At 36.2% G+C, this 72,089-nt stretch overlaps 6 protein-coding genes across 13 annotated transcripts in view; 3 read left to right on the top strand and 3 right to left on the bottom strand.

Annotated features, from left to right (window-relative positions):
- The first annotated feature begins 2,320 nt into the window (after nt 1–2,320).
- On the top strand, nt 2,321–7,351 carry LOC128219053 (uncharacterized). Its single transcript, XM_052926864.1, has 3 exons — nt 2,321–2,339; nt 4,268–4,337; nt 6,459–7,351. The coding sequence occupies exons 2-3, from the start codon at nt 4,280–4,282 to the stop codon at nt 7,166–7,168; spliced, it is 768 nt and encodes a 255-aa protein (XP_052782824.1). The 5' UTR covers nt 2,321–2,339; nt 4,268–4,279; the 3' UTR covers nt 7,169–7,351.
- Nucleotides 7,352–14,163: 6,812 nt separating this feature from the next.
- Nucleotides 14,164–15,858, bottom strand: LOC128219511 (uncharacterized). Its single transcript, XM_052927321.1, has one exon. It carries the CDS (start codon nt 15,856–15,858, stop codon nt 14,164–14,166), a length of 1,695 nt encoding a protein of 564 aa, XP_052783281.1.
- An 11,007-nt stretch (nt 15,859–26,865) lies between these two features.
- LOC128218831 (uncharacterized) lies at nt 26,866–35,985 on the top strand. Of its 4 annotated transcripts, none has more exons than XM_052926551.1 (3): nt 26,866–27,010; nt 32,650–32,728; nt 33,613–35,985. In XM_052926551.1, exons 2-3 carry the CDS (start codon nt 32,668–32,670, stop codon nt 34,353–34,355), a joined length of 804 nt encoding a protein of 267 aa, XP_052782511.1. In that variant the 5' UTR covers nt 26,866–27,010; nt 32,650–32,667; the 3' UTR covers nt 34,356–35,985. The 4 variants fall into 4 exon arrangements, with proteins under 4 accessions (XP_052782511.1, XP_052782514.1, XP_052782512.1 ...); XM_052926554.1 differs by lacking the exon at nt 26,866–27,010 and adding an exon at nt 30,822–30,840; XM_052926552.1 differs by lacking the exon at nt 26,866–27,010 and adding an exon at nt 32,089–32,220.
- Nucleotides 35,986–43,440: 7,455 nt separating this feature from the next.
- On the bottom strand, nt 43,441–62,067 carry LOC128220776 (zinc finger HIT domain-containing protein 1-like). The gene is made up of 6 exons (XM_052929301.1): nt 62,001–62,067; nt 53,976–54,143; nt 53,582–53,676; nt 47,608–47,696; nt 44,996–45,076; nt 43,441–44,130 (listed from the first exon to the last, which is right to left on the bottom strand). Exons 1-6 carry the CDS (start codon nt 62,020–62,022, stop codon nt 44,109–44,111), a joined length of 477 nt encoding a protein of 158 aa, XP_052785261.1. The 5' UTR covers nt 62,023–62,067; the 3' UTR covers nt 43,441–44,108.
- LOC128220775 (uncharacterized) lies at nt 55,002–59,213 on the bottom strand. Of its 2 annotated transcripts, none has more exons than XM_052929299.1 (3): nt 58,722–59,213; nt 58,255–58,378; nt 55,002–57,838 (listed from the first exon to the last, which is right to left on the bottom strand). In XM_052929299.1, exon 3 carries the CDS (start codon nt 56,779–56,781, stop codon nt 55,960–55,962), a length of 822 nt encoding a protein of 273 aa, XP_052785259.1. In that variant the 5' UTR covers nt 56,782–57,838; nt 58,255–58,378; nt 58,722–59,213; the 3' UTR covers nt 55,002–55,959. Both variants share the same exon structure in this region, with proteins under 2 accessions (XP_052785259.1, XP_052785260.1).
- A 5,444-nt stretch (nt 62,068–67,511) lies between the features above and the next one.
- The window catches only part of LOC128218837 (ATP-dependent RNA helicase DDX3X-like), a 21,575-nt gene continuing 16,997 nt past the window's right edge, over nt 67,512–72,089 (top strand). For 2 of the 4 annotated variants that reach the window (XM_052926560.1, XM_052926559.1), the window contains exons 1-2: nt 67,534–67,650; nt 71,569–71,611. In XM_052926560.1, the coding sequence (XP_052782520.1) occupies nt 67,606–67,650; nt 71,569–71,611 (88 nt within the window). In that variant the 5' untranslated portion in view covers nt 67,534–67,605. Of the gene's footprint in view, nt 67,651–71,568; nt 71,612–72,089 lie in introns of all 4 variants that reach the window. The other 2 variants (XM_052926558.1, XM_052926561.1) reach the window with 2 other exon arrangements.

Below are 72,089 nucleotides of genomic sequence, written 5' to 3'. Positions count from 1 at the left end.
ATACATAAATACAAATACCTCATACATAAATACAAACACCCCATACATTAATACAAACACCCCATACATAAATACAAACACCTAATACATAAATACAAACACCCCATACATTAATACAAACACCCCATACATAAATACAAACACCCCATACATAAATACAAACACCCCATACATTAATACAAACACCCAATACTTAAATGCAAACACCCCATACATTAATACAAACACCCCATACATTAATACAAACACCCCATACTTAAATACAAACACCCATACATTAATACAAACACCCCATACTTAAATACAAACACCCCATACATTAATACAAACACCCCATACATAAATACAAACACCCCATACATAAATACAAAAACCCCATACATAAATACAAATACCCCATACATAAATACAAACACCTCAAAAAGACCACACACTCATCAAAATAGCTTTACCGAGAAATGATAAACCTTAGATAACACTGATTTAGTTCACCCCTTAAAGGGACTAGACACCAGATGATAAACTTGCAACAAAAAAAAAGAAAATTGTTAAAACCTTACATATAAATGATATCGTCGTGTACAACGCTTTGAATCTAACTTACTGGTGTATCACTTCGCTTACGACACATGTTTCTTTTGCAGTTTTTGCGTAGATTTCCAACTGGAAATTTACTGGGTTTGTCTACCACGTAAATTTAAAAAAGCGTCGGTATATGTATCTGTACTCATAACGTGACTTCCACATGCTGAATTTATACACTATAAACTGGGAAAACATTAAGCGCTATTTTTAAACGGGTAAACTCAGCTGAGACAGCGACAAAATGTTCTTTAAATTATGTAAAATGATGTATTATCGGCCTCATACTAGCTGGTATTTACATTTCTAGGCTTGCTTTGTAAAAATACTTCATTTGCCGATTTCGGCACCATCTTGTGTCTAGTCCCTTTAATGCAAAATGTTGTTGTTAACAAACCACTGCTTTACACTGGTCAAAATATAGAGCTATCCGTGGAAGCAATGAAGGGACTTCTATCTCACAGGTAAACGACAGTTGCATTGCGAAAGCGAACCCTTTTATAAGATGAACTTAATAGTATTAATGAGCTGGTGTGAATAAGTCCCGAACTACTAGGTTACTAAGACCGATTGTTCAGGACTGTGTTCACGTAAACAACGTTGTTAACACCATAATTGTTAACCTTTGTAGGTGCAATATTGGATTATGTGTTTGTTTAATGAAATTAATCCAGAGCAGCAGAGTAAACCACAATTCTTAACAACAATGAAGTCAACAACAAGTTCTTAACAATTGGCCCATTGTTGGTGGGACCATGTTAACAATTGACCCATTGTTGGTGGGACCATGTTAACAATTGGCCCATTGTTGGTGAGACCATGTTAACAATTGGCCCATTGTTGGTGAGACCATGTTAACAATTGGCCCATTGTTGGTGGGACCATGTTAACAATTGGCCTATTGTTGGTGAGACCATGTTAACAATTGGGCCATTGTTGGTGAGACCATGTTAACAATTGGGCCATTGTTGGTGAGACCATGTTAACAATTGGCCTATTGTTGGTGAGACCATGTTAACAATTGGCCTATTGTTGGTGAGACCATGTTAACAATTGGGCCATTATTGGTGAGACCATGTTAACAATTGGGCCATTGTTGGTGAGGCCATGTTAACAATTGGGCCATTGTTGGTGAGACCATGTTAACAATTGGGCCATTGTTGGTGAGACCATGTTAACAATTGGCCTATTGTTGGTGAGACCATGTTAACAATTGACCCATTGTTGGTGAGACCATGTTCTCTTAACGATTAAAATCATACATACAATTAGTTTATGTCTTGTTTCAAAAGGGATTCCAATGTCACGAAACTGCCACCTGTGGTACGCAATTCATTGAAGGAAATAGAATCCCAACTTCCCCATTTCATGTTTACCTTGCAAACGTGTTGTTACATCATAATGTTACTATAATTAAATATACGCCAGAATATATGTAGATCTCATAACGATTGTAAATCGAACACTAGCTCAAAATATTGCAGGTTCAATTAAGTTTGAACATACTTTATAAGATGTACTTAAAAAGGAAGCTGTCCGCGCGCTTGTTAACCGGATTTTAAAAGTTGTACTCTGGGCCGAAGTTTTCCGCATCACTGAAACTAGCTGTCTGATTGGGTGACAAAACATGAAACCACACGGTGATAGGCAAGTTATTACGTTAACATCAAACCCAGAAAAAACAGTCGTCATTAAGTTGTGTTGTATACACAATGTTTTTCTGACCTTGTTTACTCACTTATAAACACTATAAAGCGGTGAGTCTGAGCCCATAATGCATTATTTCAGTAGCGAACTTTGTGAGGAATACTTAGTGATAACAGACATTTTTGGTTATTTTAATATATGTTGTAAGTACGAACGAAACAACAATTTGTTAAGATCTAAAAGTGTATGTTCATTCAAATTTCAGATTTATATATTGGACCGATTTATCAGAACTTTGTTAAAGTTAACACGGTCATAAACGACATCATTGATAACTTTTTAAAGATAAAACAAATCACTAGTGGGTTCATTAAACTTCTAGGGCAGTAAATATTTGAACGTTAACAACGATGAAGATGATGTTAACTTTAATAAAGGTCTTAACAATCGGTCCATTTCGTACTTCGGTAAACATCAGATATTATAGTTCTGCTTGATGCCTAATGGAGCCTTCGTTGGCCTTTGTGTACATTGTTTTGTATGGTTTTAACCATGTTTTAAAAAGGGATAAGTATTGTAGAAGGGGGACAGGGTGCTAAGAAAAGAGGGAACATTGTATTAGGCTCAATATAAATTGGAACATTATGAATCTGACAGAAAATGTTAGAAAGTATGTGTAATTGAATTAACATTATGTTTCGATTGCCAAATGTTTTAAGTTTCTACGTAATTATAATCACATCAAAACAACATAAATATTATAATTATCTATTTAATTCTATGAAAGCAGAAGGGAACAAATGCTGTTCACCATTATGGCCGAACATAAAAGAACAAGGTAGCACCCTTGCAAAACTCTTTAAAACCCTACGTCCGATCTAAGTGTTCTGCTGTGCAGTTCTTAAGGTTAAGTTATTGAAATGATCAATATGTCTTGTCTTTAAGTTGTTGTTGTTGTTGTTGTTGGTGGTGGTGGTGGTGGTGGTGTTGTTGTTGCTGTTGTTGTTGTTACAATGCCTAAGAATAACACACAACCATTCATTTAAAGTGGATCTATCTAAATATACATGTTATATAACTATTTAAAAACTAGTAACTCTTAATTGTTTATTATTTATTTCCAATCGGTTTAAGTAATAAATGCATTAACTATGCATATTGTTTATGTGTATTAGTGAGATGATCTACTCTAGGCCTTTAAGGCTCGCAGTTCTTAGAAAACGTCCGATTTTGTTAAGATATTTATCATTTTTATACTCTTCTTTTCTTTTACTTTGTATCCCTCTCATGGTTTCTGTATACATGTACTTCATAAGTACGCTATATAAGTCTTTCAAACCATTCCTATATTCATTGAATAAACGTTCTTCTTCTTAGGCTAATGTCATGTATAATCCTTATCAATGTAACCAGTAAATGTTATAACTTTTGATACATATTATGGTTTGTGAAGAAGCTGTTTTTATACATGTTTACGACAAAAAAACACTATCTGTCATTGTTTACAAGCTATGGGCAATTAAACCTCCTATTGATAAATGAGTGGGTTATTTAATACAATGAATCGATGTGTGCAGTTACGTATCATGAGAAACAAGCTTCGATGTATGTGTACATTGAACGCTTAAAGGATAAGACTACCTAAAATTCAATAAAAAGTAGAAGTATAAATAAACTTGCACACCCAAATTTCAATTAACTACGAGAGATGCCCGTTCAGCTTGCGGACAATGAAAAATAGAACCCCACTTAATTGTATTACAGATTATACAGTTCATGACTGAACAGATCATCATCATCATCAACAGCAGCAGCAGCAGCAGCAGCAGCATCATCATCACTACCACCACCACCACCTCCACAACCATCATCATCATCAGCAGCAGCAGCACATCCACCACCACCACCACCACCACCACCACCATCATCATCATCATCGTCATCATCATCATCATCAGCATCATCATCACCATCATCATCTTAATTTCAACGGATTTCCTTTCAGCTGCTGTTCAATACGATTTCTTCTTTTTCCTAGAACCAAATAACCATGGCCATGACCTGGTATACGACCTGTTTCTTCGCCTTTCTGGCCTTATCCAACGCCCGTAAGTATATACAATACATTGTTGTCAGACTCTGAGTCATGCTTAACTTGTATAAATATACTAAAGGACGACACAGCAACCATCTTTTAAAGATTGTTCAGTGATAGTACAATTTGTCCTAAGACGAATACTTAGATAATTCGGACCAGTATTTGGCGGCGTTTCGTACTGTATACAACAAAAAGAATTGTTCCAAGTTTTTCAAAAGACATTAAATTTCCTCCGTAACGCTAAACCCAACCTTAAGGGCATTAACATTTAGGTGTAATTTTATGGAAGGGATCATCCGCCAGTTCGCTCGTTATGCTTTATGAAATTTCAACATGCAATTCATTTCGTATTATGTATTTCAGAATTGCATTTTTCCTGTATGCCAGCTGTGTTATTGATTATTATTTATCATATAGGTAGGGGACATTTAGGGTTAACACCTGGTACTTGCGAATAAGGGCCAGCTCGGGGTCAGGTTAACAATAAATGACACCATGTTCATTCGCTTAAAGTATTGGTTAAATATTTACCAGTCGGAAAATATAGGGTTTGTTTATACGTGGAAATCTAGAAATGCATCTAAAATTAATTTGAAGATGGTCAGGTTTATGATGAAATTAAGATAAAATGTTAATTAGCATATTATAACCTGAGGGGATTTTGACGTCCGTACAGGAGGAGATTAATAATATCCGTCATGTGTTCCCGTTCCAGTTAGAAAATTCCGACCTGACGGCACCTGCGTTGCCAGGTAATGAGGCTTGCCTTAGGGCGAAAACTAAATTTAAGTTCACCCCCCCCCCACACACCCATGCCAGATGAGTCACGCACTGTGACGTTATACTTTTCATTTCTTTAATTTTACATTTTATGTAACCATAGTTATGAGATTTCAATAGATGAGTTCCATAAACATTAACTTTGCAAAAATATACCTTCAAAACAAAATAACCCTTAAAAGACGAGATACTGAAGGAACTTCTTGACGTATGCAGTGAATAAAAATTACTGCGTCATGACGTCAGTTAACATCATCGCACGCGCTATTTGATGTACAAAATGCACTTTTCTATGAATTGATTTCACACAAAATATAATTGAAGGTGTGCTTGACAAAAATATCAATCATGTGTTTCCGTTCCGGATAGAAAAATCCGGCCCTGGGCACGCTGCGTAGCCGGTAACTCAGCAAGCCTCGTTACCTGGCAACGCAAGTGCCCTCGGGTCGGATATTTCTATCCGGAATGGAAATACATGACATATATTATTAGTATTACCAAGCGACCACTGTCTTATGAATACGCTCTGCTAAACTTGTTTCCCTGCTGCATTTTTTGAAAATGTCAGCATTGTTATGTAGACGACATTGTTTTAATTTGTCAATGTTAAGCAGCATCTCATAGCGCCAATTTTGTTTTCCTTCTTTTATTAAGTGTTTAACATTATAATACAAATGAATTAACACATATTTTGTAGAGTTCATAAATCGAATGCCTAATGTTGTTTTAATGTTTATGTTTAATTAAAATATATGCGACAAATTTTAAGGGAAATCATATCAATTATCACAATCGTAAAAAAAGGCGTGCACAAATAAAATTGACGTTTAACAAAGTAATGTTTTAAAATACCTATATATTTATAAAGATAAGAAACATACTAAGTCTTTAAAATAATCAAAATCTAAAATCAAAGAAAAAGAAAAATTGACACTGGAATGTCAAAAAGCATAATAAGTAAACTGGCGGATAATCCCTTCCACATAAGTTGACCAGATACTTGATTTTTTCATATCTTTCGATTTAAACCAGTTTGTTTTCTCAAATCGTTTAGTTTATTCTTGGGAAATCGACACCTACGCTCTATTTGTTAAATTTGAAATATGTTTTAATAATTCATAGATATATTTTACCAGATACTTTTTCTCATTCTTTGATTCAAACCCATTTGTTCTATCATTCATTTAGTTTATTCTTGTCATAGCGACATTAACGCCTTTGATGAAAATCGTTCTCTTTTCTTTTTGAAATATTTTATAGATATATATTTTTAAATAAGACATGCTTAAATGAGATTACTAATAACACTTTAACAACAGTCCTGAGATATTTCCTCTAAAATATGTTTCAGAAATGACTCGCGAGCAGTTAAGGTCTACGATACTTGCGATTGACCCTGTGTTCGCACACAGACGCGAGGATCCGATGATGGTATCTCAAAACACAAATATCTTCCTCCCAACAGACGCGGCCGCGGTGGCATCGGGGGCGGAAATTTTAGATTCAACATTCGTTGGGACGGTTGAGGCGAGCGTCCAAGCAGATACGCCGGTTACTCAGCCTGCTAAAGGACCCAAGCCGAACACAATAACAAAAACAATACCATCTCCGTCAACTCCGAAACCAACGACAACCACCTTAACTCCTGATCCAATGCATAAAAACAAAGCCATACACGAAGTCAAGAAGCCAATTCCTGCCGAAAAAATAACTGACGTTGATATGGCAGAAGCCAGTCGAAACCATTGTTCGTTCAAGATTCCATACCCCGACCCATCCAGGCCCCAGCCATCCGAACAGTGCCCCACCAACTTATTTATTGGCCCCGACATGAGCCTCGGCCGTCTCACCTTCATTATGAAGAGAAGTACAAACGAACCCCTTTCCCCGAGTTTTCTCAACCGTGTCCGGAACAGGATTACCCAGAGTGATTTCGACAAAAAATGTCTACTTCCGGCATTGCACGCGCAAACTCTTGGCGAGGAAGCGTGCAGATCGAACGAACTTACAGCTTATTTGCAGTGGCTCATGTATCTTCGACACCAGTTGGACCAAGCGTAACACAGACTTGACATCATTGAGGCAGTTGTGACTTTCTCAAGCAATTATTTGTATTGACAAGTTACACAAACGATATATATATATGTATTTAAAGATGCACTCTTTAATACTCCCAAATAAGATTCACCACAATTAATAATATTGTTTTAATATGCTAAAAGGATGAATAAATGTCGAAATCAATGGTTTTATGAAGGATACCGATTTTAATATGAAAGAAAGGTGCAGAAAACATGGAATTTCTATCTTACGAGACGATGATAGGTCATAGTAAATCTTTTAGCACTCACCAATAATTTAATATTTTTTAGCGTTTTCAGTTATTAATACTTTCCACAATTGCATTATTTAGTAAGTAGTTATAGGTTAATCACTCAACATTTATGTTTGTTATACATGTGTATGTATTGATTGTGAATCAGAGTGTCACTTTAAACCATGTCGTGTAGCCTGTGGAATTCCTATAGCCAACGAGATATTTATGATTTGAACGTCTCAGTAATTTAATATTAAATATCCTAACATTGACAAATGAACCAAGTTATTGAAGCATTGACTAGCTGTGGTTTTGTATCCGCCTCAATCAATCAAGCTGATTTCAAAACAAGTGTTACATGTGTAGGCTATCGAATAACCTTACACTTCAAATAAGTCGACTGCCGCCAACACCGTTTTGGCTTATATTTTACGTACAACGTGCAACTTACTACTGCAAAATGGGACACACGTCATCATCTATGAATAATTCAATGTATAGTTTCCAGTGGAAACACTTAACCACGTAACTTGTAATTTTTAATAACGCTTGCAAGCAAGAACTACACGGTGATAAAAGAAAGTCTTTGCAATGCTTCTAATGACTGTTCGAAGCCGATGTTTTAACGGTACAAATTGGCCGGTGTTTTTATGCAAAATAGTATTGCAACCATTATTTGATATCAACTAGTAGAAAACACGTTTTGCTAAATCTACGGTGAATACTATTGTCGGAACCCATATTTTATTATTCAAAATACTAAACATAACTTTGTTATAATACATGCATATTCTTAATAAATAGTAAATCCACGGATATTTCCGTATTTCAATAGGTGTGTCTCGTGCGTCCAACAAACAGCATGTGAGTTTGGTTTGTTGTCACCAAGCCGGACAAGTGGGTTTCCTCTGGGTACTCCGGTTTCCCGGGATCACAAGACCACACCCTCGCGTAACATCGTGCCAACGAGAGTGATTAATATAATGTTGTGATAACTTGTTTCACTATCGTTGTAAAATAAATAAATTTAAACTAAACCAATCAAACGTCCGTATTTCACCCAATTAATCATCCATGATCTGAACGATGTTACTGTTGTCAATCTGTCCAATGTAGTCAATGAAGGTATAGTTTATGAAACGGCTGGAGGGAGGGTGCACCGCACCCTGAAATTATCGAAGTTTACTCCCTAAAAGGGGGGAGGAATAATATACTCCCAAAATACACTGTTCTAGACTAGAAATTGTTAAAAATAAACTGGGGGGGGGGGAGTACCCCTTTACCCACCTGCCATCATTTTAAACTCAATAACGTTCGGTTCAGACGGAGGGGCGCAAATAAAAAGGTTACCACCCTGAGTCACCCCCACTCGAATGTTTAATCTATTTCTGAATTTAAACATACTAATGATGTGAGTGAGGTTTGGTGATATAAAAACAGATGTGAGGGAAGAGATTGCACTTCTTGATGCTGCCAAATTGTGTTTAAGGAGCATATGGCAAAATAATTCGAGGGAATTTTCTCATTCAGAATTCGTTATTAGAATCTTGTAAACATTTGACTATCCTAATTTCTGTAGTTTTAAGCCATCCATTTGTTTTTCATACACCTTAAAGCATGTACATCTAAAGCTTCTTCTTTATTATGTGATCTAGTTTGTATGTACTATTGTGCCTTGAAATAATATCTTCTATGCACTTAGCTCAGGTTTGTGATCTAGTTTGTATGCACTCTTGTACCTGGTAATAATCACTTCCATGCACACAATACAGTTTTGTGATCTAGTTTGTATGTACTAATGTGCCTTGTCATTAACTCTTCCATGCACACAATTCAGTTTTGTGATCTAGTTTGTATGTACTCTTGTGCCTTGTCATTAACTCTTCCATGCACACAATTCAGTTTTGTGATCTAGTTTGTATGTATCTTGTGCCTTGTCATTAACTCTTCCATGCACACAATACAGTTTTGTGATCTAGTTTGTATGTATCTTGTGCCTTGTCATTAACTCTTCCATGCACACAATTCAGTTTTGTGATCTAGTTTGTATGTATCTTGTGCCTTGTCATTAACTCTTCCATGCACACAATACAGTTTTGTGATCTAGTTTGTATGTACTCTTGTGCCTTGTCATTAACTCTTCCATGCACACAATTCAGTTTTGTGATCTAGTTTGTATGCACTCTTGTACCTGGTAATAATCACTTCCATGCACACAAAACAGTTTTGTGATCTAGTTTGTATGTACTCTTGTGCCTTGTCATTAACTCTTCCATGCACACAATTCAGTTTTGTGATCTAGTTTGTATGTATCTTGTGCCTTGTAATTAACTCTTCCATGCACACAATACAGTTTTGTGATCTAGTTTGTATGTATCTTGTGCCTTGTAATTAACTCTTCCATGCACACAATACAGTTTTGTGATCTAGTTTGTATGTATCTTGTGCCTTGTCATTAACTCTTCCATGCACACAATCCAGTTTTGTGATCTAGTTTGTATGTATCTTGTGCCTTGTCATTAACTCTTCCATGCACACAATTCAGTTTTGTGATCTAGTTTGTATGTATCTTGTGCCTTGTAATTAACTCTTCTATGCACACAATTCAGTTTTGTGATCTAGTTTGTATGTATTTTGTGCCTTGTAATTAACTCTTCCATGCACACAATCCAGTTTTGTGATCCAGTTGGTATGTACTCTTGTGCCTTGTCATTAACTCTTCTATGCACACAATCCAGTTTTGTGATCTAGTTTGTATGTACTCTTGTGCCTTGTCATTAACTCTTCCATGCACACAATCCAGTTTTGTGATCTAGTTTGTATGTACTCTTGTGCCTTGTCATTAACTCTTCCATGCACACAATCCAGTTTTGTGATCTAGTTTGTATGTACTCTTGTGCCTTGTCATTAACTCTTCCATGCACACAATCCAGTTTTGTGATCTAGTTTGTATGTACTCTTGTGCCTTGTCATTAACTCTTCCATGCACACAATCCAGTTTTGTGATCTAGTTTGTATGTACTCTTGTGCCTTGTCATTAACTCTTCCATGCACACAATCCAGTTTTGTGATCTAGTTTGTATGTACTCTTGTGCCTTGTCATTAACTCTTCCATGCACACATTCCAGTTTTGTGATCTAGTTTGTATGTACTCTTGTGCTTTGTAATTAACTCTTCCATGCACACAATCCAGTTTTGTGATCGAGTTTGTATGTACTCTTGTGCTTTGTCATTTACTCTTCCATGCACACAATCCAGTTTTGTGATTGAGTTTGTATGTACTCTTGTGCTTTGTCATTTACTCTTCCATGCACACAATCCAGTTTTGTGATCGAGTTTATATGTACTCTTGTGCCTTGTCATTAACTCTTCCATGCACACAATTCAGTTTTGTGATCTAGTTTTTATGTACTCTTGTGCCTTGTCATTAACTCTTCCATGCACGCAATCCAGTTTTGTGATCTAGTTTGTATGTACTCTTGTGCCTTGTCATTAACTCTTCCATGCACACAATTCAGTTTTGTGATCTAGTTTGTATGTACTCTTGTGCCTTGTCATTAACTCTTCTATGTACATAATTCAGTTTTGTGATCTAGTTTGTATGTACTCTTGTGCCTTGTAATTAACTCTTCTATGTACATAATTCAGTTTTGTGATCTAGTTTGTTTGTATATTGTGCCTTGTAATTAACTATTCTATGTACATAATTCAGTTTTGTGATCTAGTTTGTATGTACTCTTGTGCCTTTTCATTAACTCTTTAATTCAGTTTTTGTGTCATTGTAGATTATAGGTTCTTATGAAACGTTATGTGTTTCTTGTTTCGGCTTTGACGTTTGATCAAAGTTATATTGTGTGTTATCCTACCATACCGGTTACATTTTACAGAATTGATCCTTGGGTGATATTCTTTCAATTTTGTTGAATAAAATATTTGTTCATTTAGATCGACAACCGATATGAAAACCTTTCATTTTATTTATTTCTGTGTTTCCATCCAAATAATAACTGTCTAGTTGTTTTACATCGAGCTTGACACTGAAAATAAATAAAACCGCTGAAAGCGTTGAAAGGCTGTAGGGGTGATAAGCAATAATGTAATTGGATAAATTTGTAATACAATTAGCTAGTTTCATAACAACTAGTTTACAGCAAGAGTAAAATAAGTTTAATGAAACCCGATATTGGCTGAGGTTGTTTTGTCTATTTGTAATAAGTAAAACTAGGTTGGATCTTACAGTCAACACATTTCCATTTTCTGCATAGTTATCTATAATAATATATTCCCCTCAACAAGATTTATTTGAGTTCGTTCGGCTTGCTTTCAAATTCATATTAACGTTCCAATATTATTAACGTATTTAAATAAAGTTCTCTTATTTAAGCTGCATAACAATATACGTCAAATTTTGTAACCTCATCGCATTAATAAGTTTAACCTGTCATGTCAAAAAGTAGATCTGACGATACATAATGGCGGTACTAAAGTTTGAAGGCCTGCGGCTTTCAGCCTGAAAACAACAAACATTTGATAATCTGTGTTAGAATACAATCTACATTTACAACCAATGAAATTGCAGATCTTGCAGAGATTGCAACCATTAAGTACTTGGCTTAATCATTAAGATGTTCAATTTTCGCGGGTGTTTAAAGGTCCACCCAGTGCCACTTATCCGATACACACTCCCTGCGTCAGATTTGCGATTACAAAGCCACAGACAATGAGGTTGTATTCAAAGTCAGTTAGAAGAACTGCATTCAAATCTGAATGATTAAGAAAGGCTCGTTCGCTTTGATTTGTTTCATTTAACAGTATCGTATTTCTCATGTTGTGGTTAAGCAGTCAAAGAAATGTTTTGCTGTTTTCTGTGTAAAGGTCGAATATACCCACATAAGTTTGACTATAGCTGCGGAGGCAACAGGCAATACTTTTATAGATATATGAGCAGCTATTTGGTTCTGCATTATATATCAAAATAGCTGTGAACAAACAGTGTCAGTATGTACTTCGTATCACTATTACAAAATTGTTTATCTTCCTCGTAAAGCTGCACTCTCACAGATATATCGTTTTAACAACTTTTTTAATTTTTGTCTTGGAACGGGCCAATAATAGCGAAAATGCATAACAAATTACTGCTGACAAAAAGATAGATCGCCGTTTTTTCATATTTAAGTTCAAAAAATGATGTTTAATGCATTTTTCTTAAACCGTGGGTAACGGTTAGTAACGGTTTAAGCCATAAAACATTATTTTTCGAACGAAATATAAAATTCTGCGATCTGATCTTTTGTCAGCAGTCGTTTATCTTTGTTTTGCGGATAAGAAAATGGTTGTGTATATATAAGCATTGGATGTGTTTACATATTTGTAATAATATCATATACATTTACTTGTGCGACATTTAGAACCAATGTAGAAAATAGACATGATTACTTCGGCTCTACAAAGGGAACGGTATACAATTGATTAACAGAGTACCAACACTTGGTATCAATAATGCACCAGCGAAAACTTAATTATATATATATATTAGTTAAACAAATTAAAAAGTCTAAAATGGCTTTACTGAAATAACTCCTTGGATGAAGATATCGGAAATAATTTTGAAAGCATTTTTAGCCGTCTTGTCTAAGTTACTCATTGCCGTTATTTAACATATAACTTTTTCACTGAAAATATCCTTAAGGCAATTTAATTAATAACAACCGATGTTTGATCTAGTAGATTTCAAAAATAATAATGAAAGGGGTTGTTTTAGTTGTGTTGTCTACGTTTATCAATCGACGCTATCGAAAGATATGTCTTTCTCATTCTTAATATTCTTTAGGGCAAAATAATTACTAACAACCGATGTTTGATCGATTAGATATTAGAAATAATTATGAAAGTTTCTATATTGCTGTGTTGTCTACGTTTATCAATCGACGAAATCGAAACATCTAGTGTCTTTCTCATTAATTATATTCTTTAGGGCAATATAATTTATAACAACCGATGTTTGATCAATAAGATATTAGAAATAATTATGATAGTTTTTATATTGCTGTATTGTATACGTTTATCAATCGACGAAATCGAAACATCCAGTGTCTTTCTCATTATTAATATTCTTTAAGGCAATATAATTAATAACAAGCGATGTTTGATCAATTAGATATTAGAAATTATTATTATTAACGTCTTTATTGAGCTGTACGACATCGAACGATATGCCTTTATACTTATTAATATCTTTAAGTGCAATACAATTATGAGTTATTTACACCTGAACTTCCATTCCTAAAATAGATTTTAGGCAATTGCTAATAATTTGGGGGTGAACGCAACATCTTGGGATATGTTCGGATCGCGAATCATCTCATTACAATATACATGTAAAATAAAACTTGTTTATCTTGTTATTGTTTGTATTGGGTCAACAGGCCCCGAAAAACTTGTAAGAAAGTAATAATTTATGATATGTTAAATGTATTGTTTTTATAGGTATCAATTTAACGTTGAAAAATGTGAATTGCAGTGATTATTTTTCCCCGTGAGAATGTAACGTAATTTGATAAACTTTTTACGCAATTTGGTTTGTTAAAGAGTGTGGAGTCCGGAAAAAAATAAAAAATGTTTGATCTATTACTTGCCTGCTCATAACATAGCATTTCCCTCTTTGGCCAATTCAGTTCATCTTTCCCACTGAAGTTTATTGCCATTGTCGTTTAGCTCGATTGTGACTAAAACTAAATACTTAGGATAGGGAGGGAAAGAAGGGGGAGGGGGAAGGCGAATGAAAGAGGGAGAGCGAGAGGGAGAATGAGATAGAGAGTTTGTTCGTGCTCTTTGTGCTTTTCGCCTTTCTTATCGGTATTTCCATTGCTTTCCGTGCGTTTCGGAAGGGAGGTAGGGATAGGGGAATGAAAAGGGGAGAGGGAGGTGGAAGTGAAAAGAAAGATGGAGAGGGAGGGAGGTGGATGTGGAATGAACGAGGGAGAGGGAGGGAGGGGGAAGTGGAATGAAAGATGGGGTGGGAGGGAGGTGGAAGTGGATGAAAATGGAGAGAGGGAGGGAGGTGTATGTGGAATGAAAGAGGGAGAGAGAGAGGGAGGGTGAAGTGGAATGAACGAGGGAGAGGGAGGGAGGGGGAAGTGGATTGAAATAGGAAGAGGGAGGGAGGTGGAATGAAAGAGGGAGGAAGGTGGAAGTGGAATGAAAAAGGGTGAGGGATGGAGGGGGAAGTGGAATGAAAAAGGAAGAGGGAGGGAGGGGGAATGAAAGAGGGAGAGAGAGATGGAGTGGAAGTGGAGTGAAAAAGGGTGAGGGGGGAGTGGAATGAAAGAGGGAGAGGGAGGGAGGGGGAAGTGGAATGAAAGAGGAAGAGGGAGGGAGGTGGAATGAAAGAGGGAGGGAGTTGGAAGTGAAATGATACAGGGAGAAGGAGGGAGGTGATATGCAAGAGGGGGAAGTGGAATGAAAGAGGGGGAGGGAGGGAGGTGGAAGTGGAATGAAGGAGGGAGATGGAGGGAGGCGGAGGGGAACGAAAGAGATTGAAAGAGGGAGGTGGTATGAAAGAGGAAGAGGGAGAGGGAGGGAAGTGGAATGAAAGAGGGAGAGGGAGGGTGGTGGTATGAAAGAGGAAGAGGGAGAGGGAGGGAGGGAGGGAGGGGGAGTAGAATGAAAAAGGGGGAGGGGGAATTTTAATGAAAAAGCGAGAGGGAGGGGAAGGCATGGAGGTTGAAGTGGAAATGTAGGAGGGAGAGGGAGGGAGGCGGGGAGGGGAGGGGGATGAAAGAGGGAGACGGAGGCTGGTGGTATGAAAGAGGAAGAGGGAGAGGGAGAGGGAGGGAGGGAGGGGGGTGGAATGAATGAGGGAGGAAGGGGAATTGTAATTAAAAAGCGAGAGGGAGAGGAAGGGAGGGAGGTTGAAGTGGAATGTAGAGAGAGAGGGAGGGAGGGAGGCGGGGAGGGGAATGAAAGAGGGTGAAAGAGGAAGGTGGTATGAAAGAGGAAGAGGGAGGGGAGTGGAATGAAAGAGGGAGAGGGAGGGTGGTGTTATGAAAGAGGAAGAGAGAGAGGGAAGGAGGGGGAGTGGAATGAAGGAGGGAGGGAGGGGAACTGTAATGAAAAAGCGAGAGGGAGAGGAAGGGAGGGAGGTTGAAGTGGAATGTAGGAGGGAGAGGGAGGGAGGCGGGGAGGGGAATGAAAGAGGGAGAAGGAATGTGGTGGTATGAAAGAGGAAGAGGGAGGGGGGAATGAAAGGAGGAGATGAAGGGAGGGGGAAGTGGAATGAGTGTGGGAGTGGAAGAGGGGGAGAGGCAGGGAAATGAAAGAGGGAGCGGGAGAGAGTGGTGGGGAAGGAAAGAAGGAGAGGCAGAGAAGGGGGTCCGTGCTCGTTGTGCTTTTCGCCATTCTTTTCGGTGTTTCCATTGCCTATCTTGCTTTTCATCCAGCTTTTTGGTTAATTCCGGTGTTTAGTCATACCGTATTATATATATTCATCTGTGTATACAGGCATATACAAAATAACACAAATTACGCCTTTATCGGTAGATGGGTTTTAAATACAACACTAGATTGAAACTTTGGTTTGTTGCATAGGAATATATGTCAAAATTTCTTCATATGAGGGAAGATTGTTGTCTCAAATGAGTTAAGCTTCTCCACGCAAATTTTGAAAATATATTTAAAAATCAGATATACTTTAAGCAGCAATTATTCGGTTTTTTAAAACATGTTCCAAATATAACACATTGTACCAAAGGGCAATTTAATAGGAATGATCACGATTATGTTAGAAATGAAATGTTGAATATTGACCAACTCATCGGCGCTATTACAATTCAGGCCCCAATTTCCCGAAACTTCTTAAGCTTAACAGGCTTAAGAACCTTATTTCAATTAGCCAAAATACATGCTTACAATCGATTTTGATGAATGAAAAATGGTTAATTGTGATTATGATAATGATATATCCTATATAACGTCTAAAATCTCTTAAAGAAGTAAATATAACGCATATTATAGAAACAAAAAAATAGTGAGCTTAGCTTAATCCTTTTATAAGGGACTTAAGAAGGTTCGAGAAATTTGGGCCAGGAGATTAGTAAAACTGATGTCCCGTTACAAGTCCTGTGACTATGCTGTAGCGGACGTTGTCATAGACGCGAATGATTTAATTCACTATATTTATTACTATCTTTAATTATATATATGACAATTGTTTACCCTAATTCTTAGTCGGAGCTATTGTTCCTATATTCAAGAAGGGGGATAAATCTTACCCTTCTAATACAGAGGTATTACATTAGTTAATGTTACTTTTGAAAAAATATTTTAATTTTGGGAAATTGAGTAAATAGTTGGTGTGAACTGAATACTACGTTAAGTTATACTGAATACTACGTTGCCGGCTTGGTTTTCGTGATAATCATTATACAGTTGATGCCAATTTTCTTCAACATTATTTTATCCAAAATGTATTAAACAACAAGTCAAAGCTTTGGTGTGTATTTATTGATTACCACTGAGCTTTTGATACGGTAAATAAAGATGTGGTATGGATTCAGATAATCCAAACAGGAATAAGCCGGAAAATAACTGATGTATTGATAATGACGTACAGGCATATACAGGTGTTAAACTTTGCTCTACTGGCGAATTGGAGTTTTCTCAATTTTCTCAATTTGAAATTTTTAATTTTCAAACATTTACTTTTAAGGATTTAGAACTTTTATCAATATATGTGAATTCATTCGCTGATGATATTGTATTATTTACCACAGATCCAGCGAGCTTACAATCCCAGATGGATGCTATTTACCGGGTTTTGTTATTCTGTTATATGGGGATTAAAATCAATGTAAATAAAACTAAGATTTGTCCTTTTGAAAAAACGGAAGCAAGCTATAAATGTATAATTTTATACCAACAATGAGTTGGTGAATATAGTAGATAACTTTAATTATCTTGGTTATTTATTATAACTTTCATTTTACCGGCAGTATGTCACTTGCAGTAAAAATGCTAAATAATCAAGCTCTAAATGCCTACCATATACTTTTGTCTTTCTTTGACAAAGTTTTTCTTAATCTCAAAACCAAATAGTCTTTGTTTGACGCTATAGTCGTTCCAATGTTATTGTACGGGGGTACATAACTTTAAGGAAGTTGGCAAGCTACATTTTAGATATCTGAAATATATTTTAGGTGTAAAGCAAAAAAACTTTTAACTTTTAAATATCGGTTGAAAATATGAAAAATGTAAACTCACCAGTTAATATCGTATAGAATGATTTAGATGTTATTGTAAATAATTCTTCTTGGGCAAAGAGAATAAATGCTATTACTTATCAGAAAGCTTTTGTTTTGAAAATTATCTTGTACAAACTAAAAATGATAGATTAAAATGTATGACCTGTTTAAGATTATCAGCACATAACCTTGAAATTTAAACTGGTAGATATTATGGTACTGCTAGGTTGAAAGAATATTTAAATGTTGTTCTTCAAACATGATAGAAGATGAGTATCATTTTATGTTATGTTGTACACTCTGTAATAGATTGAGACAAACATGCTTAGGTAACACCTCCTTGCCTACTTTTAATATAAGTCTGTATGACTATGCAAATCAACTACAAGCAGTAAATTACTAAAAATGTTAACTTTATCAAAATTGCAATGAAATTAAGAAAATCGACCCTGGAATTTTCACTGGTTTTAAATATACTGTAATAATTAAGTATAAATGATTTATAACTCTTATAATTGTTGGGGGGGGGCGTTTTTTTATATTTTGCTCTCTACTTTACTTTTTTATGTTTGTATATGTGTTATACTATCACCAAAGCCATGTGTTTAATGGTCATAGGCATTTGTATGCCGATACAGCCAAAAATCTTTGAAGTTGAAGTTGTTGATATTTTTACATATACTATTTCCTTATACAGTTTATTGATACATGACCATGCGATTTGGGTCCCATCAAAGTATAAGACCATAAATGTTTTTTGTATTAACGATTATGAAATCAACCAAGTTATTGCTTATTTAGAAAATAGAAATATCACATGCGTGCGTATAAATGAAAAGAAAAAAGTATGTTACAAAGCAATAAAGAACTGCTTATACCCATCGATATAAAGATTTGGAAAATTGTCATATATCCACAGCAATGCATTTGAAAATTGCCTTGTAAGCAATAACAATATTATCCTTACATTACCGCAGGATTTAAGTGAAGTCTATAAAGATTTTGCAAAGATAGTTTGTAGAATGCAAAACGAATCTGAGGGCAAGCCCGCACGTTTAACACAAACTTTTGGCAAGCCTAGAATCAATGTTGTTTAGTGAAAATCGCAGATAGGTGATCGCTCATGCTTTTGCAAAGTGTACTTTTTGTGTATGCCGAAATAAATTGTGGCAAATCATCATCAAACAATAAGTTGACATCACTAAAACATAATTGGACTTTAATGAAAGCCTATAGGAAAGACATTCGTACCAAAACAAGGCGACGACTAATCAAGCCGGCAACACGCTGCAGCCATGCTTTCTACAACCTTTCCCAAACATATGGTATTTAGACAAGAGGGTAATGCAGACTCAAGCTGGTAAGTATGTTGCAAGTTAACGCATACTGTAGGTAAGAACGCATGATCAAGCATATGAAACAAACAAGCAGGCCTGCATCACACTAACACAAACTTAAATTGAATTGTTATAAGAGTGCTTTTTCGAAATTCGAAATGCTACTAACGCACGACCGTATGTTTAAAGGCAGTTTTAAAAAGAAGCGCCAATTATCGCTAAATATGAATGGTGTTCGTGATAAACTTAAATTTAGAGGCAGATATTGTCAATATAGATTATTTTTTGTCAATTGGGGGACATTCATGCTAGTTTTTGACTTTGTTTGACGTATTCAAACAATAAATATTGTTAGAAGTTATGTTATCATTAATGTACATAATTATACCATAGTTAGAGAGCGGACATTGTCAATTCTCAATGGTCATAAGTCTGGATTCATTGCGACTTTCTTGCTAGTGTAACGTGCCGGCTTTATGTTCAATCAGTGTCGTAGAGCTTATATGAATCGCTCTTATATATATTTCCTTCAAACAATAATTGGCAAGTTAAAACATAATCAACCAAATACTCGGGGTTCAAAGATTACTCATTGGTTTAAAAACAAGAGGCCCAAGAGGGCCTATGCTCTACTGGCATGGCTATTGTGGCCTTTTTCAGTCCAGAGCATGTATGTATGGGTAATAGGCAACACATATATAGTTCACGTTTTGTGTTTGAGTAAGCTGAAAACGTTGCGCGTTCAACATCTAAGGACAAAAAGTGTTGTTAGCAGATTAGTTGCATGAACTATTGTAATATGTGCCAAGTAAAGGTCATCTGAGGAAAACAAATGCTTTCAAAACTGTACTCATGGTCAAAATTTCACTGATGTAACTTTAAAATTAAGAAAAAAGGTCAAAATGTCATAGTCAAGGTCATCCGAGGACAACATTGATATTTGTTTACACACGGTACAAATTTTAATATATTGCTGTAGCTTCAAAAATAAGAAAGTAGGTCAAGAAGTAACAAACAAGGTCATCAAAGTACAAAATAAATATTTGTTAACAAAACAGTACACATGGTTCAAATTTCATTGCTGGGGCTTCACAAATAAGAAAGTAGGTCAAAAGATCACAGTTAAGGTCGTCTGAGGACAACATTAATGCTCGTTTGCACAACTGTACACATGGTCCAAATTCCATTGTTGTAGCTTCAAAGATAAGGAAGTCGGTCAAAATGTCACAGTTAAGGTCATCCGAAGACAACATTAATGCTGGTTTGCAAAACTGTACGTACAACATAGTCCAAATTTCATTGCAGTAGCTTTAAAAATAAAAAGTAGGTCAAAATGTCAAAGTCGAGGTCATCCGAGGACAACATTAATGCTTGTTTGCAAAATTGTACATCTGGTCCAAAATTCATTGTTGTAGCTTTAAAAATAAAAAAAGGAGGTCAAAAGGGGTGGGGCCAGCTTTGGCCCCAGGGGAATAATTTCAACTGTTTTGCTAGGTCATCATATGATGCCACACCACAAATCTCAAAGGTATGAGTCTTGTGGTTTAAAACAAGAAGATTTTGAAAATATTTCTTAAATAAGTCTCTAGGAAACTTGTGACCCCCGGGGCAGGGCCAGTTTTGACCCCAGGGGCATAATTTGAACAACCATGGTCGCGGACAACTAAATTATCCCTTATTCAAAATAGCAAGGGTCTGCCTAGCTGTTTCAGACAAAAAATGTTTTATACATTTCCCAATTTAAGTATACCAAACCTGTAAACCCGGGGGCGTGGCAGGTAATGTCCCCAGGGGCATAATTTGGCCAATAGAGCTCAAAATGGCCTTTGGCCAATAGAGCTAAAAATCAACCAACCCCTTAAAACTGTAATGTCAAAAAGGGAGAATATGATACAAAACCAACTACACAACCAAAAAACAAGTTGTCTCCCTTTAATTCTTAACATGGCTTTACATGTAGACTTCACTGAAAATAGCATTTTTTAATACTTTCAAGGGCCATAATCTAGGCATGCATGTACGGATCTGGCTGGTTTTCGAAAGGAACCGAGCTCTGATTGATATTTAAATACTGTACAAGTTTCATCGAGATAAAATCAAAACTGAAGACTGTATCGTGTTCACAAGCAATTGTTTACCGACGCACTGACGCACAGACGCACGGACGAACGGATGCACATACTACGTACACATTACCATCGCATAAGCCTTTGGCCAGAAGAGCTAAAAACCTTCAAGCTTTTTAATAATGAATGGCCGTCTTTAACGGGCGCTTGTATATTGGCGATGCAAATAACCCGAACATTTGCCAGTACACAGATCGCAATGCTCTGTGACTACCGAAGATAACAAGTCTTTGGCTCCTGGAGTTCCAAGCAACCAGCTCTGTTCACCAGACTAGATCGAAAAGCTCGATGTTTCTGAATACTTGAACTAGAACACTATGAAACCCCAAGACATGCCAAGTCTCTTCTGTAATTATTTCCCACAGTATCTCTTAGGCGTACTCACCTGAACTTTTGCCAGCACACATATCGCAATGCCCTGTGGCCACAGAAGATGTCTGTTATGAGGCTTACTAGAGTTTCTAGCCACCAGCTCTGTTCACCAGTCTAGATCGCAATGATCTATGTGTCTGGCTACTTGAACTGGAACGCTAGATAACATTAAAACCTGTACCTGCTATATTCACACTTTGAATAGTCAAAATCTTAAAACTACCTCGAAGACATCCAATGGCAATGCCAAATCAGCTGCCATCTCGGTCCATGCATATTTCATTCAATAATCCAAATAATCCTGAAAACATGGCACTAAGTGGGGTGGGGGAATCATGTTTGACAAAAACATATTGTTAAAAAATAATGTTCTAATGATCTTACCATTGAAAAAGATATTAAATAAGTCCTCTAACATGGGCGTCTGTTTGTCGTGAAACATATGAATCCTACCCCTCCAGTTCGTTCGTGCCTATCAAATCATTGCTGACAAGTTCTGTCATCATAAAGGAAAATGGTCAGCTGATAATTAACATACATGTATATACTCTCGGGGCCACCGTTCATCAGCACTTTCAGTGCTTTGATATCAAAATGCAATCGTGACAGTTTGTTGTCAATTTACCACTTAATACAATTTCAAGTTCTTTACTAAGTGCATTACTTATAACAAAAGGATCTTTGTGTGAGAAAAGCATAGCACTACCATCTGCATATTTCACCTATGCGCATACTCATATCATTGGCATAGCGTAAAAAGCAACGGTCCGAGTATGCTTCTTTGAGATAGCTCTATTTTCACTAATACCCTTTATGAAAACAACTCCCAGTTAATAAATAGTGTTTAACATGATTCCTTCAATTATTATTGTTGCTAATAAATTACTTATGCGAAATAAATAAGATAGAAATGTAAAAATAACCCTAGAAAAACTCTGCCATACATTTAACTTTGTGTTCATGCAAATGGCAAATTTAGAACAAAGGGCGTTAATTGTGCAAATATGTGGTTACACTTCACTATATCTTCCAATGTTCATTTTTCAATTCAGATAGAAAAAATATATTGACTCTTATTATTACAATCATCCTTACACTTTAAAATTTGATCAGCTTATGAATAGTACAAATAAATTAACATTGTTAAGGTTATCTTTATTCTGTAAAAAAATAATGTTTTTGTCTAGATAGTTTTTATGCCGGTGTTCCTTGTTTACATGATATAATTTTATAATCATACTAATATGTCTTATTCTCCATCTTTGAACTTTGAAAAAAAAGAATCTTGTATATTCCACTTGACCCATTATTGTTATCATTATTATTTTGTTTTAAACGTGTTTAAATATTAATATTGTTTATTGTATTGCATTGTTTTGTCAGATGCTCGAAATGAGCCTTGACCAATAAAACTATCAAACTTTCAAACTAGCCTTGTTATCGATATTGTCCAAAGATATATTGCGATCTTATAATGACTAAAACGTGGTATACAGATAGAACGCAAATCTGGCTTCTTCTTATTTTTGATATATATACATAGCAATTTTCTATAAAATTGCTATACACATAATGTAAAATTTGCCTAGTTGGGAATGGTTTCATATGTTCACTGTCTCTATCATTTCTGAAGCAGAGAGTATTACAAAGTATACCCTGACGTCAATATTGAGACGTATGTCAAAATCTTAGCGTGCAATCAACCCTTTTGTCAATTGTGTGTAAAATGCCATAAAACTTTAACGAAAAAAGAAAACCACTTAACACACGTAAAGTTCTTGTGCTTGAACTATATTCGCTAAGTATCGCGAAAATTAAATAGTTAACACGAAACAATTTGCGAACGCTATCAGGTTAGCAAACGGCAGAAATACCAGGGTGTGTATACCACGTGATAAGTTACGTCATATATGCCACGTCGGAAGGCAACATTTTGCTGAAAATAAAGACTTAAATCAAAGATACTTTTTTCTTTTACTGCACAATTTAAACACACACACACACACACACACACACACACACACACACAAACAAAGGGCAGTCTACGCCCCTTACGGAGCCCCGCCTTCGGTCTTTTACCTGAGTTTTATTGAGAGTTTATTTTCTTAAAACACTTCAACAAACCTTTTCACAAAACAGCCGACTGACTGAGCGCTGTCAAAACATTAGTTTGGAAAAAGGTATGTCGAAGAGTTCGATGAAATTTATTACCTTATCAAACTCCGGTAAGAATAAAACGAAGGTATGGCTCTTTAAGCGGCATAGTTTGCCCTTTGTTTCATTTAAAATGGTGTAGTAGAAGAACAATTATCTTTGATTTAACTCTTCATTTTAAGCAAAATGTTGCCTTCTGACGTAGCATTTATGACGTAATTTATCACGTGGTATACACATAATGTAAGTGGTTTACATGAAACAATTCGCGAACGTAATTTTACGGCAGTAATATGTCACCATAGCTACCAGTACACGGGAATTAATTGCAGACATTTTCAGGAAACGGATAATAAAGTTATTTGAGATAGTATATAATTTTCCGTAAATATCTTTGTTTTCTTTGGTATAGTATAATAAATATATCAAACTCTATTCCTCTTATCAACCACATAAATTCGTTAACGTTCCATAAAATATGTTGTTGCATATGGGGTGGTATTCAAGACTAGTCTTAATTAGATATAAAACGATGCAGCTAGTCGGATTGCTCGATATAGATAACGGACGTATACGCGAATGGAGTCAGTGATGTAAACCATAAGATTGACATAAGTTGCTAATTTAATACTACCCTAAAGTATGCTTTGATGAAGAGGTTTCGGTAAGGAACCATTTATTCATCAATAATTGGATACCGTTCACATACTTCTGTACATAGAGCAAGAATATTTTATGTTGATTGTTTTGACACTACATATGATGATATTAATGTATGTACTGCTTATGCACGAGTCAATTGTAACCACGGCCCCTCCAGGTCCGGGGAATAGCGGGGACTTTGACTTTCGGTCCAGCCAAGCCCGGGTAAAACCCCGCCCTGCGGGGACGAAATGATGGTAAAATCCCCGCCAAATGCCACCGCACCCCAGAGACCCTAAGTCAGGCACATTCCCCGCTATATTTGGCGCGAATACAAAATCACCGCATTCACCCGGCACTGCGGGGCCACCGGGAAGGTAAAAACACGGCCCATTTCCCCGGCTATCCCCGGTATACCTGACTGGTGCGTTACAGTGACTGCTAGTTTTAAAGTCATTATCGAAAGTGGGGAACTCTTGTATCAAGAAGAACGACCCATTTTAGGCTGTAATACCGCAAATCGAAATCAGGTATAGTCATTCGGAACACCTCGGTCATTTTTTATCGACAGATCTACTTTTTGACACGACATGTTAAAAAAAACATAATGCGACAGGGTTACAAAATGGGACGTATGGTGTTATGCAGTTTAAAACAGCGCGAATTAAACTACCAAAATTTATTCAAATACGTTCATAAGTTTGCAATGTTAAAGTGGATTTTGAAAGCAAGCCGAAGAATCTTAAGTTCATCTTCGCTAGGAACCGAGGGGAATAGATAAGTATACACAATCTCGCAGAAAATGGAAATGTGTTGACTAAAAGACTAGGCCTAACGTTACCTATTACAAATAGTCATCATTTCCTCAGCCAATATCAGGTTTATTTTAATTAACTTTGTAATAGCAATACACTCCATGGCACAACACACAGAGCTCTGTTGCGCAACGCAGAGTCTCAGCTCATGGCACAACACACAGAGCTATGTTGTGCAACGCAGAGTCTCAGCTCATGGCACAACGCACAGAGCTCTGTTGTGCAACGCAGAGTCTCAGCTCATGGCACAACGCACAGAGCTCTGTTGCGCAACGCAGAGTCTCAGCTCATGGCGCAACGCACAGAGCTCTGTTGCGCAACGCAGAGTCTCAGCTCATGGCGCAACGCACAGAGTTCTGTTGCGCAACGCAGAGTCTCAGCTCATGGCACAACGCACAGAGCTCGGTTGCGCAACGCAGAGTCTCAGCTCATGGCACAACGCATAGAGCTCTATTGTGCAAGGCAGAGTCTCGGCTCATGGCACAACACACAGAGCTCTGTTGTGCAACGCATAGAGCTTCATGGCACAACACACAGAGCACTGTTATGCAACGCAGAGTCTCAGCTCATGGCACAACACACAGAGCTATGTTGTGCAACGCATAGAGCTTCATGGCACAACACACAGAGCTCTGTTGTGCACGGCAGAGTCTCAGCTCATGGTACAACACACAGAGCTATGTTGTGCAACGCATAGAGCTTCATGGCACAACACACAGAGGTCTGTTGCGCAACGCAGAGTCTCAGCTCATAGCACAACGCAAAGAGCTCCATGGCACAACACACAGAACACTGTTGTGCAACGCAGAGTCTCAGCTCATGGCGGAACGCATAGAGCTCCATGGCGCAACGCATATAGCTCCATGACGCAACGCATAGAGCTCCATGGCGCAACGCATAGAGCTTCTTGGGTTGTGCTATGTTTCAAGAGCTCTATGTGGCGATACAATGTATTGGTCATCTTAGCACGAGATTAAAACAACACCATTTGGAGAATGGGCTACGAAAAAAGGGAGCGATGGTGCATAAAATAATAAATAGCGGATGAACTGCAAGAGCTCATATTTAATAAGCTCATTAGATACCAGAAGCCTTGACTAAAACTTTATTTCCTCACTTTAAAACTTCTTACTTACTAAGTCTTAACTAGTTATTTCTCGACGTATTCTAGTCCCTAGCCTTAATTGATCTATAATTACATGGAAACGAACTTACAAAATAATTTTAAATGCTTGTCTTCCAGTCAAAAACATTTAATAAATTATTTATTTGTAAATTGTGCAACTATTTTTTATGTATTTCCTTGAACTGGATAAATATGTAAAGAATAAGAGCTAGATCCTTGATCTATGTGGTTATTAAAACTTGCTAAACATCACATTTATAATTTGTTTAACTAATTGTACAATACTACCAAGTACTAGTATTATGTTTATTTATTTATCTACATTGGTTATGTGGCTAGGAGGTTGGGGCGACCTCAAACATCTCGAATGCATGTCATTTCATAAACAAAACATTAATAACTGTGACTTACCGTCCCAGTTTTTTTACCATAAAAATGCGTTTGGGCGCAGGGAGACCGCGCCTTATCTTTCTCAAACGTCTTAGATCTAAAATTGTTTCGTATAAAAATGTAACGCTGTTTTTGATTGGTCAAGAGCTGAAAGTCAGCCGGGTTTTAATTGGCAGATGACAACGTTACCTGAAGTACGGATAAAACTGTCGTCAACGTAATATATCACTGACGAGTGTATACATATTATTGCCATGACATGTTTTAGCTTTATGTGAAGGATCATTATATAACAATGAGGAAGACACAAAAAACACCATTGCAGGAGAAGCGAGTGTTGTGAACACACGGACCTTTCAGACGTTGAGTAACAAAAACAGTAAAATGTAAGTACAGTTACAAAACGTTTTAATAAGCAGATAAAGAGGGACCATTGCAATTAAAGTGGCACTCTTATTCAAAATCAATACATGCACATGTATAACAAACATAGTTTTTGAGTGATAAACCTTCAACTACTTAATAAATAATGCATTTATGGAAATTATTAATTAGTATAATTACTGATAACAAGATTGTACCCGTGTATTTAATAGCTGAAAACACAAAATATTTAATGATTGGTGAGTGCTTAAAGATGTACTGTGATCTACTATCGTCTCATAAGGTAGATATACCATGTTTTCTGCACCTTTCTTTCAAATTAGACTCGGTATTCTTCATAAGAACGAGTGTTATTGATATTTATTTATCCTTTTTGGTAGTTTTAAACAATTGTGTTAATTGTGGTAAATCTTATTTGGGAGTAAGAGTGCATCTATTAGGGACTCGCTCATGGTTTGTAAAATTCACTTTTTACGGATATTTTTTTTTCAAATACGAAATACTGTGTGCCAAATTATCAGTGTGTTAGAACTAAGATACTGACAGATTGAACCATTAAAAACAAGGTGATATCTGCTCAAATATTACCTCTGAAGTCCATGATATCCCAAACCGTTGCTTACACAATTCAGCAAGAGGCTGTAGCGTGATTGGTTGATTGACATTATCATGTGATGCTTTCAAGGTATTCAATAAATGTAAAATGTCCAATATAAGTATATGAGTTCCTGTGGCATAAATGATAATGCTATCGGTTTTATTATTTTTTCTAGACCGTTCCGGCATAAGTTCGCTCCAAAATAAAACCAGAATATTTGTTTATACTTTTATTTTTTTTGTTCGGTATCAAAAAGTTAAATTAAAAAAAAAGAGTATTTTCTGATGTATTTTCGGGAAAACTAATGTTTGGTCCAAAAACATGAGCGAGTCCCTTTATTTAGATGAATAAACAAAGTATTATAATGCAGACGTCACACTGAATAATCGTATTAGCCTATATTATTGTTGAAATAGACTCTCTGTTATAAGCAGTAATATAAACTGGAGGTTTTTAAAAGGTGGCGACTCTATTCTTATTGCTTTTATTCTTTACTCATGGTAGGGGACGTTGTAATTCATCTCATTGCAATAAACTACGTTTCATTACCTCGATGAAAAAAAAGGTTGTACATTTTGTAAAGCAATGTATCGGGGAATGCTTTTTTGTCTGTAAAATTTATTATTTTCGATATTTGATAACAATCAATTACTGGTCCTTTGGTTCGAAGTGACTCTATTTTTTTTCAAATAGAATATTGTGATTGCTAATAATGAGTTTTAACCATGCTTAAATCCTGTTTTTATCATTTTAACCACAACTTAATTATGAGTTATGTAATTAAAGAATGTGAACCTGATACCAGTTGATACAAATGTCTAAAAAGAAAAGGTTATTCGCGCAGAGTATGCTGCGGGAACTCGGTAAACCTCATTTTCGCAAAACACCCTACACCCGAGCGTGGGGTGTTTTGAGGAAACGAGGTTTACCGAGTTTCCGAAAAACACCCTGCGCGAGGGTCGGGATGGACCTATCTTACACGAGCGATTATGGTAGATGCTTTTTCTCCCACCTCAGTTAAACATAATAAAGTAAAAATGTATTTTTTTTTCTGGAACTCTTTTGTGCTTAGTGAAAATAATTGCGTATGGATATGTGATAATTCGTGGTTGTCATGGTATATGCGCGTATTGATTCACATTATGTTAATAGTCAAATCGGTCTTTAAATAGTTCTAAGGAGAGTGAAGCATTATTTCTTGAAAGGTGCGTGAAAACTGTTTTATGGTGACATTTGAAGCGAGAAATAATTGATTAGCGTTCTAAATATTGCCGCAAGACAAGGTTTCCATAATGCTACAGACGGCAGTCTTCAACAAGGGAGGTAATTACAATGTGGCGACCATTAAAAAGGAGTTCCATACGGGCATTTTATCTTCGCCCGTGGGCAAGATAAGAATTTCTAGCATGGTTAAATGATTGGATCTACTTATCTGAGGTGGGAGAAAAACCTATCTTATCGGCCATGAGCGGCCATGGAAGATACTTATAATGTTAACGCTAATCGTTTTATCTTATCCGTCAATATCCGGCTAAATGTTTTCACCATGCTAGCGAAAACTAAGACAGATCTATATGACCGGTTTTATTGCGTCATCTTGTAAAACCAGGTATTCGCAATATAATTCAACACGCTCCGGGTAAGTCATAAACGAAAAAAAACTGTATATCCCCGCGGTTATTTCGATTTAAATAAGGATTTTCAGTTAATATTCGACATAATCACAAACTGTTTGGAAGAATTTGTAATTAATACATAATGTTTTATTCTGTTAACTCTATTGTCGAAATTAATCAGCAAAATGTTTCTAAAAAAGGACAGGAATGTTTAGGAATCTAATTTAACTAAAACATGCTCGAGTGCAGTTGTTGTTTCTTCTTTAGGGTTCGAAAGTATCAAAATGGAGCGCTTAACTTTCAGTATGAATTAAGGTAAACACTACCACTTCATTCAGCATAGATTTTTAAAGTAAATGTGACGTTTAAAAGCAATACTTATTATATCATTATAAAAATATCTTACAGTTAAACTAATACGCACAGATGAAATTAAAAGTTGTTTAATGATGCATTGAGATGACACAGACTGAGTGCTAATAATATTTATTTTTTACTTTCCCTACGTATTTTACTGTGTGATGGCGTAGTTAAACAAAATATAATAGTTTTGAACATAACATCTTGGTGCTTCCTAATTCATTGATAGTTTTTGTTGTTGTTGATGATGATGTTGTTGTTGTTGTTGTTGTAACCATATCTAGTATAAGTCACTTGGTAAACAACACACACACACACATTCACTTTTTATTTTGTCACGGTAACATATCGTTACAACAGACATGTAATAACACATACAGGCAATTGGGTAAACAACATGACGGAAAATAACAATTGAGGCAATTTTACCACCGGGTACAGTGACAAATCGCTAACAGGCGTGATTAAGGAAATCAATGTAATACAAAGTTGTACAGCTTAAGAGTTTGGCATGTATACTAGTTTCCAAGTTTCCAAGTTTATTTCGTATAACTCATGTCACAAAACATGACAAAAAGAGTATTTAAATATATATATATATACAACTATGTAAAGAACGAGAATAGTCTCAACATTTTAAGACATAATCTATAAGAATAAATAAATTCAATCAGTGTCATCCAATATTAACATTATACCTTTATAATGGAGGAGGCATTTAAAGGGAAACAAAATGCATCAATGTATGTATCATTATGTGAATCGAACCATTATCTCTTTAATAAGCTTACAGAGTTTTTCAAAATGTATACCTGAATCAGGTCTTATTTGCATCACTTGTTTAAACAAAATAATATTTGGATGTCTAATATATTTATTATCAAGACAACTTTTTCTTTTACCAACAAATTCTTGACATTCCAACAAATAATGATATTCATCTCCTATGCTATTATCGTTACAAAATAAACATTTTCTGTCGTTGTATTCTACATTATTCCAGCTTCCAGTTCTCGTTGATCTGCAAACAGATCTGTAGTAAAAACAAGTCCCTTAAACTCGGGATATTTTATGAATGGAAAATCGCCTCGTTTCGTTGGCTAACGGTACAAAAAGCACGTGCAGAAAATTATAAATGGTGTAAGTGGTCTTGGACTTGCTACAAATTTAATATGAGATTATTTAGATTTAACAAGTTATGAATAATGGACTTTGTAGAGATAATGATCGCTGTGTGATTTGGAATATAAGCCTGGAGGTAAGAAGAAGTAGAGTAATTAATAATTGTTAACATTTCACGTGATTCATCAAATATCCGGCGAACTTTGACAGATTAACGAGAGTTTTTTTATTACTTGTATTTAGGAGCTCGCTATACTTTATCATATTTGGATGCTGCCAATAATATCGTGAAATGAAGATTTTTCTTTGATCCTCGAAAATTGTGCACGTTAATATGTAATGGTAGCTGTCGCCAATGTCTGACTGACAGAGCGGACACCGCCTGTGCGCGTATTCTATTCCTTGCCATGCTAAAGTTTCACTGGAAATTTAAAATTACATGATCTAAGTGTGTATAAATTTAAAGCATGATTAAGTGGAATGATAGTTAAATACTTCTCTTGTGTAATCGTTTTCTTAAAGCTATAATAAAATATTCCTTTATTGGACGATCTCATTTTTTCGTGCCAAAATTGTAAGTACTGGTCTTTTAATATTTTCGTTATACTATAACTTGTGAACCTAACATTTACGTTTATTTGATTTTCGAACAAATTTGTATTACCAGTGGAGTCAAAAATAAACTTTATATAATTAAGCCATTTGAAATTTAGGTTACTTTGTCGCATCGAGCGGTAAACAATTGATGCATATAAGTCCTCAAATAGTACTAGTTTGCTCCAATAAGCAATCATTCTATTCTGAATTGTAATTTTAAGTGGTTCTCTGCCAAGCTCGCCATATAACAAGCAGCCATGCATTTTGCCGATTTCCATATAAACGCGTCCCACAATTTAACCCCGGGAGTAAGTTTACACCTGGGGCAAATGTTTGTCATATAAACGGTGTATAAAAAATAAACATTTTCTAAGCATATCGTTCGAACGCCTCGTTTAAAAAATGATGGATTATTACAGGTATATAACACATAGGCTGAATGTAGGAAAAGTATATTTTTATCTCAACGTTATCATGTTTATATTTATCATAGCTTAAGTATGTTATACATTGTTGTGTATAGGGGATGACTGTCATAATTAGGCGGTGAACATATCCATCAAAAGCGTACTCATTTTAGGTGATTAATGGCCGATCACCACTCATCTGGAGCTATATTCGCTTCAAGGGATGGTTTTAGAAAGACGGCGTGTACGAAAAGTAAAATCGATTAAGGGTTAGTAAGGTTCGTAAAGTCACGATTGGTATCTATTAATAGATTCGTAATCTATGGGATGAACTATACTTTTACGTAGGTTAAATTGGGAGCCTGCGTATATAAGCTTTGCTTTACGGTACGGAACGTGTGTTAAAGCTGTCATTCAGACGTCAGTAGGTTGTTGAAAAACAAGTACCGGAGGAATATTTGGTTTTAAAAGAATTTGTTGAACAATAAATACTAGAGATTGCGTCTAATTCAGTACGTGTTTTCAATTAATTGCAATAAAACATCATCGCTCAATCCCTGTATCACTCTTGACAGTTAGCGTTAATAAATTGCTTTAAAACGGTTTTGTTGAACAACAAATACAAGAGATTGCGTCTAATTCAGTGCGTATTTTCAATTAATTGAAAATAAAAAATCATCGCTTAAACCATAAATCACTTTTGACAATTAACGCTGATAATTCCGCTTATACATTAACTAGATTTAATCGCTGTAAACAGGTTTGTGGTTGTTGTTTCTTTCTCTTTTATAAGAAAACTAGATTTTACCAGATTTGTTTCAGATCTAATTAATATATGATGATGGATTAAAAAGTCTCCAGGGTATTAACTATAAACGATTGTACGACAATATAATATGTATAATTATATGTGGATTAGCATAGTACCGTTGTTCTTTCAGCATCAACTTTGAGAAACCATGAAGACCAGTTTATTTTGTGCGACTTACATCCTCGCCCTGGTGGCCACATCGTATGCTCGTAAGTTATTAATATTTGTCTGTTATATTTGCGGGTTTGTATACTTAAAACTATGATGAAGACTGTCATTTCTATTATTTATGAGGCGTACAAAAATCCGGATTGATTTATTTTCCTATTACGGCGGAATCCCCGAGATTTCGGACCACACATCATTTTTAGCTAAGTTACGACCCTGTTCGGACATACGTTATAACGAAACAGGAAAAGAATGTTGTATACGGTCATCATTTAAATTAAACAACTTTCAAAGCTTACACTATTTTTATTGTTTTAAGATATATTGTAGCTACTATACAGTTGTACAGTAACCTGTATCAACCAGCCGTTAAACAGTAGACGGTTAGGAAATGGTTTGGTTATACATGCACTTCGTGTAGTATTTATAAAAAAAATACTTTTAACACGAATAGTTATATCATTGTTTTTTTATTCAAACACAAACGAGCATTGTCATTTTAAATAGTTTTTTAAAAATATCAGACGACCATTCCCGCGACTTAAATTCTAACAATAAATGTGAGCCCCAAATAAAAGAAATCAAGCGTAGAATTACCGAAAAGGGATTTACTTGAGTAAACTCCCTGTTAATTAGGATTTTTGAGGCAAAAAATGCAAACATTGGCTAAGCTCACTATTTTTGTTAGGGTTTAATTTGTGTTATATTTACATTCTTAAGAGGGTTTTTTGGATGTTGGAAGCAATGTTGACGATAATCACGATATACTATTCTTTATTTAGTAAAATAAAGGTAAAACATTTGGCTTAATGAATTAGGCTATTAACGCCTGTTATGCTTAACTTTCCAACTGTTTATTTTATAGGCTTTGAATATTTAATCCAAAATAACATAGTCAATAATATTTATTACCATGGTCTTTCAGGGATGAGCCGTGACCAACTGCGGTCCTCCCTCGCCAAAATGGACCCCGTGTTTGCCCACCAACGTGATCGCCCCGTGATGGTGTCCCAGAACACCAACATTTTCCTTCCGGTGAAACAAACACCTCCAGAGCCCGCTGTTTTAGACATAGGGCAGCAGGTCGCCTCTGGGAATATGGCTGCTGGAAAACCGGGTTTTAATAATCAGTTGTTGGCGCAAGTCAGCCTCAGGACGGCCACACCGAAGCCGCTAACTCGTAAAACCAAAAGTCCGACCACAACTTTGAAACCAGCACCCAAACCAACCACCAAGTCTTCGGCCCCGTCCGTACAGAGATTCAATGACCGGTTCCTGAATGAGGCCGCTAAGCCGATACCGATGGCTGAGACGATACTGAACGGGAAGGAGGGATGTTCGTTCAAGGTGCCCTCTTTCCTCATGCCAGATCCCGAGCCGACGAGCGCCCATGATGCGGAACACAGATGTCCTTCCTTCCTGATTCCGGGCCCCAGCATCAACCCCAGTCTTGTTAACCTTCTGGTGGAACACTGGACTGGTATGGAGGCCACCGAGACTTCCGTCAACCCTGTGCGCTCCCAGATCTCGCAGATTGAATTCGAGCAGAAGTGCCTACTTCCGGCGTTGCGCGCGCATGTTACGGGTGGAGAGGCGTGTCGCTCACGACAGCTCACTGTGTATTTGCAGTGGCTCCTGCATCTTCGACAGCGGTTGTTCAATATTTAAACAGTGACTCCCCAACAAACTGTTCAGAAAGGTGGGTTGCAAGATTCAACCTGCTTGAAAAAAAGCCAAATATAAGTTGCCATGTGCCAGAATTTTATCCTGTATTTTAATGGTTTCTGGACCATTGTTGTTTGTATGTATGCTCAAAATGTTTGCCAAGTTTGATGAATATTTATAGAAGTCTTTTTTATTGTATGTAGACCATTTATACCATCAATTTTAAATTTGTTTTCGGACCAGTTTAGTTTGAGTTTGTAAAGATTTTCGTAATTTTGAGATAGTCGTTGGTATGTTAAACACTTTAATTTGGTTAGTTCGTCGCTAAACATTTTAAAGATTCATACACACACAAACATAAAGTGACATTTCGTAGTTTAGCAATGATTTAACGTGCCAAATTATGAGTGAATTAACCATCCATAAAATTTAACATATGCCAGAACATAACAGAAATTTAATTCGTTTTTATACAAATTTAAAAACTATTAAAACATTTACGGATCCGTATACAAGTTTTATTGCATGTTACAATAGTAAAGTTGTTATCAAAAGTCCAGAGGCTGTATTCATTAAGCAACTTAGATTGAACTTTTTTTTTTAATTAGAAACTACGTTTTTGGACTGTATATTTGACTGACCACTAGGCTGAATGGAATAACTTTGGCATTTCTAAGGATTAGGATAAGAACAATATTGGTTACTGGCCCGGGTGGTATTCAATATGCATTATGCAATTTAAGTTTATCTTATGGCCATACATCATTGACTTCATTCATTCTATTGGTCAGTTATTAATAACGTAATCCGATCAGCTACATCGTTCTTAGATCCAATCAAATCTACTATTGAATACCAGCCCAGCGGACCTATGGAGTTTCAAGAAAGTGTTTATGCCCCCTTTTTATCATATCCTAAAACCATTTAGTTTCCTGTGTGAGTTTCTATACATTAACTGGAAATAGGGATATAATTGTAAATATGTTTAAAAATCTTAAATACATGTACACAGGTTTCTGACATTGTTTAAAACTGTTGAAATATAAAGTCCTTCCAAGTAAGCATGTAATACACCATTTTCGCAAAAAAATAATTCAAAAGGATGATATGGCAAGAAGAGGCGAATTTATGACAAACCGCTGACCTTTTCTTGAGTCTACTTTCAATTAATGAGACATTTATTCACGGAGCGAAATTTAGGCGTTTTACTAAGAATTCTGACATTTTTAATCAAATATCTGTCACTTGTAACATGTTTCGAACGACATAAAGATGTCTGAAAGTCCTTCTAAAATACAGTAGATGTATTTAAAGTCAGAGAAAAGAAAGGCAAAAAACTCAAATATCTGTCTAAATTATCTTTGTGTTCGCCATCTTTTGATTTTTTTGGCGTTCACCAGGCAACACATCGCCATTGTTATGATGGGTTTGAAAGATATTTATTGCCTTTTGCACGTGCATAACTATTTCCAGCTCAGTGTGTTTATGTGCTGCCTTATATATTCACTCAACTATTGTTGTGCAACTATTTCCGTAGTCTAGTTATCTTTTCTTGTAAATACTTACTGTATTTATTATTGTTTGCTTTCCATTTTATTACGTTTTATATAAATAAATTGTATAACAAAAGGTCTTTCCTTTCCTCATTTGATGTTTTAGCAGGGGTCGCATGTTCCAGTGGTGTATCTAGCGAGGGGCACAAGTGTCCGTGCCCACCCCCAATGTTTGCCGTCAAAAAAAAAACCTAAACACACATAATTGTAACCTTAAATTGATGCCTGGTGCATTAGTAAGCCCACGGTATAAGATGTATTAAAGTATTGTTGATTTAAGGATTGAAATCCATAAACGATTTTACTTGCTTTTTCAATACCTCAGTGAAATAAAGGTTTTTAGATGGGTTGACAGTTGTGCTCCCCCCTTCCCCCCGTTTTGAATTCCTGGACCCGTCACCGTGTTCTACTAATACTAGTACTTTTTCTCATTTATTTTTATTTTTAACATAGATATTATAATAACTGAATGACGAGGAATATCACTCACAGCATAAATCAAAACACATTTATTTATTTAAGCTTTTACTATATGGTTGTGTTTAGAAGAAAAAAGGTATTTTTATACTATTATTATGCGTCTGGGTTCCGTATACAATCGAATATATGTCCATTGTTAATTATCAGACTCTGAATATTGTTATAGAACAGAGCTACGCATTTTAAAACATCTGGTATAAAATGATTTTATCCATTCAAGGATAAAACTGTTGTTTTTAACTGTCAAAAGCTTTAGCAAAGTCGACATAAAAACATCTTCATTAAGTGTTCTATAAGGGTTTTCTAGAAAAGGTTTCATATCTTCCTTTCAAATTTGAGTATAACTTTGTGTATTATCTAACTTCCTCGTTTAAAATGTTTTCTATACCTGTTATTCTTTCGTTTTTAACCTTTAGAGTATACATGTATATTGATTATCTTTCAACGCGTTTCTTCTCAAGGTTGGCAACACAGTTCGTGTTCTTTTCGTTGTGTTCAGCGTCAATTGATTAAGCTTTTAATATGATACCGTTTAGTTGTGTTTGTGTTGTTTCATTTAGTGTTTTTATTTTTAGTTACGATTATTGCACAATTGATATTTTATGGATAAAAACCGTTACTTATGCTTTAAGAAAAATGATTTCATTGGCAGTTTTTCCGAACAATGGAGATATGTTCTACAATGAGTAATATACTATGACTGAATTGAAGGCATTGATAACAAAATTAGTTGATTCCGAGACAAAAACTAAAACAAATCAAAACTGTCAATCGTAAAATTACGGGCAGAATCTATGCAATAATTGTCCAAATGAAATCTTTATTGAAAGGCAGTTGACACGTAAACGGGGTTAGATACTGAAGTCTTACGATCTGGATCGAAACCGGGCTCTGTCCAGCAGAGTGAAATACACAGCACACAGAACGAAAAAGGCATATCCACTAGCGGATCCAGGGGACTAGAGGTCTTCAAAAAGACTACGCGTACGAGAGCGGGGCCAATCTTCACATCAGAGGAAGACTACGCGCACGAGAGCGGGGCCAATCTTCACATCAGAGGAAGACTACGCGCACGAAAGCGGGGCCAATCTTCACATCAGAGGAAGACTACGCGCACGAAAGCGGGGCCAATCTTCACATCAGAGGCAAGATTTCAACAAACTAGATGAATGAATGACAATCTTATATCTCAGCTATATAAATGTATAAAAATGAATATAAATCACCCGGTGGTGCAAACCATGATTACATAACAGCTCTGTACCGTCTTTTCACAAAATATAAATCCATATTTAAGCAAGTGAGCCCAGGGCGTGGCCAATCCTGGCACCAGAAGTAGTCTAAATTAATCAAACTCGAGGACCTCCATCTTAAGCTACCAATCATCATTGTTCATGGACTAAGCGTTTACGATTGATTTGTTTTGATGTGCGGCCATTTTGTTTACTGTATCACAAAGGACTAAATTACAGGAGGGTCGATGCAAGTTAATATCCTGCCAAGTTTCGTACAATTTAGCCTATGGGTATAATTTGGGTGCCCGTGGAAGTAACCCCTGCTAAACATCTTCCAAACATTTCTTACTTTTTGCTCGCTTTTACAATGTCAAAGAATTTTAACTATGTCAATAGTTCAACAGTTCCTTTCTGACAGTTATTAATACGGTAATTAAATTCAAATTAATTTTCTGACAAAACGTGTAGAAGACCTACAATAAATGTCTAAACGTGTCATGCTTTGTGAAACAATGTTTTATATGATCACATATTATATATCTGTATTCAGTTTTATCTATAGTTGCTAGGTGTTATAATTTTATACCAAATGATTAATAACCGGAAGTTAAACAGTATATTTTTTAAAGCTGATGTTTTGTTTTTCAATGTGTATTTGTTAGTGGTAAAACAATATTTAACATTATTTATTTATCAATTAGCAGAAGACTTAAATTAAGTGTTCGTAAATGAATTTTTTTTTACAAATATGAATTAATATTATGTTCCTGCTAACTTGTTCAATGATAGATACCACCGCGGGGGCTGTCTTTATTATTGTTTAACCTCACTGCTCATATGATTCAATATTTCCGAATTACTTCACATTCAATGACTTCATAATAAAATGCATCTAAAAAAATTCTTGACTACGTTAGTTAGGAAATGACTTAAATATTTTATGAATACAGTACCTTGGAACAGGGCCTGTTCAAACTGATGGTGTCACACCTCCGTATCTGGGTCAGAAGTGAGCTTTCCAGTTCAATGAGAAGGTTTTGATTTCGTATGCAGGCATCTTGCAATGTTGTGAACACAGACGCTCATTAAGTTATCTGCTAAATAAAATTGAAAGGTATACGCGATCTATTTGTAACGTAGTTAAATGTCAACATTTCTGACATTGTAAACCAACCATATACATCCGAGGTTGTTTTCGATGTAAAATGACCGAAGTGTTCCGAATTGGTAGAAGCCCTAGAAGTATGAGAGAGTCAGTAGGATTCAGGTTGTTGACGTACTCACATGTAATACACTTGTAGAATAATAGATGAAGTGAAACCTTCAGTGTCTTTATTACATACACACATCTGGTTTTCCCTTTGTGTACGGCACGGTGTTGGAAAGGCCTGTAAGATATCCATTATGAGTATAGACGTTTTGGTTATGTCGTGACACATGTAGCTCACGCGATGTTACAATGAGCTGGATCTCACACGAAAAGCCGGGCCAAAAACCGTGGTTGAGGGATGTAAGCCGGGCCAAAAACCATGGTTGAGGGATGTAAGCCGGGCCAAAAACCGTGGTTGAGGGATGTAAGCCGGGCCAAAAACCGTGGTTGAGGGATGTAAGTCGGGCCAAAAACCGTGGTTGAGGGATGTAAGGATTTATACTTTTCCAAGAGAATCTTGTATTTGGTGCGGAATGATATTCCGAATCTGAAAAGCGGCAGATCGTCCTTTGCAGTATGGCAGTCTTGATTAGAATCAGTGGCGCTACAGTGACATTCATCTAATCTTTGTGTTGATTATTAGAGTCAGTAGATCTCTGAAGCGTTGCGGTAATGAGAGGAACTGGCTCGTCAGCGCATGCTTTGAGGACGGTGTCGGAAAGATCACCAGGCCTGTGCCATGTCACTTTCTTGCGCGAGAGTGGTCTTATTTTGTTTTTATTATTTTTATTTATTGAACCCCTGGGGCAGTGATTACGAACAGTCTCAAGCCTGAGTTCAGACTCAAAAAATATTATGGCAAACCTTCATTTCATTGTAATTTTCCTTCTACCAGAGCATGACTGTAAAATTTGCTGAAATATATTACTATTTGAATGTTTTACTAATGTTTACATAATGTTTTCTAAAAAAAAATGCAATAAATATATTTTTTTGTTCTTTTATGAAAATGCTTTCTGAGTCTAGACTTGGACTTGAGACTGTTTGTAGTCATACACCTGTCGCCTTGGTGAGAAGTAAACACGCTTATCACTCCGTTTACTGGGCAGCAAAGTCCCGTTAACTATATAATTATATATATAATTATGCCTTTTTAAAACTCCCGTCTTTGGGCGCTCATTTGTTTTGTTCTTCTGTATCCGACCCGAGATACATTGGCCTAAACGGACACGAACATGGTTTAAAGGCATAGTTTAAGGAATGTTTGGCATGATAATTCCTGCTGTGAAGCTCCTGCTAATTGCACTTGGACGGTGTCACAGTAGGGGCCAATTTCCTGTGTATTCGTTTGTTGGCTCAGTGCCATTTAGGGACCATTTTGATAGTAAAAACATCCACAACTGCACAACAGGATACTCAGATTTGAGATCTGATAAGACAATTAGGCAGTAAGATTAAGATCAATTAACAGAGGTTGTGTACAAATACACGTTTTTTGTTGCTTTTTTGTTCGGGGGGGGGGGGGGGGGGTCACTTAAAGAAGGCTTAAACTAGGCCTTTAGGAAAGTTTTTCCTGGGTCAAAATTTCACCTACCTACCAACCGAGAGGACCGAGAATTACACGGGAACAAAATGGCGGAAAGTAAAGGTAAGAACGATAAGTAAGAACGTTAAGTCTATGATTTGTAGCGGAAATTACCTTTCGATAATGTTAACAACTCTCCTTCCGGTGTCCGGTGTGAGGACGTTTTACGCGAGTTACGCGTTTCCACTCTACTCGATTGTATCCTGCGAACATGCGTGAAATATACGCTTTAGCGTAATCACGCAGTTAAACTCATGATAACCTTGGACATCGCATATCACTGAAACAGCTTAGAAAGCAATCAAAAGTCTAGCCATTCTGTACACACTAACAATGCTTGCACTTGTCAGACCCAGTATGGAATATGCCACGCCGCTGGATTTATCAAGAGGGACTATCGCAGCATGAGTAGTACCAGGTAGGTAATAGCAGACCTTAACTCGAAACCCATTTGTACAGCGCCGCTCGAATTCAAAGCTTCTAATGATATAGCGCATGGTCCATGATCATATTGAGATATCAGCCCAGAGCTTTCTCAAGCCTGTCACCACTCCATGCAGTACTTGCTGCCTTTCTGTCGCACCTGGGACCAATAACAAATCCTACTCCCAGGCCGCACCGAATTGTGCCTCCACACTTTCTCCCCCTCTGCTATCAGACATTGTAACCAACGCTGCGTCCAGCTGAACTCTTTCGACAGCGTTGAGGGCTTCCGGATACATGCAAGCCAGGTCATAATCCTCAGGCCCCAATTTCTCGAAACTTCTTAAGCTTAAAAGACTTAAGTAGCTTATTTCAAATCGACAAAACACATTATTAAATGTGATTTTGGTAAATGAAATATGGTCATTTCGATATTCATAAAAGAAATTCCTATCTTAGGTTGAATAACTCTTAATGAAGTTGATAATACGCGAATTTAAGACAAAGAGAAATGGTGAGATTAGCGTAATCCTGTCATAAGGGACTTAAGACGTTTTGAGAAATTGGGGCCGGTTTTTTTTTGTAACATGTACTACATGTACATTGTATGAGCTACACACAGCTGAATTTATCTAAAGCTGTAGAAAGGTGCCTCAGATTGGGATATACAGTACATCAAGGGAATAAGATATCTGTAAAGGCGACAGTCGTCTTCGAAGATTTAACAAAATTCAGGCAGATCATTGATATAAACAAGAAAGAGGAGAGGGTCAAGGATTGATCCCTGGGATACTCCAGATGTAACGGATGAAGAAGACGAGACTTTGCCCCCGACCAATACTTGTTTTTTACCAACCAGGAAGCTCTGGATCCAACTCAAAACTGTTTCCTTGATAACGTAGAAATTCAATTTTAGGAGATTTCGTATTGGATAAAAGTTAAGAAAGCAGTTCGGAGCGTTTGTCAGTTTTTCTTCTTAGATCGGAAGTTCATGAAACCTGGGACCAATAACAAATCCTACTACCAGATGTAACGTACAAATGATGAAGTCGGAGCAATGGCGACTTTCTACACAGATGTACCAAGTAGCATATTTACTATCCCCTTCATGGAATTCGAGTTATTCACGTCAGTCCTAGAAAGATGGATTTTAAAGCATACATGCGGATCGAAATTATAATGTGAAGTACCACAACTGAGAGAACAAGCAGGGGCGGTTTCAGGATATCGCGTTAGAGGGGGCGCACTAATGTACTTACAGAGAACGCACGCTCGCTTCCCAAAGAATACGAACAATACATTGTTTTAATGGGTTAATTGGGGCTTGAAGTCGTCCCCAAGGTAAGATTGAGACATTTTAGTGCATTATTTTCATATTGTTCCTCAGATATTGATATAAAAAGACCTTTAAAAACGTTAACAGCGTCTGAATCAGCTAGCGACAAGCCTGATAGGACTAGAACAGCGTCTGAATCAGCTAGCGACAAGCCTGATAGGACTAGAATAGCGTCTGAATCAGCTAGCGACAAGCCTGATAGGACTAGAACAGCGTCTGAATCAGCTAGCGACAAGCCTGATAGGACTAGAACAGCGTCTGAATCAGCTAGCGACAAGCCTGATAGGACTAGAGTTCTTCTATTAGCCCTGACTGTCATACTAGGGTTTAACCTACAGGGATAGTGCGACTTTGGACACTGTAAAGTGTAAATAGATGACATTCCTTCGCCATGGAAGACACCAACGCCAACTTCAAAATGGCTATGGTAATTCCCCATTTACTTATAAACACAAGCTTCACAGGTATGTGATAAATGCCCCTGAAAGGCCTTGTTGGGCAAATAGCCATTCGTACAAAGGACATCATGGACATATACTCGTAGCCGAGTATGTAACTTTTTTTCTTGATGACCGATCATTCATTCCCATGAAGTTTTGAAATATTGACCTGAAACACTTTTAAAGATCAAAGTATGCACATGAAAATGATAAGTCACAGAAGATGGGGTGGATGTCAACTCGTCTCTGAGCCTAAGTATTCTTCCGTTGATTGGAAACGAATTTTCAGCTTAAGATCACCACAACTTTGACCTTTGACCCGATGACCTCGAAATCAAAAGGATTCATCTCCTGGTCATTGCAAACTTGCCTACCAATTTTGAGGGCTCTGGGACTAAGCGTTCTCCAGTTATTGAATACAAAGAGATTTTCATCTCGAGATCACCATGACCTTGACCTTTGACCCACTGAACTCAGTTTGATGTCCCTGGTCCAAAGCGTCCTTCAGTTATTGATCAGAAACGGATTTGCTGCCCAATGTCACCACAACCTTGAACTTTGACATCAAAATCCGTAGGTTTCATCTGCAGGTCATAACCAATCCATTTACCATGTTTGACGTCTCTGGCCATAACTGTTCTTCAGTTACTAATCGAAAACGGATTTTCAGCTGTAGGTCACCACGATTTTGACCTTTGACCCAGACCTCAAAATCAATAGGGTTAATCTGCTGGTCATTATCTACCTGCTTACCAAGTTCAGGTGTTTGGACCATAGGGTCCCTCAGTTATTGATCCAAAACCGTGGGAAAGGACGGACAGCGGACGGACGGATGGTCCAATTGCTATATGCTGCCCTATATAGCATAAAGCACTGCAGTCAAGCAAAAATTGGAAATTTTCACTTTATTTCTGTCATGTATACAACTTAAAACAATCAAACAAAAAATAACTACCTATTAAGGAACTCACCCACAGATTGCATGTTGGCAAAATATGATTACATTTAAAGGAGTTCAACATGATTCATTCATATATCATTATAAACAAACACCAAACAGTACCTCACAGACATTTGAACAGAAATTTGTAAATTGGACCTTAAAATCATCCAATTTTCATTGTTGTTACTATAAAAGGCTTTTTGGCAAAATGAACTTATTCCTTCATATATTTTCATTTTTTGAGAAACAGAAGAGCATGATTAACTGACTTACTGTTGTTAAAATCAGTGTGTTTACATTACACTCGAAATAAATTAAAAAATAAATGACACTATAAAACGTTTGAGAGTGTCTTTAAGTCCTTAAGTTCCCAGCACATTGTCTATTCATCTCCAACAGCATTTGTCCCAAACTATGCATCAGACATTAGGGACACAGCTCTCCTTTGACATAAAAGTATTGTTCAATGAATTAAATCATGAAAAGAGCTTCATAATGTAAGACCTTATATCACAGTGTCCAAGTCTTGAACAGATACTCTTGATTTGTTCGCTTCTTCCGAAAGGACAGAAACAATTTGATACCAGCTTTTGTTTGCTTAAGTTCCAAGCTCAAGCTGTCCATTTCAAACACCTGTAAAAGAGAGTTAAACACTAGTTTACAACATGCATAAATGCTTATTTTATTAAGCTGACAGAAAGATAAATAGTAATAAATGATACAGACAAATTCCTCCAACCTGCCTGATTCAGAGAACATAGTTTTATCAATGAACAAGAGTGCTAACTGTCACAAAATACACACATCCTAATAATTAGGACACCAAGTTTGGTTATAAGTTGTTGTCCATTAAGCCAAGTTTAGAGAGCAGACATTGTAAACACAGTTTTTGACAATATAAGGGTCATAACTCAGCAAAATGGCTGGTTATCCCACCTGACAGAGATATTCTGCACATTAACATTCTGACCGAATCTGGTGATGTTTGGACAAAGGCTTTTAAAGTAATTGATTGGACAAGATCGGTTTTAGGTAATTTATATGATTAAAGGGCGATTACTCTTATGTGACTCAAGCAATATGGTTGGTTATCAAACTTGTCCGAGACTGCCCATACACATTCTGACCAAATTTGGTGATGATTGGACAAAGGATTCTAAAGTTGTTGACAAGGTTATCTAATTTGAGCAAGATATTATGCCTGTACACATTCAGACCAAATTTGGTGATGAATGGACACAAAGGCTTCTAAAGTTATTGAGCAGACAATACCAATTTTAGATAATTTTTAAAGTAAAAGGGCAATTACTCTCGAGTGACTTAAGCCATATGGCTGGTTATCAAACTTGTCCGAGACATTATGCAATACACATTCTGGCCAAATTTGGAGATCGAGTGTACAAAGTTCAAAGGCTTCTAAAGTAATTGAGCGTATAACATAATTGAGCGTAGAACTATAATGAATGAGTATATAAATATACATATCATATATATATACCTTGTGTCATGGTGCGTTCCGAGACATTTGACACTGCAGTATCTGGCCCCACACTGCACACACGTATATGTGGAGATATAGCTAACATAGGGTTAAGGTAGACAGGTGGTTTGTTAAGAAATGCAATACTTGTGATTGTTTTCCCTATGCTTAAGTTAGGTAATGACTTAAAATAGTTTATGAATACCAGCCCAGGGGCATTATTACAAAAATATTGTATGTTTAAAACTGTTTTCCTCAAATTTGATGATTTCCTAAACTGTTTAGAACCATTAATGTGTATATTTTATTTAACTTTTAATAACTTGGGTTTTCAAAGCCTAAAAACTTCCATTCTCAAAGCATCAGCTTGGTTACAATATAAAAGAAATGAAGCATTTTAAAAATTTACACTTAAGTAAATAAGTCTAAAATTTTTGATGCTTCTTGAAATGGTCCCAAAGCTTAAAGCTGCACCATCACAGATTGAACTTTCTGACAACTTTTTTTTGTCTTGGAACGAGCCAATTTTTACGAAAATGCATGAGAACTAGTGATATAAGACTTTTGACAAAAAAGTCAGATCACTGTTGTTTTCATATTTATGTTCAAAAACTGACGTTTTATGCATTTTTCTTAAAGCGCTAGTACGGTAACACTTTTAGCCATAAAACATTACCATTAGTTTTCATAAGGAAATATGATAAACTGCCATCAGATTTTTTGTCAGCAGTCTTTTATCACCATTGAGTTACCGCAAACATGTTATTTATCTATAAAAAATACTTGAAATTATTTACCTCCAACTAAAACCTTCTGCCACTGACAGATGACATTCAACAAACAGTACAGAAATTAATCATTTACAACGACCCACATGCAATGCAATAAAACACCTACTATAAATGAATTAATGAATGAATGTATTATTAAAGGTGAATCATCATTTAAAAAAAAAATGCTACTGGTAAAGTTTCAATTTAAGGTTACAAAATGTTAAGTTTGAATATATTTACCAAGAGCTTTTTGTTTAATAAACATTTTGCCCATTTAAAAAAACAAATTAATAAAATTGCTTTATAATCATAGTAAATCTAAGTTTTATAAACTCCGTTTAATATCATAGAAATATCATCATTATGGTCTTCCTTAAACAAGAGCTGTCACAGAGACAGCACGCTCGACTATTCCGCCGCTTTTCAGTGTAAGGATTGAAAAGTTTTGGCGAAACATGCATGGATCACTGTTAGATTAGATTTCAATGGAATACATGATGTATTTGCTGAGATATTAACATAAATGTGGTTACATGCAAAATTTTAACCATAATTTCTAAGTTTAATAACAAAGTGCCATTATTTGCAAAATACAGTTATCTAACTTAGTTATTCAAGTAGGTTGGGTGGTTGAATACCATTGTTTTAAGTCTCAATACAATACATCAAGTAGTTGCCGAGATATTATCCTATGTGTGCTAACATGCAAGACCTTAACCAAGTGTGACGCCGAACTGCCGACGCCAGGGTAAGAAGCTAAAATTGAGATCCATGCACAAAAAATATAAATGTTAATCTATATAAATTAACCATAAAAATAATCTTGACGTAAATATCTAGAAAGCTCTAACACTGTTACGTCTTTACATCCTTATGATGGATAGCTTACCTAGCGTTAACTTAAACGTTCATCATTCAGGCTATTTGACACAAAACTAAATAGGTCAAAACAGGGGGAGTAATCCACTCATTAATACCAACCAGTAATGAGCAAGTCATTCTTTATTTCATATAAACAAGTAGATAACAATTCACTCTTTAGGATCTTCATAAATTTTATTACATAAAGACTGGTTTAACTTTACTGGGCGCTCATAGTTGCAGAACACAACACCTAGCTCAACTAATAATATTAGAGTAAAAGTGTCCTCGTTATTCCTTCATAGAGACAAACAAATTTCCCTCAACAAAATCCTTCAGGGTTTTTTTTGCAAAGACAGACACAAACTACCCAAAATAACTATCATTAATGTTGTTTCTGAGAAAAAATGTTGAACATTGTACAAATATTTATCATTTTTGAACGTATATGGTGATTTACCTTCAAAAAGAACAAGAGCTGTCACAGAGGCAGCGGGCTCAACTATTCAGCTGCTTTAAAGTTTAATGATTGCAAAAAATTGGGGAAACATGCATGGATCACTGTTTAATTAGATTACATGCAAAACCTAAATGATATTTTCAAAGTTAAATAATAAGGGGGAAAATTTATGTAATCTGCAAGATAGAGTTAACTACCTTGATTTATTAACCAAGTCCTTGCTGAGATTTTGACATATACACCCTTACATGCAAAACCTTAACCAGAATTGATAAGTTGAATTATAAAGGGCCATAATGTACATTACATAGAAAAAATAGTTTTCAAACTTGATTAATTAAGTGGGTTGAATAGTTGGGAACACATGTCTAATGTTAATCTTCCATCAAGAGAGTAAAAAGGATTAACTTTTAAAACTGCAATCAAAGCATGTTGGCAATGATAGCGACAATTGTATATAACACAGTTATGTGATGAATGTGGCTCTTCACTTATATCTTAAAATCTTAGCATTTCTACTGTTAATGGAAGGATACCCGCAGACGGCACAGAAGTGTCTTGGAGGGAGGTGTGACGGAGGTGCACATGCGCTCACGTAGTTGGGAGGATCTTTGTTCGTCATATGCTGAAATAGGCAAAGTCCAAGTAAGAAAGAAGCTTAATCCAAATGTCATTCCTCTGAAGTGTTATTTAAACAAGAGCTGTCGTTAGACAGCATGCTTGACTATGCAGCTTTGATTTAGAAGTGAATACAATAACGATGTAATATGTGCCTGTCAAAAGCAATAAAACAATCAAATTAAAAAGTGAACAAGAACCGCGATGTGACAAAACCAGGTTTTTAATGATTGACAGAAGAGATTCAGTTTTAACTGCTTTCTTCTATTTTTTGTAACACTTACGGTGACCTTGTTTCTAAGGGCCCAAACACAATCCCATGGAAGTCCTCCTACATATCAAGTTTGGTCACAGTATGTCAACCATAATTGAAAAAGTAATCTATTTTTAGTAACAGTGACCTTGACCCAAGGGGACCAAAAGGTAATCCATGAAAGCTCTGCATAAACTTGTCCTATATACCAAGTTTGGTCACACTATGTCAACCCTTACTGGAGTTATTCAGTATTAATCATATTTCTATTTTTTCGCAACAGTGACCTTGACCTAGGCCATAACTCTCGGGGCCCAAAACACAATCTCAGGAAAGGTTTCTATAAACTCTTCCTATATACCAAGTTTGGTCAAAATATGTAGACCCTTACTTAAGTTATTCAATACCAACCCTTTTTCTATTAATAGTAACCTTGACCTTGATCCTAGGGGCCTCAAACGCATTCCCATAAAAGGTCTCCATAAACTCTTCATATATACCAAGTTTGGTCTCTTTATGTCAAACCTAGCTAAAATTATTCAATCCATTAGGTGACTTTCACGCTGCCCTCCCACCAGCCTGCCCAAACAATGACGCAGGTCATTCAAATAACTTGTTTTCCCTTTATGCAAATGTGTTCAAGAATATAAAAATGTGCCTTTCAAAAGAAATTAAAAAAACAAGAGCTGTCACAGTATGTGACGAATGCCCCCGAATGTGACATTGACCTATGAACAAGGTCAGTACATGAAAAGTTAAAGATCAAACAAATACATATGGCAAATTATTTTAAATTGACTCTGAACATAAAAAAATACCACCCATACTTGACAACCTACATTCTTATGTCCTTATATTCAGCATTCCATTGTGAATAACACTAAGTGTATCTTTCACTTTAGAGGTAGGGATATGGGTGTTGCACGTGACACGTCGTCTTGGTATGTCAAACACATGTGGCAAGTTATTTTAAAATCTGTCCATACAAGAAAAAGTTACAGCCCAGACATAACAACCAATACTCTGTATCCTTATATGCAGCACTCCATTGTGAATAAACACCTAAGTGTGACCTTGACCTTAGAGGTAGGGACACGGGTCTTGCATGCGACACGTTGTCTTGGTATGCCGAGCACATGTGGCAAGTTATTTTAAAATCTGTCCATACAAGGAAAAGTTTCAGCCCAGACACGACAACCTATACTCTATGTCGTTATATGCAGCAGTCCATTGTGAATAAACACCTAAGTGTGACCTTGACCTTAGAAATAGGGACACGGGTCTTGCACGCGACACGTCCTTTTGGTATGCCGAACACATGTGGCAAGTTATTTTGAAATCTGTCCATACAAGGGAAAGTTACAGCCCAGACACGACAACCTATACCGTATTTTCTCGACTATAAGGCGATTCGCTTATAAGACGGCCCCCTAACTTTGCCCATGAAATCTGGTGCTTTTTGTTTCGACTCGCTTATAAGACGGGGTCAATTTTTAAGCAAATCTAAAATGCTAAAATTCTTCTTAATGTGTAAAAATGTTCAAGCTCAACGGACAATTATCGAATTTCGCGGTAACTGATTTTGTTTTACTCAAAGAAAATGGCGGTCAACTGTGAGCTCTCTATTTGGAGGTAGGTTAAAAATGAGTACATGGTTACGCATTTAAGTTTGCAGGACGGGTCGTTACTTATCGGAATTGTAATAATTAATCAATAACAACGTATGTTTGTTTTAGTTGATTTTTTTATTGAAGACACCAATGAAGTTCTTCGGCAAAATAAATGGCTTCAATAACATAACTGCGAAAAGCCGAGGCATGAATAGGTGTTTGTTTAGCAATAATGCTTTAGGCAATATTGTCCCTTGATTGGCGACGAACATAAAGGATTGATATTCGCATTGTCATTTGTTTGCTTAATCAAATTGACAGTTAGGTACCTACATCATATTAAGATTCCAATTTATTGATTTGATATATCTGTCAAACTAATTATACTGACACGCGCCATGAGAAAAAATGGGGTGCAGATATAACGGTACACTGTGTGACGTCAGAGCACGCGCGGTGAAGAGATTTCGTGTTGTTGTTTACTTAATTGCCCCATACTTGTATCAGCAGACGATATACTGGATAGACGAATACCCTATGTAAAATTTTACTGATTTTGACTTGAATCTTTTTTTAATATTTTATCGACTCGCTTATAAGACGGGACCCCTACTTTGGGGGTAAAAATCGGGACCCAATTTCCCCGTCTTATAGTCGAGAAAATACGGTACTCTATGTCCTTATATGCAGCATTCCATTGTGAATAAACACTAAGTGTGACCTTGACCTAAGAGGTAGGTACACGGGTCTTGCACCCGACACGTCGTCTTGGTATGTCAAACACATGTGGCAAGTTATTTTATTATCTGTCCATACAAGGGAAAGTTACAGCCCAAACACGACAACCTATACTCTATGTCGTTATATGCAGCAGTCCATTGTGAATAAACACTAAGTGTGACCTTGACCTTAGAAATAGGGAAATGGGTCTTGCACGCGACACGTCCTCTTGGTATGCCGAACACATGTGGCAAGTTATTTTGAAATCTGTCCATACAAGGGAAAGTTACAGCGCGGACACGATAATCTATACTCTATGTCATTATATGCAGCATTCCATTGTGAATACACACCTAAGTGTGACCTTGACCTTAGAGGTAGGGACACGGGTCTTGCACGCGACACGTCGTCTTGGTATGTCGAGCACATGTGGCAAGTTATTTTAAAATCAGTCCATACAAGGGAAAGTAGCAGCCCGGACACGACAACCTATACTCTTTGTCCTTATATGCAGCATTCCATTGTGAATAAACACTAAGTGTGACCTTGACCTAAGAGGTAGGGACACGGGTTTTGCACGCGACACGTCGTCTTGGTATGCCGAACACATGTGGCAAGTTATTTTAAAATCTGTCCATACAAGGGAAAGTAACTTCTCGGACATGACAACCTATACTCTATGTCCTTATATGCAGCATTCCATTGTGAATAAACACCTAAGTTTGACCTTGACCTTAGAGGTAGGGACACGGGTCTTGCACGCGACACGTCGTCTTGGTATGCCGAGCACATGTGGCAAGTTATTTTAAAATCTGTCCATACAAGGGAAATTAACAGTCCGGACACAACAACCTATACTCTATGTCCTTATATGCAGCATTCCATTGTGAAAAAACACCTAAGTTTGACCTTGACCTTAGAGGTAGGGACACGGTTCTTGCACGCGACACGTCGTCTTGGTATGCCGAGCACATGTGGCAAGTTATTTTAAAATCTGTCCATACAAGGGAAAGTAGCAGCCCGGACACGACAACCTATACTCTATGTCCTTATATACAGCATTCCATTGTGAATAAACACCTAAGTGTGACCTTGACCTAAGAGGTAGGGACACGGGTTTTGCACGCGACACGTCGTCTTGGTATGCCGAACACATGTGGCAAGTTATTTTAAAATCTGTCCATACAAGGGAAAGTAACTTCTCGGACATGACAACCTATACTCTATGTCCTTTTATGCAGCATTCCATTGTGAATAAACACCTAAGTTTGACCTTGACCTTAGAGGTAGGGACACGGGTCTTGCACGCGACACGTCGTCTTGGTATGCCGAGCACATGTGGCAAGTTATTTTAAAATCTGTCCATACAAGGGAAATTAACAGTCCGGACACAACAACCTATACTCTATGTCCTTATATGCAGCATTCCATTGTGAAAAAACACCTAAGTTTGACCTTGACCTTAGAGGTAGGGACACGGTTCTTGCACGCGACACGTCGTCTTGGTATGCCGAGCACATGTGGCAAGTTATTTTAAAATCTGTCCATACAAGGGAAAGTTACAGCCCGGACATGACAACCTATACTCTATGTCCTTATATACAGCATTCCATTGTGAATAAACACTTAAGTGTGACCTTAACCTAAAAGGTAGGGACATGGTTCTTGCAGGCGACATGTCGTCTTGGTATGCCGAACACATGTGGCAAGTTATTTTAAAATCTGTCTATACAAGGGAAAGTAACTTCTCGGACATGACAACCTATACTCTATGTCCTTATATGCAGCATTCCATTGTGAATAAACACCTAAGTTTGACCTTGACCTTAGAGGTAGGGACACGGTTCTTGCAGGCGACACGTCGTCTTGGTATGCCGAGCACATGTGGCAAGTTATTTTAAAATCTGTCCATACAAGGGAAATTAACAGTCCGGACACAACAACCTATACTCTATGTCCTTATATGCAGCATTCCATTGTGAAAAAACACCTAAGTTTGACCTTGACCTTAGAGGTAGGGACACGGTTCTTGCACGCGACACGTCGTCTTGGTATGCCGAGCACATGTGGCAAGTTATTTTAAAATCTGTCCATACAAGGGAAAGTTACACCCCGGACATGACAACCTATACTCTATGTCCTTATATACAGCATTCCATTGTGAATAAACACTTAAGTGTGACCTTAACCTAAAAGGTAGGGACATGGTTCTTGCAGGCGACATGTCGTCTTGGTATGCCGAACACATGTGGCAAGTTATTTTAAAATCTGTCTATACAAGGGAAAGTTACAGCCCGGTCACGAGTTATTGAGATGGACACACGGACGGACGGACAGACCGACGGTGCGATTTTAATATGCCCACCTTTGGGGGCATAAAAATCATTCAAGGGCCATAATTTGTACCGTATTTAGGGTTAAAATGGAGTTATGTTCCTTGTTGTAAGATGGTCGTCAATAATTCTGCGAAGTATTAAGTGCATTGAATGAAGTGTATAGAAGTTTTTTTATTAAAATCCAAACTTGCCCTAAAACTTTAACCTGCCTTAAAATTTTAACCTAAGTCAATCGGGGCCCATAACTTAAGGATAATATGGAATTATCTAACCTCATTATGTGATGGCCCTGAACAACTGTGTGAAGTATTAAGTCAGTTGAATGAAGGGTATTGGACTTATAAATGAAAATCCCAACATGCCCTAAAACCTTAACCAGACGCCGATGCCCACAACGACGCTGGCGCAAACGCTGGGGCGAGTAGTATGGCCCTCCATATTCTTCGAATAGTTGAGCTAAAAATGTCATAGCTCAGTAAATATGCATGCAATCTGAGAATCCAAGTCACTGACTTGTGAAATAGTTAATGGAAGTGAGCCAATTAAAAATGAGAAACAGTAGGCAATTTGTACCAAAGTTCCTGGTATGTATATTTGACTACAAAAGTCAGGTACTGTACCTAAATTTCAGATGCCAAAAAGGTTTCAAAAGATAGTAAGATACAATGCATAAATACACACATGAATGAGTCATGAATCGGAAAATTTATTTTTAAGAATGATGATATTTTAAATTACCATATTTCACTGTACATAACATGCTAGGAAACGTACCGCGGTAATACACAGGGTGATATAAAGTGAGAAATAATGGGTAAAAACCCTTAATAGAATGCTGAGTACACTAAACACAATTTATTCCAAGTCCATTATTATGATCTAAAGTATGCAGGCAATGACTCTACCGGTAATCACATTCTGTGTAGAATATCTGCGTACAATCTATCAGTAAAGATGGTAAAGCATGATCTACCTCCTCTTCAATGAGAGCAGCAAAGCTCTTCTTGAATCTGTACTTGAGATGGTCACTCCTGTACTTTTTCTTCTTTCTGCTGCCATGTTGAGGAGCTGAAACACAAGATCTAGAGTATATCTGAAGCAGTCATGGAAATCAAAGTTTTGGATGATCCTAACACCACCGTTAGTCTATATGGCATAAAAAATTGTAACAAGCATTGCAATATGAAACAAATATTTGAACAAGGCGGGCTTGTACTTACTTTGACCACTGCTGAAACTGAAACTTATGTATGCAAGTCTGAAGTTACTCATAAATCGAGTATACTTCAAAATGTCACAATGAACCCGAAAAATCATGACAACATATAGAAACCTTTTGGTCATTATTTAATGTTTGTAGAGCCTACTTGTCTCCATGGATTCCTCAAACTTTGGGGCTTTCTTGCTCATCTTGAGGTCAGCGTGAGGGTCATCCTGAAAGTTGTCTTGTTCCAGTGCCTCAAGGGCTTTCCGCTGGCGTCTCCGCCTTGCAGCTGCATCTAGCACACGTCGCTGCTCAACCTCCTTGATACGACCTGTAGATTACAATTGCAATATTATCATTTTATATAAAATGGTGTTCTGTTGTGATCTGGCAACCAGTCACTGATTTACTTTTAATGAACCAGTCCAATAGAAGCTGTTGTAGGGAACCAGCCAACAGCTCGCAGCGCCATTATTGTGATCCCAACAAATAATCTTATATCCAATAAACATACCTTGTAAAAGACGAGCTCTAGCATCGAATCCTTGTACATTTGTAGATGGATAGAATTGTGAGTCAAGAACGTCAAATGTAGTCATGTCTCAGTCGGTTGTCAGTCAAAGTCTGTCTATTTCCTGTTGGCTGGTTCGCTACATCAGCTTTGATTAGACTGGTTCATTAAAAGTAAATAAGTGACTGGTTGCCAGATCACAACAGAACTCAAAATCATCTCCTCCTAAACTAGTCACAACAATGCTTATTCGTATTTCTTACTTTAACACAATGTTAAAAACTCCCTGACACTTATTGATATCCCCAATAATTATTGCTTCATCTTTTTACAACATGGTACTGAACTAACTACAATGTACATGTGATCATTTTCAGCTTACAGAACATTTTGTGGCTTACTGGTACACACAACATATTTTTACCATGCAGGACATATTACTGTTATTACAAATTGTTTATCCATATCAAAAATTGTTCTTGGAAGCCAGACAAATGGGTCTGGGCTTGTTTAAATACAAGCAAAACAAATTGATAATCCAACAGAATGTTAAGTTGTGTTATAAGCAGTTCTTAATACATTTGTTACTTTAAACCATATTATAATTTCCCAAAAGCGGTTTTATAGCCAAATATTTTTGTCCTACATCATGAAAGGGAGTGAGAATTGTGAGTTGAGAGGCGTTTTGGTTGGAATTCTGGTGGAAGACATTCTACATGTAATTCTACTTCGTTCCTGTCTAGGGCATAACAGCATCGCAGACACAGAGGTGGTTAAAACTGGTATGCATATCTCAGACAGGGATGCCAACAGGTTTGATAAAAAAGAAAAAAAATTGCCGGGGGTCATTTTACTGTTGTTGTCTGACACTGACTTCACATTTTTCTTTAAATACTTCATTTTTTTTCATATACTCATAGAAGCATATTTATGCTGCATACACATGTATCTTCTTAAGGTTCAGATTCCCTCAAACAAATGTTTTGTTTCAAATAATTCTGATTAAGCACTAAACATTTCAGGGAAATTCAAACTTTTATTATAAAAAATGTTTATTTACATTCAAAGAAAACAAAACATAAAAGAAACATTGAAGAGAACAACATGCCAGTATTGCATATCTGAGCATTGAAATAACTGATGGTTAAATAACATAATGATCAGAACACAATTGAAAATATTAGATCAGTACATCCAACAATGACATCACATATGTTCATCCAATCATCATCAAAGTAGTAAAGAAAAAATAATAGAAATAATTTACTGATTAACAAAAGTCAATATATGTTATAAACACTGTCTAGAAAGTTTTAAACAGAATATTGTGATATGCAAACTACATAATAAAGCACATTTATAGTAAACAACTGCAAAACATTAAGAACAGTTAACTATTACATATAGAAAACAAGACACTTAAATGTATAGTGTATCACTTACACATATGTGAACAACATTCCTTGTCTAAAGACTTAAATAAGCCATTCCAATCATTTTGTTTTTTGCTTCTTAGCAAGGTCCATCAGTTTTTCATGCATCACCCTTTTCCTTGCCTTTGCCACTTCTTTTTGGACATGAATCTCAAAGTTTTGTTTGTTTTCATGGTGTACTTCCTCTTTCAGTTTTCACAAATTTAAGTTTCTTGTCTAGTTTTTTTGCTTTCTGTTCTTGTCTTTCTTTTTGCACTTTTTTGAAGCGACTGGCAGCCATGCACATGTTTACACAGATCTATGTGTTTGTCAACCAACTTGTTGTTGTTTGAATCTGTCTTATTGAACAGACTAAATGCAATTGACTTTCCTGCTTTGATGGCATAGCTGATTGTGTGGTAGGAGCTGTATGTCAAAATTTCCATATTGGCTGCCTTGCTATCTATCACATCTCCAAGTGTGTTAAAAGAGGACTCAACAGCTGGACCATGGAAGATGGAGAGTCTGGCAACAGCTACTTTGCACAGAACAGGATAGCTCTTTTTAGCTGCCACTTTGGTCCACCAATCAATGACACTTGTATCAGAGAATCCATCCAGTGTATGGTCAACTGAGTATTTTAGCAGCTCCTTTGGTACTGCATCTTTCTCAGTGTCTGTAAGCAGGTCCTCAAAGTGGTCCAGTGCCAACCGTTTCAACAGTTTTGAGCCTAATGATTTCTTGGACATCACAGGGTGCAAGTCAGCTAAAGATTTTAGTACCTTGTTGTTTAGAGGCAGTGTCTTTTGCATCTGTTTTGCACACTGGATGTAGCCTTCCCTAACAGTTTTTAAGAAGGCAAAAACTACAACATCATTTCTTTCACAGCTTTTCTTCACCCTGTCTGCATCGGAGCCAACGAAACAATCCTGCAGCTTAAGTAGCTTTGTGTCATCTTCAAAACTGATGTCCTTTGCTGTTTTTGGAGTAAGGGTAGCAATATGCTCCGCCTTAATAAAGCATGCTAAAAAGGACTTGTAAGTCATGAACTCATGAACTCATAGTATCAGCAGTCTGGAATACCATGACATACTCCTTCATGATCTGAATAACCTCTCTGTAAAAAGAAAGCTGGAGCTCTGTTTTTTTCACCGTCATGAATATTTTAGTCAGACCCTTTTTTTCCTTGTTTTCCCATCTTCAGTCATTTTTTTGCAGACAAAGTTGCCTGGATAGCTTTAACCTTTTTCTTTCCAAATGCGCTAACATTTTTGTTCTTAAGAACTTGTTCGACAATGTCTCTGTATGTTTGTCTGTCCTCTCCTTTCAGAAAGCTGAAGTAAAACACCAAGTAGGCATCAAAGAACAGCGTTGTCTGCACTGAAAGGTCATATGAAGAAAGCCATCTGTGTGGAATAAACCTTGCTGGTTTGCTAAAGGTCACTCCTAAAATGTCACATATTTTAGCAAGCAATCCAGAATATTCAGAACAATACACAAAGTCTGCATGCATGTCATTAAACATCCTCTCCAGGTAATACTCAAACGGAGCACAGAGTTTCTTGGAGCTGTTGTGCATGTGGTGGCATGAGTCCCCATCTATATCTAACAGATGTGGCGCTTTTTCTCTCCGCAGTCTAGTTTCCACACTAGATTTGCTCCCACGCATAACACTACACGAGTCCATGAGCACAGATGTCAAGTTCACCCATGGAATTTCATTCTCTTCCACTAGCTTAACAATGGCATTATAAATTGTCTCTGAATCTGTTTTCTTTATTTCAACAGACTGCAAATGTTCTATTTTCATGTGGCACATCTCTGTATCATAGAATGAAGCCAATACAGTTAAGACTTTTTTTTGTTTGAACTTGTTGCTTCATCAAGATTTAAAGAAAATGGACATATTCTTAATTTGGCCACTAGCTTTTGATGGAAGCTCTCAGCAAGACCATACTTTGTTTTGTAAGCAGCTGCTGTACGATCCAACTTGATCTCGGACAGGGCTTTTGAATCTTGAGCTAGGGTCTTTGCAAGGCTGACCAGAGTGGGAGTACAGGACAAGGGCATGCCATGCTCTGCAACAACAGCAAGTACGGTGGCCTGTAAATGAATAATATAATAATAAATATTTAATTTACTTGAACTTAAATTTCAAAATAAACAATTTTACTCAACACCAATGAAACTGGGGAGTTTTCCCATGTTAACTATGAAAATAATTACAAGATGAGTTCTTATTTCTTAACATAATTTATACATATGTGATCTAACTTAAGTTAAGGAAATCTGTACTGGTGAATATTTTCAATCGGCCATGAAGAAGCACCTCTTGTGGTGATTGAACCCACTACCCCTTTACCAAGACAGATTAATCACAGTTTAACAATCTAACAATAAATATATTGAACTGCCTTTAACAAAGTTTTCTGCTGCAAGTTTCAACCATATTGATATTATAGTTATCCCCTAGTAAATAATTTAAGACATAAGCTGTGAAGCAATGCAACTCAACTTACCTCAGCATTTGAGATACGATCACACATTGGAACAACTGGTGGTGTCTGAGTCGTCTCTGAGCCCTGACCGCCAGATTCATTGGAAGGGCCTTCGACAGAGTATTGTTTAATCATGGTGTCAATTCTGAAAATAAGAATTAGATAGGTATTTACAATTTTCACTTGAGTTTCTTCCGTGTTGTATGACAAAATATCTATATAAAAGTAAAAATATATTTTCCTTCATTGATTTTATTTTTGTGGCGAAAATAATAAAATTCAACCTTTTACAACTATATACTAATGCATGTTTTCAAAGCAAGGAAGTTATTATCAGGGTTATATACACATTCATCAAGCATCTGATATAACTACTGTTATCATCGAATGGTCTTAAACATATGCATAAATAAATGAATTTAACACACACTTAGCATATACAGTAGTTATCCCAAATTCGATTTTTTTCAACCAGTTTCAAAGCATACCTATGGGTGGATACACTGCTCTTCAGCAAATCAGTGTGCTTAGTCGACTTTGCATGGTCTTCTAATGCAATGAATCCGCGACTTCCATAATTAATTTGTTTGTTACCGAGTTTGCAGGATGCTTGGCCTGGAATGTCTATTTTGACGAAGTCCTCCCCAATGGTCACGTTTGTCTCAATTTTACCAACATTTACAGTACCAATTTTTTCAAACCATTTCAAGCTGAACTTATTTTTGATGTTTTTGTCACACTCTTTTATCTTCAACACGTTATTGGGATTAATGGTTGCCATTTTTACACCCCGATTAAAATTTTCATTCGACAGCCAACATTTTGCTTTCCATCACAAAGTTGTTATAAGGACGCTGCAATACGATTGGTTTGATTAGTAACGCTCTCTTTCATTGGCTATCAGTAACAGCAACGATAACTGAACATATCCAAAACCATGGAACAGTATAAAATTTTACCGTATGTCGGATTCGATCAGACTTCGGGAGTGATCTCATGAAAAAGGAAAAGCCCCCCCTCCCAAATTTTTACCTAGGATTTGCACTGATCTCAAAAATGGTCCCAGCGGCCACGAAATCCGCGGAAAATTCACATCCCTGCTCAGAGAGTAATTGAGTTTTCAGAGCCAGTAAGCTCAGTTGGTAGAGCGCCTGACTTGCAAGTAGGTTCTACTAACCCCAGATTTTTTCGAGCAGTAATATAACGCTATATTATATTAAAGCTGCACTCTCACAGATATACCATTTTTACAACTTTTTAATTTTTTGTCTTGCTCATTCCAAGACAAAAATAAGATCGCAGATTTTTATATTTAAGTTCAAAAAATGACATTTATGGCTTAAACCTAGTTCTGGCTTCCATAACTTAAATGTTGATATTTATTTTTTTGATGTTTACAACACATTAAAGTTATGGTGTAACCCCCATATAAAAGTCAACCAGAATCAAATGAGTATGATGACGCAATTGAATGACTCTGCAATCACATGACCATGATGACGTCGCTGGATTTTATTTATAGCATCGGATTCACATTTAGTTGAAACCAATTGCAGTAAGGTTAAAAATACCTTTTGATAAGTAAAAACAATTAATTTATTCCAAATTTGTTATTAGTTATTTACTTATTCGAAAAGGAAAAAATAACAGCAAAATAAACACTACATGTGTGAGGTCAAATGTAGGTCACATGGGTATTTTCTGAAAATCTTGTTATCACGTGATTAAATTTGAATACAACTATGACCTAGTTAAGGAATGCTTATAATTGGATTTATTAAAATGATAAATTAACTATCTGTAAAGCGTTTTTTTTGTTTTGAAAATGTGTTTGTGAACTACATTTTATTTCATATACCTGAGGATATAGTTATTTTGTCTGTACAATGCATACAAATGAAATAACAGCGTGACATAAAAATGTTACGAATTCTGGTAGGGTTTGGATATGGCGTTCTCTTCAGCTAACACGTCCAAAAAGGTAATATATAACGTGTTCGCTGAAGTTCTTTAGCTAGCTTAAACCATTGCTATCGGTTAAGGAAAAATGCATAAAATATCGGTTAAGGAAAAATGCATAAAATATCATTTTTTGAACTTAAATATAAAAAGCTGCGATCTTATTTTTAGTCAGCAGTCTTACATAACTGGTTTCCATGGATTTTTGCAAAAAATCGGCTTGTTTCAAGACAAAAAATATAAAATGTCAAAACCTTCAATCTGTGAGCGTGCAGCTATAATAGTGTGGTTTATAGTCATTTCATAAAAATAATTTCAAATTTAAATTATATATAGGGTACGAAATGAATATCCAAAGGGTACAAAATGACCAAAAATAGGAGGGTACGAAATGGTCAAGGACGAAGTGACTAGTTCCCAATAATGTAGCCTAACACATACATGTGATAACGTCCCGGACGTCCGGGATTGTCCCGGAAATCGTATCTCTGTCACGGAGTCACGGAGGGTGCATGTTTGTCCCGGAAAGTCATAAAAAAAAAAGAAAAAAAAATAATCTCGGAATCGGAATCGATTATCTTAATTTTACCAATGTAAGTCAGCTATTTTGCCTGTCCGGGACACTGGTCGTAAAACACAGGACATGTTGACACTAATCCGTTAATTGGTACGCGTGTCGTCGAGGTCATCGTCAATCACCCGATAATTGATCTATCGGCCTATTGTTGTGCTTAACGAGTGGGGGAGGGTTCTTGTATACAAATTCATTGTTTTCATATGGATTTGTTTGGTCTTATGAATGATAGCTTTTAATTGATGAATTGATATTTTTCACACATTTTACCAACAAACGAGCATGAAGGTAAGTTCAAAGAAAGTGACAAAATGAGTAAAAAAACAAAATTAAAACACGGAAAACATCCCATATTCCTTTCAAATTTCAAAGTCGATACGTCGTTATACTTTTAACAACTTATGCGTCCATAAGGAATTTTAATGTTTTGACCTTTTTTCCGAACTATCGTGTGTATTTTTACACCGAAATAAAACTGACGATATGGGGTTTACAGGTGGTTATATAGAGTGCTTTAATCACGTGACCATGGTAAGTCACGTGATCGCTTTATACAGCCGATTGTTGACACGTCTCTATCAAAATTATATGCATCTCCAAACGGAAAAAAGCTCATCGACTGGAAAATCTTCTTTATCGTCTGAAAATATTGTGTGTCATAAATTGCAAACGTATTAAATGTGATGAAAAAATAAATATTTTGTAACGCATGTTCTCAAAAGCGCGGGAAAACAGGTGCCCGTATAGTTGTTTATTTCCTGTTTTGATGAAACCGAAAGTAGACTGCATATCCTCCTGGTTAGCACTTCATTTAAAGCCTGGGAAAATATCTGGTGGTTTTATTTTTTCAAGAAAATGCAGAAAAAAAAACAACCATGTCAAGTAAAAAATATGTCTTGGCAGTCAAAATAGGTACATTTTTCCGACGTTAAAAACGACTAAAATAGCCCCAGATATGCTATAGAATGCACCACAGACGTTCCCCATTTAAAAAAATTTCCGGGGGGGCATGCCCCCGGACCCCCCTAGTGTGCGTTGACATTACGATGGGTGTCCCGGAATCGACCCAAGAAATTATCACATGTATGCCTAACACATAACAATACACAGAATTCTTTACTAAATCATCACAATTACTTTCATGAAAATAATCAAATAATGCAAACGGTACGAGCTCGTTAATTTCACTATCTTGTTTGAAAAGTTTCGACCAAAAATGTGTTGAAAAACAAACCGGATTCTCTTTTGTCAGCCATCTTTAATATTAGGCTTGCTTGTTTAAGCTTAAGATTAAATGAAGGCTACAAACAACCAGAATATTGTCCAATTAATTTGTCGTTGAGCTGCGTCAATTGGCAGGGAGCGTACACTGGTTTTAGCCGACTCTAGTATATTCAATGTTTCAGATATTCAGATGTCCATTGCATTAATGAATAATTATATATGGCGTTATCCAACAATTCCTAAATATCTTTAGATCCCTTAATCTTAGACTTAACTTCTTAAGTTCTGACGATATTGAAAATTTAAAGTAACCATAAATACGTTCGAACAACATATTTTTTTCAAAACAGGGATATCCAAGTAGATGCAGCCTTATTGCATAAGCTATACTTATACATGAAGATGCGATTTGTTAGTTCCTCAGTCAAAGGTTAAATCCGATAGAATCTGTACATATGTTCAATGTGATTAGACAATGCCATTGAAATCGTTGGAAAACATATCTTTGTGGTGGCCAAAAAGTATATGAATGTTAAAAAGTAAGGGAAGAGATTATAAGGGACTTGAGTTAATAACCCATTTACAGTTTTTGCTGTAAATATCACATTTTCCCACATTCAAATTCTTATATTTGTTGCTATTGTCATAATTACAATCCATTTGTTATATAACAATATGAACTATTGCTTCTTAAAATGACCTGTATGAGTTGCATACTTTGGTTGCAACTATATATTATATAACATAATGCCTGACCCATATAGAGTTTCGGGTTCTGTAGGTTAAATGTCAAGACAAAAGTTGTTGTATTAAGTTAGTAGCAGAAACAATCAATCATAGAATAGACATGTTAGAAGAGAAGATCTCAGACTCAGAAAAACGTATAACTGAACAAGTGACTGACAAAATCACAAAGGTCTTTGATAAGCGTATGAGTTCCGAGATGTCAAGAATGAGAAAAGATATGGATAATAAAATTGGAGATTTACGTAAAGAAATATCAAGTGAAATGGAAGGATTAAATGGAAAAATGGAGGAAATAGCCAAAACCCCTCCAAATAATTCTAATACTGAAGACATTAAATTTAATATAGTCATACGTAACCTTCCATTTAATGAATCAGAAGATATTGACAGAAAGTTATCAGATTTGCTCAGAAATGGGCTGAAAATTCAAGACGTAAATCTAGTCAAGGTGGAACGGAAAAAAAGCTTTGTCAGATAGCACCCCTGGGGTGGTAGTTGCTAAATGCAATAGTCTCGAGGATAAAAATCGTATTTTAACGGCGAAAAACCAGCTTGGAAAGACTCTTTTCTACAAAAAAGTATTTATCCACAGCGATCAGACCAAAGAAGAACGGCAGCTTGCATCAAACATGCGTCTTATTATGAACACGATCAACAATGGGCATTCCAACCTTAGGGTCCAGGGTACTAGAGTGGTCAACAATAGGAATGAGGGTACGAGAAACCGACAACCTTATAGTAATGGCATTCACAGTGGTTTCCGAGATGAAATTCATAGTGCTAACAGTGAAGGTGCAAATAACTCATGTTCCAGATCCAATGTTAATAATGACCGAAGTGCCAACAGGGGGCGTGGGGCCTGGGGAAATGGTGGACAAGCTCGTGGCAACAACCGTGGTGGCAGCAGAGGGCAGAGTCAAGGCAGAAGAGGAAACAGATTTTGATTTAAATTAGGATTTTGGAATGTAAATGGTTTTAATAATGATTGTAATTCTGATAATTATAAGATAAGAGAAGCATGTATTAATAGTCTTAACTTATATATTGTAGGAATAGCTGAATCGCATTTGAAATGTAATGAACAAATATTTTTGAATGGCTATAAATGGTTTGGAAATAATAGAGATGACATTCATGTTAATGCCTGGTCAGGATCAGGCGGAGTCGGTTTATTTGTAAAAGATAACATTTTTGCTGAATATGATGTATCTGTGGTAGATCCCTCTTTCGAGGGTATTTTATGGGTTTGTCTTAAACATAAGTTTTCAAAAAAATGTTTATATTGTTGTGTTTGTTATTTACCTCCAAAAGCATCAACACGATTAATTGCTGCTAACACATTTTATCACAAGCTACTTACAAGTGTGTATGAGTACCAGAATGAAGGCGAGATATGTATTTTTGGAGATTTCAATGGTCGTTGTGGTGAATTACCTGATTTTATTGAGGGAGTAGGTGTACTCCCACAAAGAGATATATGATAGATTATACTTGCAACAGCTATGGTGAAATACTTTTAGAATTCTTAATTGATGTAAATTTTGCCATGTTAAATGGAAGGGACTGCCTGAAAGATGATTTTACATGTATTCGGCCCCAGGGATGTTCTGTAGTGGATTATTGTTTGGTGAGCCATGAAACGCTACACCTCTTCAGTAATTTTTCAGTAATGCGGGCCAGGGAACTGGTACAAAAGGCAGAAATGCACGGGTTTATAGGTATTCCAGATCACTCATTTCTAACTTGGGAATATAATTTTGATAATACCTATGTTAGGGAATCTGGTGGCTCTTTAGAACAAAGCCTTTAAACTCAAGAAAACATCCTATACATCACTGTGCTCACTGATAAAGGGTAAATTGTTTGATAGAGTGCCTCGTAGGAAAACAGTGTCTCTGAGCTATGTTAATAATAGGAAAAGGAAATTATATTGTTCGGAAAGCAATGACTACCTGTGGTCATGTCGACGACGTCATGCTTGTCTATTATCTGTATGCGAGCAAATAAATTCCCTTACGGATTTGTATACACGTGTACTTTTCTGGGGAAACTAAACGTGGAGTTTGCAGTATGTATTAAATAGTGTAAATGTACTTTCGTAGACGTGCATTTTCTGTTGTTGCTTTTGTAACGTGCGACGCCAAAGAAACACCAACAGATCCCTTCAGAGAGAATCATGCTCGACCCTGAAGGGGTGCACTGGTCTTTATATACACTAAATTCTCTATCCACAGAGAGCTCGGGCTTTGCTTATTGGCATATCACCAATCAAGTAAACATACTATGAACGTACTTCCGTCTATAAGGGAATGTAATATTATGAACGAACATCCGCCGCCTAAGGGGATCTTAACGAGGTGTTAAATGGCACACTTATCACCTCGTTAAGTTTATTGCTCAATACAAAATACATGTTGCACAGCAACCAAGATAACAATAGGGAAATATCTCACAAATTACTGCTAACAAGCTAACAATTACCTTTACTCAATTGAGCGTCATGTTCCATGACACATTCCATTCTGCATACTTGCATACAAACTACATAAAATGCCTTAAATTTTATATTTTATTTTAGTTATTTTAAAGCCCGTTATTAACAATAAAACATATAAAACATGTCAGTACATTTGAAATACATAACAAACATATAAAATAGTTTGAAATTAAAGACAGCATTACAATACACTTAAAATCACATTTTATATTATTAATTTCCATTCACGTATTAGATCACAATAAGACAAATCAGCACATTTGAAACACATAACAAGCATATAAAAAGCACATCTGAAACTAAACACAACATTGCAATACATAAACAACTATCATATATCAAATAGGCACATGCATGATATAATAAAACCGACATAAATGACTCGGTGTACATAACACATAACATAACATGATTGCTTATTTGCTGTAAACATTTGACAAGCGTTTCAGCAATTTGTCGGCAGACATGGCCCCTAGTGCGTATTCAGACCAAGTAGAGAATATCTTGCTCTGCATCACTCTGCTGCTTTTTTTTTTGATGTTTTGTCAATTTCTTGGAGGATACAAGTTTTACTTGAGTAGTAACGTACACCGCCTCTTTGTGCAGAATCCCTACCAAGATATAAAATGGTGGGGGGCTCTGAGCACGGGTGTTGAGGCGTCTGTGCCAACCCTCACAGTCATTGTTTGGTCACACCGCTTGATAGTAATAATCATAGAATACACTTCAACATTTATAGTTTTTACTAACTTATATTTGGAAAATAAAATGTTATTATTTATATTAACGTATATATTATCCATCATTTAAATGTTTAACTGATGGTTACGAAATGACTAATTGATTTGTCAACGGCTACGAAATGACTAACACAATGGTTACGAAATAACCAAGAATGTTTTATAAGTGCACATTTGTTCCAAAAAATAACGAAAACACTTTTATTTTAAGCGGGACTTGAATACATAACTAAATTACAACGCCGTCATTTAATGAATAAAAATTTGGAAGGTCAATTGTGTAAGCAAAACAAAAGCGGATAATCATTGGATTTTAAACGTTTTAAAACGTCTTAGTTTAAGACTGTGTTTCATATACATTAATATTCAGTCATCTTACAGCGACCAGTCTGTTTCGCTTGCAAACAGGGTTGTTTTACAGGTAAAGAGTGAACACGCTAGTTTGTTGACAAATTTTGAGGTTTGGGTGGGATAAACAAATCAGATTATCGGTAATTGTTGTTTGAATTTTCTTTGAAGCACGTTTTACGTATTACAACGACAAACAAATCAAAATACATTGAAACGTTGATATACAATTATTTTTATGTTCAAATAGTTGTTTTCGTCTGTTATTTGTTTGGTATGAAAGCAAATGTTCAAACATTCAGCTTCAAGATTAAGAAAACGTTTGAAAAACGGGATAACCGGTAAAAAACGGTAAGATGTTAAATATTAAATATCCATACAGTGAAAATATCAAATTGATATTTTCACTCTTGTTATTGCATTGATAAAACCCCATATTTCATCGAAAAGCATGAAAGAAATACTAGTATATACCAGTTCCGGACAAACCAGAACATTCTCAACAATAATGCCGATAAAGAGCGCGACACTGACATATATAATACAGATCCATAGTTTATGAATCATTTTCAGTACTAAAATTGTGGAAAGAGAGAAAAGTGTAACGGTCCGCTAAATGTTTAAAACACATGATTTCATATTGCTTTTCGCGTTCTGTGTACAATTTAGAAATGTTCTGTTTATATTTGTATTGATAAAGTTCTGTTTCAAGCTATCATTTTTGTCAAATGCTTGCTTTGAATCTAAGGCACAAATAGTTTCTTTGTTCTGTTATTTAAATACTGTATGTAACGGTTAAGCATAAATATAATATCCGGAGTTGAATACCCAGACATTTAAAAATAGTATTTTTCCTGACAAGGGCACATGTTAGTGACAATATCCGAACAATAAAACAGTAGCGGTCTCTTATAAAAGCGATGACCGACACGCCTGGAAGTGGGACTTTTTTACCCGCATTTGACCACAGTAGCCATGTGACAAGGGCGGCACACTTTGAAGTGTTAATTGTTAATCGTAGTCTCAGATGAAAAAAATTATAAATTAAAATGGTAGTTAGGGATTTAAGCAGACATGTGCAGAAAATATTCCGTTATCGAGCAAAAGTCTATAAATTGAAGAACAAAAAATAAAATAATGGTTTAAGGTAACCAACCGCTAAAAAAAATCGATTAAAACGGAAGTACGTTTTCACGCATGCGCCGGAAGCTGTCGATGACCGGAGCTTTTAACAAGAACTCCACTGAAATCAACATCAAGACAATTTCTATTTTACTTGTAATATGCCTGTTGATCAACGCCAAAATGGACAGGGACTAGAGCAGCAGGTGTTTGTCTTTTAAAATATGTCAAGATAGTCTTATCTCAACTTATATTCGTGCTGTTATTAGGTTTGGGGTTTTGCCCACATGCGTTCGACTCCCTTCGCACCGGCCTCCGCACTCGTGAAAAAAAATGGCCGCCTTTGCCAAAAACTTTTCGCATCGAAATATAGAACACATTACGCAAGAGGGAAACTCTTGTTATTATGTCCACTCTTGAATTTGTTTTTATAAATTGGAGATGGGTCTGCACTGTTAACATTTCCCTTATAAGAAATAGGTTTGAAATAACTTGAGTATAGAAAAATAATTTAATGTGAGTATATTTTTTTTAATGAACTCACACTTTGGAAGGGCATGGCTTCATAAGGTGGCTGATCAGAAAGGCCCTCTTTGAAACACAATTACTTGAAGAAAAGATAAGAGGACTGATCAAGATATATTAGTTTTTTGATGGCTTTCAATCGCACATTAGAGCGCACAGTGACAAAGCTCCCTACGGTCAGGTACTCATATACAGATGTCAGTTCAAACATCAGCCAAGACAATTGTTTTAACCATGCTTGCTGAATTTCCTTTCTCTATAAATTACAAACTCTTTATCTTTTTTTATTTTTCAGTTCTTTTATTTTTCGCTGCTGGTGGCGAAATCCATTTTACTGTTGACATAAACATTGTTTACATCTAAAATCAACGAGGAATATTTTTTTGTAAACACCGTTTGACGGGTTTTATCGATTTAGTTACCATATTACAAACATTAAAAGATACATGAATACCGGTCTATGACGTCACACTTCTTTAAAGAGCGTCTAAATGATAACGATTTGACGAGTCGCAAAATAATTACATATGAGCTTTCGGATACTTTAAACCTTCGGATACGATTTGTGTCCAATTGGATTTTGAAATGAAGGAGTCCGACGGACTGCCTTGACGGAAAATCCAGTAGTCCGGGCTGAATTTTAGGAGTCTCGGACTACCGGACTCCCGTTAGTGTCGAACGCTGTTTTTAAAAAATACTGGAAAAAATCAACAACGAAAATTGTCATCAGGAGAAACTTAACTTCCAAATTTCAGTGAAAAACTTTCAAAATTGATGGTCAGGAAGTTCATACTTCGTTTTAAATTCTTAATGGAAGCACTGAAGTAACAAATGTTTCCAGTTGTTAAATGGTGTTGCTCAGTATGTCAACATTCCGGATGTTTCGGAACTTTAGTAAAACTGATTACATTTTAAATCTACATCAAAGTTGCTTAAACATGAAATTATCAAGGTAACCATCAAACCTGCTTAAACACGAAATCTGTCAGAATTATTGTCCGCAAGTTATCAAATATGGCAGTGTTCTGCCAAGGACGCGCCATTGGCGCAGAAAAAATCGGGACGGCGCAACGAAATACCTGTAGACGGGCCAATTGGCGCAGCCGTTTTGACTTAATCGAATTTTCAAAGAGCCGTTTTGACTTAAACGATTTCTTTTTCAGAAGTTTTTCAGCACAGCGTTCATTCGATAAAACAACGATTTTCATTGGTCCATATACCAGTAACTATCCAATCGCAAGGGGTAGTATATTTTTTTTACTAAATTCAATGTCATCATCATGGCTGAGAAAAAGAAAACAACTCGAACTACGGTCCCTGAAGTCATCAAATTAGAGGGGGGAGATATAAACAAATTCAATTTCAATGAGGCCTTGGTGCATTGGAGGAATGCAAAACAGAGGAAAATGTTCTTGGTTGGGGAGGGTTATAAAGCATAACAACACATTGACATGTGAAACTGTTTATAAACATATACAGGGCTCTCACTAGGCTGAAATTTTTGGGAGAAGTGACTTCTCCCTTTAGTCAATTTAGGGAGAAGTGGGGAGACTTTAGGGAGAAGTGATACTTTTCGTAACACCAGATACAAAAACTATGCCATACCACACACCTAAGTTTACATTCACATTCAAATTAATTGCTATAACTATATAAAATGTTCACAAATAATGTATCATTTTTGGCTCAGCAAAAGTGTATTTGTCAATGTCACAAAGTTTATCTCCAAATAGCATCTAAAATGAATCAAACACCAAGACAGCTAAGGATTTGAAACAATCAAAATGACCTTATAAATGAACTGTCAATATAGTAGGGGGACGAATCTTATTTTGGTACGTTCGGGATGGGTACGAATGTCACATTCAGCTATGCTGTTATATGCTTGTCTCTGGCTAAATAATTTTCAATATGCTGACATTTAAGAACCAAATGACATTTAAATCACTGTTCTTGATGAAATTTTAACCAATAAATAATGGGAGGTTGAAAAATATAACTCGGAAAAATGTTCTGACAAAATGGCGATCTCGCCGATTTTAAAGTCATCAACAGGAGAAAAAAACTGTAAGTAAACACTACATAAAGCAAAAAAAGAAGATATTTTTGTGTTTACAAATCATTTTTTATCATTTCATTTTATCATGAACAGTTCACTTAAACCAATCAAATATTGTTGATACGTCATGTTATTGATTTTCTTAGCGCCACCTTGCCGATGGCCCGAGATGGTTATGACCGTCTGCTTCAAAACAACAATGTTTAAAATGTCTTGCATTGTTTGTTCAATACATATATCAATTACTTTTTAACTTCTTTAATGCTTAACAAGATTTTTCATAATTATGTCGCCTTTTCAATCTGATTAAAACAAACTTATTTCATTTGATCAGGGACTTCTCAATGTACATTCTGATTGGTTGACCATCAATAGCTCCGCCTACTGGCGATGTTTTGGTAATTGGATGACACGGCCCAATTATCGGATTAGGAGATTACCTAATTTTATAAATGGCTAAGGCCTAAAAAAAAAAAAATACATTTGGTTCGGGTTACCCGACCCTACCTACGGAATAGGCGCCGACCCTACCGTGTTTATAGTCAGTTTGAAAAACAAAAAAGTAAAAACAAAAAAAAAAAAATATTTATTTTTTGCTTTTTATTTTTTTGTCTTTCAATATGAAGTTTAAAACCTTAAATGCTTATATAGAAGATAACTTTAACACCATTCTCCAAAGATGAAAATGACATTCTTATATAAAGCCTAATAAAAAAAATAGATAAAAAAAAATAAAAAGCCTACCTACCCTACCTATTTTTGAAAAGGATGTAACCCTAACCAAACAATTTTTTTTTTTAGGCCTAATTGCGGTGTTTTGACTAATGTGACAGTGGCCAAAGACTGCTGATTGACAGATTTACAATGTGCTATTTTTTTTTGGCGAAGTCAATGTCGCTTTGATGATACAAATGGGCGAAGTTTGGGAATTTTAGGCGACCACTTCGCCCAAGTCGCCCCCTCGCGAGAGCCCTGATATAACATTGTGTCTCATTTGTGCCATGTTTATAGTTTTGTTCTAAATGTTAAATGGTTCTGTCCAATATTTGAGAATACTGATGTCATGTGGATTTTACACCATGTATATAATGGGTAAATAAAACACTCATTTACAAGTTTTCATTTTCCCCTGGCAAAGGTCATGGCCCTTCACTTTTGAAAATGGCCCCTAATTTTCATGACTGCTGGGCCATTCAGCCCCATCTTTTTCAATCATTGGCAGAAAACTGAATTAGGTATTATTTATGGTAGAAATTTTGATTCTATGTATATATAATATTTATCATTCTGTGCAACAGAGTGATTACATAAATATAATAACAAACTTACATATGATATAATCTAATAAATTCTTTTAAGATAATATCACCTGAAAAAACAAAACTATTATATCATTCTGATATATAGAAACGTCCTACCTACCAACCTATCTTTTTTACAGCATGTTACAGGAAACAGCATCATTTTTAAAACCTTGTGGGAAAAAGTATTTTTATCTATTTATTGGAAAGAATCAAAACAAAAGTATACTTTATTTCAGTTTGCTGGTCTAGGCATTAACGGCCAGCCGCGTGGGGGTTACAGTGAGTACAGTTTTTGTTTATATATTTCATTGTGTATAAAGAAATAGCTAGTAAGTTATGATAGTTAACTGATTAGATATTGATTTGATAAACGCCAATACAAATTCTTGAGGTTTCAGTTAACCAATTATTCAGGGTTTTTTTGGTAAAAAAAATGATGAAAATTATTATTTGTGAATTGTTAAATTATTATTTGTGAATTGTTAAATGAACCATTTGACAGGATTATATGTACAAGTTGATACAGTTAACTTGTCCTCTGTTACTGTTTTTCCTTTTTTTGTCAGGATGTAACAGTTACCACATCACATTAATTGGCCAATTTGTCATTGCTCCAGGTGCTTCAATAAACATTGAACATTTAAAATACACATTGAAATTTAGACCCTGATGTGTTTTTTAAACTCAATGCAATGTTTTTTTCACTTTTAAGGGAATGGTGGTGGGTCCTTTGATAACTTTGTATGGGTAAAATAGC

Source organism: Mya arenaria, chromosome 15 (assembly GCF_026914265.1).
Source record: "Mya arenaria isolate MELC-2E11 chromosome 15, ASM2691426v1".
NCBI classification, from domain to species: Eukaryota; Metazoa; Mollusca; class Bivalvia; order Myida; family Myidae; genus Mya; species Mya arenaria.
The sequence above is the reverse complement of the archived record's forward strand: the minus strand, read 5'-3'. Positions and strand labels throughout refer to the sequence as shown.

Bases quoted from the DNA above. Each gene is read 5' to 3' on its own strand.
- LOC128219511 (XM_052927321.1), bottom strand. From the start codon at position 15,858: ATGAAAAGCAAGATAGGCAATGGAAACACCGAAAAGAATGGCGAAAAG.
- LOC128219053 (XM_052926864.1), top strand. From the start codon at position 4,280: ATGGCCATGACCTGGTATACGACCTGTTTCTTCGCCTTTCTGGCCTTA. The intron at 4,338-6,458 runs GTAAGTATATAC...AATATGTTTCAG, and splicing joins TCTGGCCTTATCCAACGCCC to AAATGACTCGCGAGCAGTTA.
- LOC128220776 (XM_052929301.1), bottom strand. From the start codon at position 62,022: ATGGCTGACAAAAGAGAATCCG. The intron at 47,697-53,581 runs GTAGATCATGCT...TGCCTATTTCAG, and splicing joins CTGCTCTCATTGAAGAGGAG to CATATGACGAACAAAGATCC. The intron at 44,131-44,995 runs GTATATATATAT...TCTCTTTTACAG, and splicing joins GGAACGCACCATGACACAAG to GTGTTTGAAATGGACAGCTT.
- LOC128220775 (XM_052929299.1), bottom strand. From the start codon at position 56,781: ATGACTTACAAGTCCTTTTTAGCATGCTTTATTAAGGCGGAGCATATT.
- LOC128218831 (XM_052926551.1), top strand. From the start codon at position 32,668: ATGAAGACCAGTTTATTTTGTGCGACTTACATCCTCGCCCTGGTGGCC. The intron at 32,729-33,612 runs GTAAGTTATTAA...ATGGTCTTTCAG, and splicing joins GGTGGCCACATCGTATGCTC to GGATGAGCCGTGACCAACTG.